The sequence below is a fragment of the Nelumbo lutea genome, chromosome 4 (assembly GCF_056320005.1).
Source record: "Nelumbo lutea isolate HS-2025 chromosome 4, American lotus-T2T, whole genome shotgun sequence".
In the NCBI taxonomy this organism is placed as follows: domain Eukaryota; kingdom Viridiplantae; phylum Streptophyta; class Magnoliopsida; order Proteales; family Nelumbonaceae; genus Nelumbo; species Nelumbo lutea.
The window spans coordinates 38,976,861-39,048,949 of record NC_142687.1 but is presented as its reverse complement, the minus strand read 5'-3'; the positions used below and the strand labels follow the sequence as shown (position 1 = coordinate 39,048,949).

Here is a 72,089-nt window from a genome sequence, read left to right as displayed (position 1 = left end):
TGCAGAGGCTGAGTTCTATTTCAGAACAAACCAAGGTGATCTCCGAGCTTCATTTCATCTCCAAGCACGATCCAGATAGCCTTTCCTTCACAGCAGAAGCTGGCGCCATCAATTGCAGAAGTTGACTGAAGGTTAGAGTGAAGAATGTTTTGCTAGATGTTTCCAAATAAAAGAAAAAACCATTCGGCAGGAAAACACGATGGCAACTCTAACCTTCATAATAAATTTTCGCAATTGCTTCAGTCAAATAAACGTTCTCCCTCACTTTTGATTGTTCTCCACTCTCTTTAGTTTCTTTATTTCAAAAACTGGTTAATGGTGTGTTGATGGATGTTGGGGGAAGACGAGGTGACGATGAAATTCATGGTTTGTCAATCCATTGAAATTATTAGTGTGATGTTAATCATGAATCCCGACAGTCATTTTCTCCACAACAACCAACACATTGAATTCATTTCCAACACACATTGGAGGTTTTGTTTCTTTTTTCTTTTAATTTATTTATTTGGGGTTTGATTTTCTTTGATTTGCAGCTTTCCCTTTTTTTCGTATAGAACAAGTCGTCGACGCCTTGTATGAGTGGAAACAAAGAATGTAGAGAACAAACCGTGGCCGTTCTATATGGAACGATTGTTCTATACGGAATGGCTTGTTCTGATCGGAACAGAGAACCGAACTCAGCCTATGCACCAGAGAAAATGGGAAGGGGAAGAAGAGAGATCGGGGGAGAGAAAGGGAGGACTTCGAAAGTTTGTCGTCACTGTTGCTCGTGTATTGTGAAGTCGGGGATGATGAACAGTATTTTTTTTCAAAGGATAGTATGGGGATTAAAAATATTGTAACAACAGATTTCCACGGAATGAAAGGGTCTTTTTCTCACGGTCATAGTACAAGGGAATCTTTGTCACAAAATAAAATACAGGGGGTCTTTGTCACAGACCCCATAGTACATGGGGTCTTTATAATTTACCCTAATTATTTTAAATGTTAACTAATGATGTGCCATGCCATTACCAAACCAATAAGGTTTAAAAAATAAAGGAGTTTCATTTGAAATAAACTAAAGATATTAAAATTTTGAGTATCGAGAGTATGATAAATTATTTTAAATGTTACCTAATGAGGTGCCATGCCATTACCAAGCCAATAAGGTTTAAAAAATAAAGGAGTTTCATTTGAAATAAACAAAAGGTGTTAAAATTTTGAGTATCGAGAGTATGATACTTTGTACCTTGTTCTCTATCACTTGGTCATTGAGAAATTCTTGGTCCGCATATTGATGGTGTGCAATCCGGCCGGTCTTAGCTGTCAATGATCTTGTCTCTGACTAAAGCAACGGGGAGCTTGAAATGGAGAAGATGAGGGAACTCTGGGGGGAACCCGATGAGATAACTCCGAAGCTCAAGTTAGTATTCTCTCAAAGGCAAGATAAAGACCAGATGGTGCAAAGTTCACATACCTAGTTGTTGGGGGTAGGGGGCCTTTTATAACCACTTCGTGCACTCACTCTGAGGTCTCTGTCAGGTCGGGTATGATTACTTCTGTGTTTCTGTCAGTTCGGGTGTCATCCTTTCTGCTGGGACAGAACCGCCACTGCTCCTTGTCGGAGCCGTCTCTGTAATTGGAGATGGCGGTGTCAGGTGGTGGTGGCAGGTGGCCGTTTGAAGTGCGGCCGTCAAGCGTCAGATCCCAAGTCAGTTAGGTGCGCCGCCCCTGGATACAAACTTCCTCAGTGTCAAGCATGGTATAGTTTGTTCAGTTTGGCGTCCTGGAGGCGAAGTGCTGGAGTGGTGAGCAATGTGAAGTCTTAAGTTCGGAGGTATGTCCTAAACTACCATAGGGCAGGCCAGTTCGTGAGGCGTGTCCCAAACTGCTATAAGGCAGGCCAGTTCGGTGAGGTGTGTCCCGAACTGCTATAAGACAGGCCAGTTCAGTGAGGTGTGTCTCGAACTGATATAAGGCAGGCCAGTTCAGTGAGGTGTGTCCCGAACTGCTATAAGGCAGGCCAGTTCGGAGGTGTGTTTCGAAATGCCATAGGGCAGGCCAGTTCGGGTTTGCCTCGGGGCCTAAGGGAGAGTTCGGGTTCCCAGTAGTGAGTTTCAGACTACTGGTAGGTAGTCCGGACCGCTGGTTCCTTCGTGCCATAGGTAAGCTATTGTGCCGAGCTGTTGCCTTTGCCACGTGTTGCGTAATTACGAGGTCGGGCCAAATCTTCCTTCATCAATTGCCCCCCACTCCTCGTGCTAAGGGTCTTGCCCTGGCGCGAGGAGTTCGCGAGGTGGCAGGTGGATTTGTTCCGTACTTCAAATTTTGATAGTGCGAGGTGTGTTGTCAGGGTCCTTCGTGTTTCTCAAGCACCAAAATGGTGGGAGACACGCCTACTTGCTTACAAATGTTGACAGACGTGGCGGTTTGCGCTTATTTCGAATTTCAAAAAAGCATGCCGTTGGGAGACGTGACAGCGGGTCTTTTCGATTTTGAAAATACGCGCTGCTGCCGTTTCAAAAGGAGGGGAGACGTGCGCTGGTCGTTCTATCAATTGTGTGCGGCGTTTTGTCAGTTTCAGAAAGACGTGCACCAATCACGTCTCGGTCTCAGGGGACGTGCGGTCAGCGCAAATGCGGGCCGTCGGATTGGCTCTAATCTGCACTGTTGGTTCTTGGTTACTGTGGGTATAAATAGTAGGGGACCCCATTCGCTTTGTCACTTCTGCGTTTTGCTTCTTGAGCTCGCATCCAAGTTTCAGCTTGCGCCCGGGTCTTTTAGCTCGCGTCCAGGCTTTTTAGCTCGCCTTCAAGATTTTTTGCTTGTTCCAGTTTCCGGAGTCTGCTCAAATCTTTTTTGGGTGAGTACTTTCTTGGAATCCACCTTTCCTTCTTGATGTCTTTCTTGGATAGCTCAGACGATTCTTCTAATGGGTATGATGTAGGTTCTACGAACCGAGTCGCATCCCCCGATGACCTTAGCGAACCTGAGTTAGAACTTGAGGACGAGTTCGAACCCGTAGGCCGAGCCGCTTCGGGTAGTTTGGCGTCTACCTCTCGTCGAGGTCGGATGCCAAACAAGTTTGGTCCTTCGACCATGACGCCCGAGGGGCTTCAATCCCTTGTTACCTCTTACAATTTGCCTGGGGAGTACGCCTATTTCATTCTTTCAGGTAGCTTTCCTTTGGAACACGGTCCTGATGAGATCGTGATATTTCGGGAGCAGCTCGCTGCGGGGCTGAGACTGCCTTTCCACCCCCTTCTTGTCGAGGTCATAAACCACTTCGGCGTTATTGTCACCCAGCTTCACCCGAACTTCATTTGTAACTTGGTGGGGACAATCTCCCTTTTTTTGCGAACAAGGCTTTCCTTTAGACTTGGAGATATTCTCCTCTATTTTAATGCTTAGGAAACAAGCGGGTCCTCTTCTTGGGAGTAGGCGGGCATATTACCTGTCTCCTTGTCTGGGTTTTAAGCTCTTGCACAAACTTCCCAACAAGGTCCCGACGTGGAAGCGGGACTACTTCGGGGTGCGAAGTGTACAAGGGTGACCTTTTCAGACCGAGTGGGGGACGACCGCCCTTGACTCCAGTGTCACACTTGATAAATAAATGGTGAAGGGCCTCCGGCAATGGGCACGGCTAGGGATAAAATGCTATCAGTACCTGACGGAGGCCAAGCTCATTGCGGCCGGCCTAAGTTCGGGTAGGTTCCTTGCTCAGAGGTTTTGTTTCGCTTTGTTCCTTCATTTTTTCTGATGCCAAACTCTTTTTTGCAGGTGTGATGGACTCTGAGAGGACTCGCGGTGGGCACCTGTTCCAAGGCATGAAGAGGAGGAAGCGGGTCATCAAGCGAACTCGTGCCGAGCTCCCAAGGATGCGGAGCCTCATGTGCCAAACTACATGCTAGATGATCCGCCCAGGGAGCCCAAGGTGGCTCCTTCAATGCAAGAAGCGGTAGGGGCCCCTTACGCCGAGACTACTCACACGAGGCTCCCGCCTACTCTAGTGCTCCCACATACTCTGGTTCCACTCATACGTGAGTTGGGCCCTCAGGTTCGGGAGTTCAAGGGGAATTCAGGAGCGTGCTGTCACTGAACTACGCTCTTCAAAAGAGTAGGGAGGTGACCTTCCTCGAGGAGATCACGGCCTGGACCGATCTTCCTTTGGACCAGATCGCCTGTCGTGCTGCTACTCATGCCAGGGTGGTGAGTCAGATTTGTTGTCGGGCTTTGTTTTTATCCCTCTTGTTGTCGTTCTCTTAATCACTTGGTTCTTTTTGGTAGGTGAACTCTTCTATTCATGCCTTGGCGGCCCAGGTGGAGAGGAGCTCGAGGCAGGCGCGAGCTGCCGAGGAGGCTTTCCGTGCCACAGAGGCGACTACCCGAGCTGCTGAGGCGGCTGCTCGTGCTGCTGAGGAGGTAGCTCACGTTGCTTTGGCTAGGAAGGCGAGGACTCAGAGGGATGCCGAGGCCATGGGGGTGGTTGTGAAGCATATGGCGGACCTGAGGCTGGATCTGCAACATCAGGTCGAATACCTTCAAGAGGACATAAGGGAGCGGACACAGATCTTTTCCCAAGGCATCAAAGATGCCAAGAAGAAGGACGTCGATGAGTACATCGCCTCGCCGCGCTTTGACGACCTGATGGTGGACTCGTACAGGAGGGGATTTAAACTGAGCCGGTGGATGATCCGGAACACGTACCCTGAGCTCGATATTAGTGCCATATCCACTTCGCGTATAACTCAGGAGATGACCAACGCTGCTGATGGCGAGCCGGATTCCGATGGCGAGGCAGGACCTTCGAGTGTCGTTGAAGTGCCTTCTGATGAGGAAGAAGTAGCTCCAGGCTTATGATTTTTTTTTTATTAAAATGTACTCTTCCTTATCTTGCAATGGAATGGACTTTTCTTTTGGTTAAGTGTTGGTTGTTCTTTCTCCCGAACTGGCATATTTGCCAAACTGATAGTATGCCCGATTTGTTTCTCTCCCGGGTTATTTCACTCGCGCGACCTGTTTCGATGTTAATACTTAGTCTCCGCTTTGCCTGAGTTTTTGGCTGACTTCGTTGCTTGCCTATGCCGAGGTTCCTCCATTAGCTCGGCATCCTGGCCCTTGGGCTCCTATAGCGATTTCGTCCACTTTGCTTGGCGGTCTATAGGTAGTATCGCCTTAAGTTCACGATGTTCCACGCTCGGGGTACTTGTTTTCCCTCTAAGGTTTCAAGCTCGTATGCCCCCTTGAGCGCTCTTTTTACTCTGTAGGGCCCTTCCCAATTTGGTCCAAGTTTGCCCACGCCAGGTTTGGGCACCATGATCTTATAGAGAACCAGGTCACCGACTCGGATGCTTCGCTTCTTTACTCTGGCGTTGTAGAACCGAGCTACTTGCTGCTGATAGGCCGCTGTCCAAATGTGCGCAGGGTCTCTTACCTCGTCCAGTAGGTCGAGGTTGGTACGTAACTCGTCTCCGTTTGTCTGATCGCCATATGCTTCTAGTCGTAGTGTAGGTATTTCGATTTCCGCTGGGATTACCGCTTCAGTGTCGTAGGTGAGGTTGAAGGGGGTCTCTCCCATGGTGGTTTTTTTTGTAGTCCGGTGAGTCCATAAAACACTTGGTAGCTCATCCGCCCACAATCCTTTAGCTCGATCTAGTCGTACTTTCAGTCCGCGCAGGATGGCTCTGTTCATTACTTCTGTCTGACCGTTTACCTGCGGGTGTGCGACCGATGTGAAGTTCTGACGAATTCCCATATTCTGACACCATTCTTGGAACTTGATATCCTCGAACTGTTTGCCGTTGTCGGAGATCAGTACCCGAGGTAGCCTAAAGCGACATACTATGCTCTTCCAGAAGTTCTATATGTTTCGGGCTGTAACTGTTGCCAGAGGTTCAACTTCTATCCATTTTGTGAAGTAATCTACTGCCACCACTAGGAACTTTCTCCCACTTGTTGCTAGCGGGAATGGCCCCAGGAGGTCGATGCCCCATTGCGCGAAGGGCCATGGGCTGGTGAGGTATTTGAGGTCAGAAGCAGGCTGATGGTGGATGTTGGCATGCTTCTAACACTTGTCACATTTTCTGACGAGCTCGACAGCTTCTGTCTTCATCGTTGGCCAGTAGTATCCTTATCGAAGTGCCTTTTGGGCGAGGGCTCTGCCCCCCAGGTGTCCGCCGCACAGACCTTCATGAGTGTCGCGGAGTACGAGCTCGGCTTCGGCAGGTTGCAGGCAATGCAAGTAGAGGAGCATGTAGGACCGTTGGTACAACCGTTCATCCATCATGACGTATTTGGCTGCTTGGCGCTGCACCCTCTTGGCTGCATTGCGGTCCACAGGGAGGGTTCCATTTAGCAAGAAGCTCACGAGTGGGTCGATCCAGCTTGGCTCTGCTTCAAGGATGGGAGCGACCTCCTCTGCCCCACCGAGAATGCTAGGCCGAGGTAAGTCCTCTATGTACACTATTCTCATGGTGTTCTGACTCGTGCTGGCTAACCGGGACAGGGCGTCGGCCTCAGTGTTCTCTGACCTTGGGATTTGCCTGATGAAGTGTGACTGAAAGTTGAGTAGAGCCTCTTTTACTTTCGCCAAGTATGCGATCATAGAGAGCTTGCGTGCTTCGTAATCAACCGTAACCTGGTTGACCACGAGCTGGGAATTACTGCAGATGACTATGTGCTTTGCTCTTACCTTTTGCGCTAGGTTCAGCCCGGCTATCAGTGCCTCGTACTCTGCCTCATTGTTGGATGCCGCGAACTCAAAGCGTAGTGCGTATTCCAATTTTCTGCCACCCGGGCCGCATAGGACTATTCCAGCCCTGCTGCCCTGCTGGTTCGAGGAGCCATCTACGTGAAGGATCCGAGGCTCCTCATCCCAATTCACGCTTGGCCTAACCAGGAGAGATGCCACACTGGCTGCTACTTCACGGGGTTCAGACAATATTGGCTTGGGAGCTCCGAGTTCATCCGAACTAGGGATCTCGGGCTCAATCGGCCCAGGGGCTTCGAGGCTGAATGTGCACTCGATGATAAAATCTGCTAAGGCTTGGGCCTTAATGGCAGTCTGTGGCTTGTACTGGAGGTCGTACTCGCTAAGCTCGATGGCCCACTTCGTCAGCCAACCTGAAACCTCGGGCTTGAGTAAGACTTGTCATAGAGGTTTGTCAGTCAAGACGACGACGGTGTGAGCCTGGAAATATGGGCGGAGTTTTCAAGCTGCAATTACTAGTGCGTACTCTAGCTTTTCTATCTGCGGGTATCTCGCCTTTGCTTCCTGCAGAATTTTACTAACATAATAGACGGGTCGCTGGACCCGATCTACTTCTTTTATTAGTACTGAACTGACCACCTCGTCGCTTGCCGAGAGGTGCAGTTCTAAGACCTCGCCCTCTTCGGGCCTGGCTAAGGTTGGCACAGTAGCGAGGTAGGTCTTTAGCTCGTCGAACGCGAGCTGACAATCTTGGGTCCATTTGAACCCTTTGCCTTTGATTGCCTTAAAGAAAGGCAGACAACGGTCTGTTGATTTGGACATGAAGCGGCTCAAAGCGGCTATGCGCCGTTTAGCCCTGAACCTCTTTTACTTTTCAGGGTGGTCTCATATCTAGGATGACCTTTATCTTATCTGGGTTGGCCTCAATACCGTGCCGGTTGACAATGTACCCTAGGAACTTACCCAAGGTGACACCGAAGACACACTTGTTTGGGTTCAGTCTCATGCTATATTGATGCAGAATTTGGAAGACAGAATTTAAGTCTTTTATTAATTCCGGTGAGAACTGCGTAGGCGTCCAAGAAGGGAAATTAAGGGCCAACTAAGGGCCGAAAAAGCTTATTTACAAGTCTTTGGAAGGTCACCCCAACATTCTTTAGTCCGAAGGGCATGACCTTGTAACAGTACAGGCCGAACTTGGTTATGAAGCTGTTTTTTTCCTCATCGGACTGGTCCATCTTGATTTGGTTGTAGCCTGAGTAGGCGTCCAAGAAGCTTAGCAGCTCATGTCCCGAGGTCGTGTCCACTAGGCGGTCAATTCGGGGCAGGGGGAAGCAGTCTTTTGGGCAAGCTCAGTTCAGGTCGATGTAGTCGACACACATGCGCCACTTGCCATTTGCTTTTTTCACCAGCACTGGGTTGGCTACCCAGTTCGAGTAATGAACTTCCCTTATGAAGTCCGCTGCGAGGAGCTTTTCGACCTCTTCGTCGGTCGCCCTCCAGCGCTCCGGGGCTAAGTTACGTTTCTTCTGTCTAATGGATCTGACTACAGGGTCAGTGTTAAGTTTGTGAGTTATAAGGCCAGGGTCAATACCGGGCATATCCGCCGCGGACCATGCAAAAATATCTAAATTTTGAAGTAAGAAACTCACCAGTTCAGTTTGTAGAGGCTCTTTGACGGAAGCACGGATCTGTAGTGTTCGAGCTGGATCTATAGTCGAGGTCGGGATCGCAACCGTTTCCTTTGTGGGCGAAGCTCGTTCCTCGCCCTACTCCGTAGGTCGCTCCAGTTCGAGGTCGTCGACTGCCTTGGTTTTTTCCTTCAGGGAGGCAACATAACACTTGCGGGACTCAAGCTGGTTGCCCCGCACTACCCCCACACCGAAGTCCGTGGGGAACTTCATTGCCAGATAGTAGGTGGAGACCACTACCCATAGAATATGCGTAATTGGCCGCGACCACTAGGAAATCATGATTGAGTCTGACCGCGCAAGGCCATGTGCCGACTTCCACAGGTACTGTTATTTTCCCGAGGGGCCTGACTTCCTCTCCGTTGAAGCCTACCAGAGGAGTATTTGCGGGCTTCAACTCGCTTCTCTGCAACTGTAGTTGGTCAAACACCGACTTGAAAAGGATGTCCACTGAACTACCTGAGTCCACAAGTACGCGCCAGACTTTGAAGTCGCTGATCCTTAGTTTTATGACGAGCACATCATCGTGGGTATAGTGGACACCTCAAGCATCGTCTTCCATGAAAAAGATCGGTTCTTCTGTCTTTGACCTCTTTGGAGGGTTCTGTTCTTCTCGGGCTGCCTCGCGAATTGACGTCCGCGCTGCTGCCGAAGTGCACCCTACTACCATCGAACCTCCCACTATCACATGGATGGTTCCCCGAACTGGCCTCTCTTCTGAAGGCGGTCACTGCAAGGCTTCGGCCGGTCTATTGCTGGATTCGGGGGCATCCTTTCCGTGCTCCCCTTGCCTAACTGCCTTATTATTATTATCATTTTGTACAAAATTTCTTAAGTATCCACGACGGATGAGTTCCTCTATCTCGTCCCAGAGATTATTACACTGTTCGGTACTGTGACCGTGATCTCTATGAAAACTACAATATAGATTTTTGTTTCTCTCGTTTGGATTACTCTTTAGGCGAGGTGGCCATTTTACGTATGAGGCGTCCTTGATCGTCATCAAGATCTCGGTCTGCCTTGTGTTTAACGGCGTGTAATCCATCCGAACTGCTAAGGGAGCTCAAGACGGTTGGCTTGGCTTTGCCTCCCGGGCCTGGTTTCTTCTGTCGCCTGGGTTGGAGGGCACACCTCTTTTTCTTTTCTCGACCCTGCCTTTGGTTCTTTGGTTGATTTCTTTCTCTGTTCTCATGAACTTGTCTGCGAGCTTAAGGAAATTTGCCACAATTGCGGGCTGGCTGGCCACCATGTGCCATTTGAACTCTTTGTGCGTTACCCCTCTCTTGGCCCCACGAGCTGTACCGCGGGGTTTAAACGCAGTATCTGCAAGCATGCTTCATTGAACCGCTTGATGTAGCCCCGGATGGATTCTCCTTCCCTTTGGACTACTCCAAAGATGCTTTCCTCGGTCATGGGGCACCACTTGCTGGTAACGAAGTGTGCGGTGAAGACCTGCACGAACTGGGTCCAGGTTCTTATTGACTTGGAGGCTAGTTTCCGGTACCAGGTGTGTGCCACCCCCCTGAAGGTGGTGGTGAAGGCCACGCACATGCATGACTCATTGGCCCTAGCGAGGTGCATTTGTGACTAGAAAGCGTCGACATGGTCGTTGGGGTCAAAGGACCCATCATACTTGTCCAAAGATGGAAGCTTGAAGTCTCTAGGCATGGGGACTGCCAGGAGTTCTGATGCGAGGGGGGAGGAACTAAGAGAATTGGGACAGTTTTTACCTCATCCGAGCTCGTCTCTTCCTTGCCTTTGAGCTCGGGTAGAACACGGGTAGCAGTTTGGCGACTTCGTCGGCGCCTTCGTTGAGTGAGCCTAGTGCTGGCGCTGCTGGCCTCCGTGTTGCCGAGTTCGATGGGCCCGGAATGTTGGTCTGCTGCTAGGGCGTTGAACCGGTTCTCCGTGAGTGGGAACTCAGGCTTGGAGCGCCGAGGTGATGACTTTGTGGGCGAGGTTCCCGACCCACCTACGAGCTGCGAGGCAAGGGTAATTTTTCTTTGCTTTCGGCCTAGGGATGAGGCCGGGCTATTAGGGGGTTCTGGAGTTGGGAAGCTTCTCCTCGGTGAGGGCGTCCACCTTGAGGGGAGGCCTTAACCGGCTTCAAAACAGGGTGCCGAGGTGGAAGCAGTGACTGGTTCAAGGGTAGCTAAGGGAACTGCTGCTGATAATGGTGTTGGGAGAGGTGGTGTAGTACCTGGTGCTGCTGGAGTTGATGCTGCTAAAATTGTTGCATTTGGGCTTGCATTGCCCGCATGCATTGCATTAGGTCGTCCAGTTGGCTCTAGCGGGTCGCCAGTGGGGCAACAGTTGGTTCAGTGAAGGTTGCTTCGATAGGGAGTGGAAGAGGGACGTTCAAGGCAGGAAGGTTCAGGGGCGCCACTGCTTGTGGCACATTCAGGCTGGGGATCCCATCCACTGAAAGAGGGATGGTGAACTGCCCGATGCGCACCACGGGAACTTGAAGTTGTTCTCCAGTGGAGTTCGTTTCTGTGCCACGTCCGACATTGTTGAAGGAAGCCATGGGTGTTGGGAGTTTTTTTGGAAGAAGAGGAGGTTATGAAAGTTTTAGAGGGAGGCTTTTAGAAGCGTTCCCATAGATGACGCCAATTGATGGTGCGCAATCCGGCCAATCCTATCTGTCAACGATCTTGTCTCTGACTGGAGCAACGGGGAGCCTGAAACGGAGAAGATCCCAAGTCAGATCCCAAGTCAGTCAGGTGCGCCGCCCCTGGATACGAACTTCCTTGATGTTAGGCATGGTACGGTTTGTTCAGTTTGGTGTCCTGGAGGCGAAGTGCTGGAGTGGTGAGCGAGGTGAAGTCTTGAGTTCGGAGGTATGTCCTGAACTGCCATAGGGTAGGCCAGTTCGGTGAGGCATGTCCCGAACTATTATAAGGCATGCCAATTCGGTGAGGTGTGTCCTGAACTGCTATAAGGCAAGCCAGTTCGGTGAGGTTTGTCCCGAACTACTATAAGGCAGGTCAGTTCGGAGGTGTGTTCCGAACTGCCATAGGGCAGGCCAATTCGGGTTTGGCTCGGGGCCTAAGGGAGAGTTCGGGTTCCCAATAGTGAATTTCGGACTGCTGGTAGGTAATTCAGACCACTGGTTCCTTCGCGCCTTAGGCACGCTATTGTGCCGAGCTGTTGCCTTTGCCACGTGTTGCGTAATTACGAGGTCAGGCCAAATCTTCCTTCATCACATACCAAATGAGTACATTAGAAAATGGAATTTTGAAATCATGGCGCGACTTTAAAATGTTGACCAATGAATTCAACTATTTACCATTCTTATAAATGAAATGGATCAAATTGACTCAAGGATGGATTGGCCAGCACTCTAGCCTCTTGGGCAACTCTTGCATCCATAATCAACGTCATTTGGCTCATTTCCCTAGGCTTGATTTGGAAGGATTACAAATACAAATATGTAGATTGCAAAACCTTGTATTCTATATTATTTTAGTATTTTGTATATACTTGTACTGTACATACTTACATTTTTACTCTTTCCAAACCAATCCCCAACCACAAATACTTGTAACTTTTGGACATACGACTACTCTACTTTTCATCCATCCATAATTAACTTGCCGTACCTTGGATGAATCCAACTTCTGATACATGAAAATTTTAATTTTAATTGCATTAGGAGAAGAATAGGTGATGGGCGAAATGCAAAATTTTGGTCTTATAACTAGGCGGATGGAAAATCACTGAATGAATACAGATAACAGGGCCCTTCATGCTTTAATAACCCTATTTATGTAGCTGATTGTATCCATCGGAATGCTGGGGATTTATCAGTTACTTGCTTCCTTCTCTTCTTCCCAATGATATTATAGAAAGAATACAGGCTATTCCCGTCCCACACCCCAAGAAATATTCAAATATTTACGTGAATGAGTATTGGTCCTGGCCCCTGGGGATGGACGGAAACCCGGCAGTTAAAAATGTTTTGAATACTTATTTGCTGAAAAATATACTCCCGTAGAGGTTTTTGCTTGCGTAGTTTGGAAACTTCTATGCCAGTATCGAGTTAAATTTTTTGTATGGATGCTTCTCTTAGGAAAACTTCCTACTTTATATCATCTGTACTGTAAACATTTTTATAGGAATCAGTGGATAGTCTCTTTTCTTTGAGAGAGAATCAATGGATATAATCTGATAGACACCCAAAACTGAAAAATCAGTGACGTTTAGAAGCTGGTTAGACAAAAACTACGCGTGCATCGATGCCGTTGCTCCAAAAATAGCAACACATCAGCTCCGTGTTAGAAAAAACGGTGGTTCAGGAAATGCCTATTTGTTTGAAACCATTTTTCCATAAAAAACGGTATTCCAAAGTCTAAGGTACACCTTAGAAATCGGGAAGGCATGGTTTGGAGTAATGCCAAATTTGGTGTTTTCTGAAGCTACAGCTCGTTGCTGCCAACAGAAACGTGAGGTGGCAGTGACGTGGCACTAGATAATGGGTACCAGTGCTGAAAACTTTTCCTGAATCATTGGTACCAAACGGAAAACGTTGTTGCTCCAGGAAACGTCCTACCTAGCAGCAACAATTCCAAACAAAAAAAGGCACCGTTTTGTGAAAAAATAGTGCTTCCAACCCATACATCAGTAGAAAAAACGGTGCTGTATCTACAGCATTGATGCCAAACATATACTAAAATATTCCATGCCTGAATAGGTTGGCTGTAAAACAGATGCTGACACAAAATTTGGTGGCTAGTAGATCTGTGATTGAGTTCATTTGCTTAAGGTGTAAATTCGCATAGCAAAAGAATAAATGAATCCAAGATCCCGTCTTTTGACTCCTTTCTGTTCTATATGTAATTTATGAATTCAATGACAATACAAATACTAAAACCAATCCAAATAGCTATTCACAGACTGGATTAAATAAAATAACTGGAAAATCCTTACCATCCATAGATGACTTCAGGAGACTTCTGCATAATTTGAAATCCATAGTCAACTTAACTCTACAGTCCAGCCCAGCTTATCCTCTGCAAGCCCCATCTGTAGACTTGTCAGTGAGGAATAGAGTTGCTGTGATACAGCACCAACTCCGGTCTTTCCATAGGATACCCTGACAAATACAGAAAACCATACAATGTCAGTCAATTGTCAATCCATAATTAAATCTGGTTTTGATAGAGGTCTGTTGGTCCTAATACAAATTTTAGAACTTATATCTTTAACTTCACATGGCATTGGAATTTATTTTCCCTTGCAGGTCATTTGATGCTCGTGATACTTGAAGGGGCTTGGGAAGAAAGGAACAATTCTCTGGTGGTGGTTTTTCTCTTGCAATATTTTGGCTTGTGTAGGAAAAGCTAATACCAGAATATTTAACTGCCACTTACCTCAGAAAGCAGTTTAAGTCCATTTGGCATGATTCATACATAGAAACGTGAAATTCAGGGAATTGTTCCCAGTTTTTGAGTCTCAAACAACCAATACGTAGCATAAGTAGCTAAAGTGTTTCCTTTTTAGCTCTGTTGAGTTCTATTGTATAGAAAGTAGTTATACATGAGTCATACTTTCACTTCATACTTATTTGGATTAATACAATATACTTCAAAACAAAAAAGTAAATCAACATTGCAAAAATTCCTTATTATCAAAAAAAAAAATTGCAAAAATTCCTCATTCAGTACTTTCAGGTTGTATTTGGATTGGGGAAGACTTGATAGTGTTGATACTGTGTCTCAGGATTACTCTGTTATGTGGGTCTATTATTGCAGACAAGTGGAATCTGGAAGAGCATGGTTTTTAGGCCTTCAGGTTCTTGATTTTGCAGAAGTAGATCATTAGGTGAGTAGTCATTTGATGCAGGAATCAAATTCAATTCCAAATCTTATAATCTAAACACAAAACTTGGAAGAATTTTCAAGTTTGACAGGAAGGTTTCATAATAAGCTGAAATCAAGACAATAAAATTCTTTACTCGGTGATAATATGAAGTTCTAATCTCTCACTTAACAATTCATGGTTCTCCAAAATATAAATGGTTCATTTATTATAAAAGTACTGCTGTAAAAAAAAAGGTTCCAATGAAATGAGTTACCATCAGCTCAAATAAGGCAAAAACAAAAAACAATATTTAAACCAACAGAGCCAGAAGAAGATTACCTTTCACCTAGGTAAGTTATACTTCCAACAGGTGACACAACCACTGCTGTTCCAGTACAGAAAACTTCATCAGCATCAAGCAACTCGTCCACTGATACAAGTCTCTCTTCAACCTGCATATTACTAAGTTTCAATAGAAAAGCAAGTGCCAAATCCTTTTTCTCTTCTATCCTTGAAACAACTACAAACCTGATAATACAATAGATGGCAAAAGTTTTGTTCAAAAATGAGAGAAAAAATGGAAGGAAAAAAGGAAGAGAAACTAAAATACATCCACCAGCAAGACAGAAACATATAAGAAATATGCAAGAAGATAGATAATTGCAGCTCTACATGCCAGGCATCAAGTTGTCCAACAACTTGATGGACTAGATACAGACCGAATCTTCAGCATATTTTGGCACACAGTGGCCGTTCTCAGACTCAAACCCATTTTCTCAAGCTTGCCAGCCTGAGATTTTACTATTGCACCAAGCAATGGCTCTTAGGTTCCAAAGAAGCCATATATCACACAAGCAAGAAACATATATTCAATGGTAGTTTTTCTTGCAAAGTTACAGAAATGATCCTTTCTTAGTTGAACTAAATAATGGCATGGTTGTGGAAACAAAAATAAAATAGCCACTTAATGGGGAAGGTAAGGTCAATTTGCTACATCAAAAGAACTTGGCCATCAACGAATGTAGTTACTTTTCTGTGCACATGGCACAAAGAGTAAGGCCAGGGAAAAAGTGTTTGTACTGCACCAAGGAAATCAAAGGCATAAAATGGACCAGATTGAAGGATCCAAAGCTCCAAACCATCTGTAGTGATATCTTTTTTATCAAAAAGAGAAACTTTTAATTAAGAATACTTCTCAGAAATATATAGTAAATTGCCTAGTACCCCAAGGTAGGTAGATAACCTCAGCTAGCCACCCATAATAGTCCTCTGTTTAGTGTTTACAAGTTCCTATTCTTAGGACCAGATTCCAATAAATTTGACTTCTGTTAATCCCTCATTTGTCAAGTTATCGGCTACACTGTTGGCTGATCTTTCAATCCACCTGAAGGTTATTATTCACTTCTTACTTCTGCGGTCAGCATTTTAATTTTCCTTGGGTTGTGTCTATGTCTATATTTCCACAAACCTGCACCGTTCCTTCTTATCCAACCCACTATTATTGAATCACAATACCCAGCTGACTCTAAATAGAGAGCTAGGCAATTTCCTTCCCAATTTCTCAAAACTCCTCCAACTCTAGAATGAACTAGATTTCCCAAATTACATCCACCAAAATTAATTTCTATCAGATCCAATGCTCAAGGGTACTCTCAGACCCTTGACATTCTGGCATGGCATTGGTGTGGTCAGACCACTGCAGGTGCATGACTAAAGGCCGAGGCATACACAAACATGGTCTAAACCCAACCTGAGGCTTAATTGTTTTCCACTCCAGGTGGTGGGCCAATGGTTTAGCCATCCAGGTTAATTGAGTCAGCCTGTGGTGCCATAGATAAAATAATAAATTATAATAAAATACAAATAATAGTTATATATGCAGAAAATTTGTAAAAGATGGAAAAACCCCAATTCTCACATCAATTACCCCTGTTCTGATAACTGATTAAGGGGGTATTCTTTCCGTGGTTGTGTTTGTGTTTCATTTGATTCACAAACAGAACCAGCTTTCCAGAAGGTATTTTCATTTTGTTGCTGATTCTAAAACCAGTAAACCATGGTTCTAAAACCAGAAAAATCCCTATTTACTGAACACTATGAAAGAAAATTTTGAACACAACCACATGGTTCAAAAAGAAGGCTGATGTGGCCAAGTGATTCTGTGTATCTCAGGCCATATTCCTATATTGTATAAAATGCAATATATATTTTATACACATGAAAAAATATATAATTGTTAACATATTATATGTATTTTCACATATTATATTACATTTTTAACATACTATATCTTGTTGTTCACATATGATAAACAAATTGCCATACAATGAAAGTTAAATGGCAGTAGATGCTATCAATGTGTTGACTCCAAAAAATGAACCACAAACAGAACAACGGTTGTGGTTCTGTAATTCAAAACACAACCACAACCATACATAGCAAAACACCTATGATGTTTCAAAACCAATATTTTCATTTTCAAAAAGAGGTGGCATGGCTTTGAAACACAACCACACCCTTTTTTGAACCACAAAAATAATAGCCCCCTAAATGTGCTTGAAGCCCTACAATGCAGACTCAGTACACGTCTTCCATAGCCTAGAAATAGCAGCAGTTACACAGTTCAGGTCATCAAGCTTCTCAGAAAGAGAGATCTCAAGAAGGTAAAAATTATGGAAGGACACCAGCTTTATAATCCCCTCAGACTTCAAGGTCTCATTTTTTGAGCTTGGAATCTCGGAGTCGGTTATGGATTGTGGAGGTGAACAGTTTTAGACAGGACATTTGTAGCTACAAAGCAAAGAATGCCAACAGCCCCTTTTGGTTCTGATTTTTTTTTTTTGTGCCCTTTTTCTTGGAACATAAAGCAAAAGAGTATGCTTGAGACAGTAACTTTCATGATTCCCCATCTTTAAACCCAAGGTTCTGTACCTATTCCTGCTTCTTTATCTTAAACTCCCAAATTTTCACTGACATAGAATTGCGTGTATCCAACAAAACCTGGCGCTAATAGTACTGGCAGATCTAGGTTCTACTCACCAACATCTTTACCAACTCAAAAATGAAAAAAAAATGGTCACTTTACCAGTAGATTTTGTTGACTCATTGGCATTAAAAACAGAGGCTTAAGTTTTGATGATAATGAAGGTTAGTGATGGAAAAAAAAGAACAATTTTTTTTATTGATAATTGAAAGAATTTTATTAATCACAAGGATAAGAAAGTACCAGCTCCCCAAGGAGAGGCACAAGATGCGACCTCTCCATACTAGTAAAGAACAGCTTTCCAAATCACTAAAACAAGTTACAAGGTAGCACAAAAAAGATCTTCCCTGGAAACCCCAAGTTTTGCCAAAGAATCAGCCATAGTATTTGCCGACCTGCTCACCTAATTTAACATCCACTCTCATATTACTAGTTAGCCACTTCACTTTTTCGATGAGGTCTCTGTATCCCCAAATGACAGCATCCGGGTTTGAGAGCCAGCCTATTACCACCTGAGAATCCCCTTCAATTTTTTTTTTTAAAAGAACAGTTTCAATAATGAAGTTGAGCCTATTTGAAACCCTAAGGCACAAATGAAAGAGGAAGGTTGAAAATGGGTAATAAATATGGGATGCGGACACCAGTAATTTTTTTGGTCAAAGTGTCAATAAAAAATTATAAACCTAAATATGAGATCAAGTTGCTTGATTTACTTGAAAATGATCAACACTGTTCCATTGTCCTAGTCAACTGAGTCAATGGTTCACCGACCCACCCCACCAGGTCCTTGACCAAGCCAATAGTTATTTTGTTTTAGTGGGTCAGGGGTTAACCCAAACCAGTATTATGACTGGACGACAAGTTGAACAGTCCAACAGACAGATCAACAATAGGTTGATAACATTGGTGCAGGCTACAGGCCTAAACTGGAAAGTAGCATGCTGGCATGGACAAGGAAGAGCACAGGGTGCTCAATTCTAGCACATGGTGCATGGACTGTTGTGCAGATGAAATGCACTTGATCCAAGCAAAGACGAGGCAATGTCAGACTTGATGGCTGGGCAAGAAGCACCTTAGCAATGGCACAAGGTGTATGCACATGCTGGCATGTGAACATGCCACATGACAGGCGTTTTGCACATCCAAAAGACTTAGGTGAGTGTTGTGCAGGGATAGGGATTTGATTTTTAGGGTGTAGTGTCAGGTTAGGGTTTTGATTTTTCAACCCGAGTCGGGTTTGGGTTTGGCTGACCGCCCTGCTGAGTCATGATACCCTAGACATATAAAAAGTATTATTGTAATTTGGTCAACTTCTAACCTCTAGCCTTAAGTTTAAGACTGTTTTTCATGTTTGTTTTGGTTTTTCTTCTTTCACTATGGAGAAAGTGAAACCTTGCAACGCATAAAAAAAAATTCCAACTTAAATGACTCTTGTGTTTTCAAAATGTGTCATAAAAAATACAATTCAAACATAGCGGAGTAGGATAGGTTGATCCCTATAGGGTCAGGTCAGGTTTGGGTGGAAGCATGGGGGGGTTGGGTTGGGGTTGAGGCAAACCCATTTCTAGAGGTGTAAAGTGGGTAATGTTGTGCCAGCACGGCACAATTTTGTGGGCTGCCTGTGCCGTGCTAGCAAAAGGCTTGGGTGGGATATACCTGCACAGCCCACGGACGAGTCCAAGCAGGCCTGGGCTGGGCCACGAGCCAGGCCATGAGAGGCATGATTTAAAAAAAAAAAATGAAAAAATAATGAAAATGATAAAAAACTTAAAATAAATTAACAAAATGAACAAGGAATTGAAAAAAAAATCTTAAAATTGTATTCTATATGAATTTTGATGTATATAATTGTTTATATATGAAATAATAAAATGAAATTAAAAAATTACAATACAATTAGAATAAAATAGTATAATAAAATTGAAAATATATATATGTATATATATTAAATATATTATTATATATGGGTTGTGTCGTTTTGGTCCATAGGCCTCAAAACCCAAGCCCGGAACAGCCCTAGGGTATGGGCCAGGCCGGCCAGCCCACTTACAGCTCTACCCATGCCAAACCCGACCTGTTGACATCCCTATGCAAGGGTACACAATGATCTGGGTGGTTTGGATGACAAAATCATAAATAACTCAAATATGATCATTTGGATATACTAATATTATCTTTTGGAAAATTTTCAAACTCTTTGAGGAGGTGGTGATTGGTGACTCTCTAGGATAGTAGCATCAAGCAGGTTGGGTGCCCAAGCGTTGGGTTGGGCAAGGCAAGGTACAAGTGCTGAGGGTAGATAGCAACACCACACAGAAGCAGTTGTGGCAGTTAAGCTCGACACTCTATGGGAGCTTGGATAGATTTGATTGCATATATGGCAAACACATATAGTTAGCAACAAATCATACATGCATGCAGCTTAACATCAACAGGCATGCATGTGGCACACAACAAATGCTCAGCAGGTCAAGCTAGAAGCATGGTTGGGTGCTTGGGTTGGACACCAGTACTGCACAATTGTGCCCATGGACAAAGGTCAAAGCCACATGACACCTGTATTGCACTTGTATCATGATGTAAGCTGATGCAAACATTGTTTTAAAAGGCTTAAGCCTTGATGCGTGAGGCATACGCCTCGAGGCAAGGCACACAAGTTTTGCCTCACGACTTTGATGTGAGGCTTAAGCCTTTGTCAAAATGAGGCGTAAGCCTTAAGCCTCAGGGTGTGAGGCGTAAAAAGGTGTAAGCCTCAAATATCAATGATTAATTAGTGATTTAATGAAAAATATGTATTTTTATAATTTAAAACATATAGAAAAAACACTTCAATAATTATGGACCAAATAAAAAAAAGTAAAAATGAAAAACTAATAAAAAAATTCAAATTCTATTAGTTTTTCTTAGTGTCTTAAGAAAGTTGAATAAAGGACTAATCAAGTTCTTAGTTTCTTTTGAATAAATCAATTCTTTGTTATTTTTCTCATTTCTTCTCCTAATTGATTTTCTTCTTAATAACAACAACAACAACAACAACAATAGTAATAATATTATTATTATTATCATTATTATTATTTACATAGATCAAATCAACTAAGTTGTTTCCTTTCTTCTAAATTATTTTTTACATGAAATATAAAATGTTTATAATTGTTAGTTGATTAGTTATTATTTTATTTAATGCTTAAATGCCAAAACTTATTGCTTATAAGCTTCTTTTATGTTATTTTAATTTAGTATATTATATGTTATTTTCATCAATTTACAAACTTTAATTAATTTTTTTCCTTAAACTTTGAGGCATACGCCTCAACTACACCTTTAGCCTTTTAAAACCTTGGATGCAAGGGCATTAGACAAGTCTGTCTATAAGCCACCTCAGCTTATGTACAGCAGCCAAGCCAAGTAATAAGGTCAGGCCAATGGACCATGGGAAGGTCTGTCAGTTTAGAGTTATTCCCAAATACCATTGTGCTTAATTGTGTACCATACATAAAATAGATTTTTTTTAAATTTATGACTTTTTTTTATCGATAACAATAAGCTTTATTAATGAATAATATTTGTGAAGCTTTAATTACAGAAAGAGGGAGGTAAACTATCTTAACTCCTCAACAACAAAAGGACAAAGAAAGAAGCTAAAAATTAGCCCAAAACAGGGATTCCTTAACCACCCCTTGTTTAGCTAACTCATCAGCCATTGAGTTAGCACTTCTCTTCACCCAGTTGTACTTCACCTCAATATCCTTACTCAACCATTTAAATTTTTTCTTTTCATTGTTGTAGCTCCACAAACTACTGTTGTCTCCTTTCAGCCACCTAATCACCACCTCTGAGTCCCCTCCAATAACTAAGCATCTGATATTTAATTCTCTTGCTCTTTGGATTCTTTCAAGAATTGCTAGAATCTCATCCCTACGAGAGTCACCCTCTCCAATTGAGCCTGAGAACATGGCAGTAATAATCCCATCCTCATTCCTGAACACACCCCCAAACCTAGAAGGCCCTGGATTCCTTAAGCTACTTCCATCAAAATTCAGTTTTATGAATCCAGATGGGGGAGGGGACCAAGAGGGCCTAGAGGTCCTCCTACGATGTGCAGAGGTAGCTACCTCTTTCCACTTTCTCAACAAGTCAACCAATGGAATAATCTGAGAATAGCTCCATAGATTTCAGCCAGTAAGCTACCCTTAAGTGTATCAGTTCTAGTAAGTTTTCCATGGTTCTTTCCTTGTCTGAAAATATTTGTGGGTTTCTCTCTTCCCATATGGACCAGCACACTACCGCCCCAATGCTTCTCCACATAACCTTCCATCTTTTCTTAGGCCATCTAAAGAACGAAGGAGAGAACAAGCTTTGCACACACGGGGGGATTCCAAATACATCCAAAAAGGGAGACCCACTCCCAAATAGTTTTAGTAATCGGACAAGAAACCATAATGTGGTAACCCGTTTCCCCATCAACTTTGCCAAGATTACACCTATTGGGAAGTAAGCAATAATTGAGCATCTTTCTTTGAAGCAAGTCATTTGTGTTAATTCTTTCTAGGAAAGTTTCCCAACAAAAACTACCAACCCGAGGAGGAATTGGTTTACTCCAAATCTCTTTAACAGGGAGGGACAACTCAAGAGGAATAGTAGGCTGAACTAAAGTTCCAAAAAATGAAGCACAAGAAAAGGAGCCAAAGGAGGAAGGGGTCTAGACTCTGGTGTTTCCCTTACTAGGGTCCAAGAAAACATTTTCAAGAAGGGCTAGCAGAGATGAAATACAGCCCAAGTTTGTATCCCTAATTGCCCTTCTCAGGCCCAAGTTCCACCCAAAACCAGAAGTAGAATCAGAAGGAACTAAGAAAAAGATTGGTTCATTTTTCAAATCTAACAAAGCATACAAAGAGGGAAATTGGTCCCTCAGGAGAGTCCCCAACCCAAGGTTGTTCCCAAAATTTTATTCGATTACCAGATTTCAAATCATACCTGATCCAAGGGGAGAAAACTGGAAGCAGATCATGAATGGCTTTCCAAGGGGAAGCAGTTGTAGCCCTTGCCATAATTCCTAGATCCCAGTCATTCTCATCCAACCCATGTATGCTAGCCACTATCTTCGTCCACAATTTGTCCCTTTCTAGTGGAAACCTCCACAACCATTTCCCCAGCAACGCCATGTTTCTTTTCCTAATATTCCCAATCCCAAGCCCCCCTAGCTTCTTGCTTCTAGCTACGACCTCCCAACTCACCCTATGGTCTTTCTTCTCCACTCCTAGTTCCCACAAAAAATCCTTCATTAATTATTCCACCCTATTAGAGACCTTTGTGGGAATCTTAAACACTGACAGGAAGTAAACAAGAAGGTTAGCTAGGGTAGACCTAATCAGAGTGATTCCCCCCTCTGAAGAGAAAAAATTTAGACCATTTCTCAATTTGAGTGTGTCATCCTTACGCAGGGGCCATGCTAATCTTCTTTGTATCGTTCCAATTTTACCGGATGTCTCCAAAGAGACTTTTTAAATTTATAACTTAAATGTTAGTGGTGGCTAGATGGTTAAGGCATTGTTTGTTAGCATAAATGACTAGGGTTCACATCTCGTTACTTGTGGTTTGATGTTTTGGTGCTAACACATAAAATTATGAGATCTTAGGTTCAAGTCTTTTTTTTTTTTGATCAATAACACTTTCATTAATTCATCAATAGAAAATTTACAAGTGGAAGACAAACACACTTATCTTCCAAGAGTCACAAAGAGCTTCAAGAAAGGAAAAAAGAAATACAAAGACACTAATGTTGGCTTAGCCCAAAACAATGAATCCCTTTCTGCCCCCTGTTTAGCTAAATCGTCAGCTAGGGAATTAACTGCCCCTTGTTTAGCTAAACACACCACTGAGGTGACAAGCAAGTATTGGGTCTCTTCTTTTGGAGTAGATCACCAGTGTTGATGACTTACATTTTAAAATATATGTGCATTTAGTGAAGTAGGCTGGTCATTAAAACCAGTTGGACCATTGAAACCCTGTTGGTTTTTAACAGTTCCACCGGGTTTTGACTGGTTCTTCTGGTTTTTCAGAAAAATGAAAACCAAGGGTTTAGAAAACTGGATTCCCTTCCAGTTTTAAAACATTTTAAATGCTTTTAAGGAAGTTAAAATCTGAAAAAGCAGTTTTTTCTCCTGGTGGAATCTTTCCACTTTACTGGGAAACTTGAACAAAATCAAACTTTACTGGGAAACTTGGAACTACCAAACATCAATCCAGTTTTTTCACAGAACCAGTAATTGTACTCAAAAAAATCCAAGAGACAATAGAATATCTGAGATTATAGTTTCTGATTGATAACATATCCAATTTTATTAGCTTTGAATTAAAGAATGAACTACAAGTAAATATGTGTCTAAAACCCCATTGTTTGGGAACGTGTCAGAAAATATTTGAATTATAGAACAGTGATTTTAGAGTTGAAAGATAAATACCTGGAACCCTAGGTTACAAGCAACATCAATTATACTTTTTCGCGTAATGCCAGGAAGAATGGTCCCCTTTATTTCTGGAGTAGAGATTGTTGTACCCTAGGACAACACAGACCATGAAAATATCTTAGTAATAGTAGGCAGCAACAATGCTGATAATGCACATTCCATCATGACACCATGACAGATTTAAGAACCAGATAAGTTCACAATGCTTAGAGAACAGCTTACTATAAGCTTAAGCATCTACACGGCAACATAAAGAAAGTTCTCACATATCTTTGCACATCATGACCTTTTGCTGTAATTTGCTCTTTGGTTGTCTAAAGCCTTATATACTGTCAATTAGGAAATCCCTCCCCACTCGGCTCTATTTTATATTAATGAAAATTTTACCATCTTTCAATAAAAATAATCACACTAAACAAATAATAAATTGGTCATCTGGTTTCTACAGCAGCAATAATATCAGTCATTTCATTTAACATACTTCTGATAACTAAAACAGGATCTAAATAAAACCATAGTGGAAATTGTGTCCTGCTTTATACATTGAGAAATGATAAGAACATGAAAGGAATAAATAACCTGTCTAACAACCATCTCGGTTCAAACTTCCAAACTTCCAATGATCAAAGCCTAATGTACAGAAGGAAAAAGTATAGAGTACACCCTTGTTATAAGTTGCCTCAAGATCATGAGTGATAAGCTGAGGGGGACCGAAGATAAGGTTGTGGATGGGTTTTGATAAACTTGATGAGGATGACCACTTTGATTAAACCACTTGAAGCAATAAGGAAAATCTGTTTCAAAAGAGCAGTTGGATTCTTTTTTTTTTTTTTTTTTTGGGGGGGGGGGGGGGGGGGGGGGGGGGGAGGGGGGTGGATTGTGATATGCCTCTTTTTTTGTTGTTTGGTATGCCTCCAATTATTACAAAGAAGGTAAAGAAAAGAGGCAGGGTAAGATTATCTGCTAAAGTAGAATGTTAACTGGAAAACAAATTGACAAGTAATCTTCTAGGGAGATTCAGAATCTTGTCAAGTGGAATGTGCAGGGAGGTATCAGAAAGATTGAGAGGGGTTCTTTAAAGCGCACCATAGGGGGAAAACAGGGTAGATGCTAAAAGGAGGAGGGTCCTGTTGATCAGCAGTCATTTTGGCCTCTCTAGTTGATGAAAACAAATGAAGAGCAACTGGATATAAACAGATTGTTGGCTATTTGTTGAGCATCCCCTCTGTCAATAATACGGATATAAACAGCTTCCTTGCTGCATGTAACTTGCCTGAAGTTTTCCTTTTTGTTGTGTGTCCCTGCATGTCCTATCTGAGGTGAATGAACTAAATGAACTCTTCTACATTTTTGAGTCATCACAATGGAGGTATGTGGGATAATTCAATCCCTTCCAGAATTGAAGATTTTACATGGCAATGAACAGCATACTTACCTAAAATCATTTGAAGAAAAGAGGTTTTTTTTTGGCTAATAGGTGCATCATCTGTGAAATGGATTCAGAAGATGTGACGCATTTGATGGTCAACTGTCTTTATGTGAGCTGTTCATGGTTATTCTATTTTTGCCTCTTCAACATGGACGGGTGGGATCCCAAGTCACCTAAGGAGATCTTTGAAAAGTGGCCAAGAATCAATGGGGGGAAGAAAGCTAAAATTATGTGGAGTTGTGTTCCTTTTGCAGAATACTATGAGGTGTGGAAAGAAAGAAATTGAAGAATCTTTAACAACAAAGCAAGAAACAAGGATTGACCACATGCCATAATTGGTTCAAGACTAGTGGAATGGTGTTGATTCTTCCAGAATTCAGGGACTCTAAGAGAGAAGATTTTGGTTCTGATTTCAGGACTTCTTTCAATCTTTGTTAATTGAGGCAAGCAAAAGTATTTGCATCTATCTGTTCATTTGTTCTTCTTTATGTTTTATGCCCTGTTAGCTGATTTAGTGGGTGATGCCTTGTCGCCTGCTGCATTGTACCTTCTTTTCATTTAATGAATTTTGTTTTTTATTTATCGTCAAAAAAATTAAGGAATATGATTCACTACATTTTTCTAGCTAACTACGTTCACTTGATCACATGCTTTGCTTTTATTGGTAATCATTTTTTTGTTCAGCTAGTAACATTCCCTCTTGAGAGGCATAAGGCCTGCATGACTGCATCCTTAAGTTTCCAGCTTAAAGGGAATTGCACATTATTAAAAAAGTTCTTCTTTCATGCTCCTTCCACATTCCCCATGACACAGCTAAAGGAAAGTCGTCTAAAATATGCCTCCACTAGGATGCTCGAGGATCTACTTCTTTCTCTACCCTCTAGGCTTAGCTTATTGCTTACATTGGAATCTCTTCTTTGCAGAACCCAGAATGCTCTTTTTTTTTTTTTGATAAATGAGAGTAGTTTTATTAAATCAAATAACAAAAATACAATCATCCTAGGAGGAGGCACGAGATGTTACCCCCCCTAGGACTGAACGATATACATCAAAACTGCCCAAGCCTGAGACACAATTACAAAGTAGCCCAAAATAGATCTCCCCTTGACACCCCTTGCTTGGCCAGAGAATCAACCATTGCATTTGCTGATCTTCTGGCCCACTGAAACCTGACAGTCATATTCCTTGTCATACATTTAACTTTCTTTAACAGATCCCTGTAGCCCCAACAAGCTGTTTCTGGGCTAATTAGCCAGCCTACTACTACCTTGGAATCCCCTTCCACTAGCAAATTGGTCACTCCAATTTGACTAGCCATCTGTATACCTTGTACCGCTGCTAGTATCTCTGTCCTTACTGAATCACCTTCACCCACTGGTCCTGAAAATAGAGAGAACATATTTCTGTCTTTGTCTCTCAGAATCCCACCAATTCCCGATGGTCCTGGGTTACCTTGGCAGCTCCATCAAAATTCAATTTTACCACACCATCCGGTGGGAAAATCCATTCAGCTTGTGATTTGATATTGATGGAGACTGTAGCAGCCACTGCAGACCAATTTCTCCTTAAGTCATCAAAGGAGTAATCTGCCAACAAGTGTGAAGATTTTAACCATGAGATAGTCCTTGTCAATATGCATTCCTTGATTTCAGCAAGACTTCTTTCCTGTTCTTGAAATATTCTAGCATTTCTCTCCTCCCATACAGTCCACAACGTAGCAGCACTGATACATTTCCACATTAGCTTCCCTTTTTTTGTCGATCTCCCAAAAGCAGTCGGAGTGAACAGCAGCTTTACTTGAGGGCAAATTCCACCTGCACCCAAATAATGAAACAACCCAGTTCCAAATATTGGTAGCAAAGGAGTATGATATCAGCAAATGGTTACAGACCTCACCCTTCACTTTACACAAAGAGCACCAATTAGGGGACAAACACAAAAAAGGTTTCTTCTTTTGCAAGTTTTCCGCAGTATTGATCTTACCATAATAGGCTTCCCAACAGAACACAGCTATTTTGGAGGGAATTGGTCTTGACCATAACCTCTTTAACTAGGAAGACCTGAGGGGGGTTGGAGCAAAGGGCTTTAAAGAAAGAAGCACAAGTGAATGAGCCAACCGGAGTTAGGGACCAGACTCTTTTATACGGGTTAGGGGGGTCCAAACACACCGAATCTAGAAGCAACAACAGCTCTGAAACGCAATGAAATTCTTCATCCCTTAACCCTCTTTGAAACCCAAAATCCCTATTTAACGCCAAAGGGCAAACCGGGGGGGAAAGGAGCCAAGAGGTGGGTTTCTTTTTAAAGAATGAAATGGAATAGAGAGAAGGGAAACGGTCTTTTGGGGGTTGAGAGCTCAAACAAGTATCTTCCCAAAAAGGAATGGGGTTTCTAGAGCAAGCATCGTACCTTACAAAACTGAGGAACTTAGGGAGAATGCTAGAGATAGCCTTCCAAGGTGTTGTTAGCAAAGCCCTTTGGGATACTCCCGCATCCCAACCTGATTCGGAACAGCCATGGATACTTTTCACTACTTCATGCCACAACCTCTCCCTCTCTAGGGGCCATCTCCAAAGCCACTTACCTAAAAGAGCCTCATTCTTGCTCACCAAGTTCCCTAATCCTACAGATCCTTCTTCCTTACTCCGACACACCACCTCCCACCTAATCAAGTGATCTTTTCTCTCTTTACCAGGTTCCCATAAGAAATTCCTCATTAATTTTTCCAACCTCTTTGGCTTCCTTTTAGGAATTCTAAAGACTGATAGGAAGTATAAAGGCAAGCTGGCTAAAGTTGCCAATCTTTTTTAGGAATTTCAAGCTACCAATCTTTTTTCGAATTTTCCACCACCGGGTTCCGGAACCTACTTTCCTTTGGATTTGCACCTAATGGAAGTCCTAGGTAGGATAGAAGCCACTGAGAGTAGGTTCATTCTAGCAAGTCTACTATAGACTCCAACTCCTCTCTGTTCAAGTGAACTACACAACTCTTTTCAAAATTTACCTTTAAATGAGGCCCTCTCAAAGTGAATTATTAAATCCTTCAGATTCCTTACCCCCATCAAATCACAACCTTCACAAAAGATTATTATGTCATCTGCAAATTGGTCCTTTTTAGGAATTCCAAGCTACCAATCTTTTTTCGAATTTTTCCACCACTGGGTTCCGGAACCTACATTCCTTTGGATTTGCACCTAATGGAAGTCCTAGGTAGGATAGAGGCCATTGAGAGCAGGTTCATTCTAGCAAGTCTGCTATAGATTCCAACTCCTCTCTGTTCAAGTGAACTACACAACTCTTCTCAAAATTTACCTTTAAATGAGGCCCTCTCAAAGTGAATTATTAAATCCTTCAGATTCCTTACCTCCATCAAATCACAACCTTCACAAAAGATTATTATGTCATCTGCAAATTGGAGATAGGTTACTGAAACTCTGCCTCTACCTATTCTCCACCCTCTTAGAGATCCAACTTTATCTGCTTCTAAGAGGAGTCTACTAAAAGCATCGGCGACTAAAGTGAAAAGGAATGATGACATGGGATCACCTTGTTTCAAACCCCTACTAGCTGGGAAAAAATCATTAACTACCCCGTTGACTAGGATGGAATAATGGCATTTGGACAGGCAACCATTTACCTATTTGCACCATTTATCCCCAAACCCACGCTTCCTTAGCACAAGTAGTAAGAATCCCCAATCCACCAAGTCATAGGCCTTTTCAAGATCAAGTTTGCAAACAAAACCTTGACGCCCCGATCTCCTCATCTCCTCCACACATTCATTGGCTATTAGAATCTGATCTACAATTTGCCTCCCTTGAAAAAAAGCTCCTTGTGCTTGCTTGATAAGACAAGGAAGCACCCTTTTTATGCTCTTATGTTAATGGTTTTCTAAGATCAAGATGGGATGATCATCAGATCATCATTGCATTTTTTTTTGAGAAGTATTAATTCATTCCAAAGAGAAAAAAGTACAACCAAAGGCTGTACAAAAGAGTTACAAGGATAGACTCAAACCACAAACCCATTGAGAAAAGACATTGGGACCCTGAATGCTCTTATGCACCCATTCCATCCCAAATAAGAGTAAGAAATACATCACCAACAAAATTGAAATAGGAAAGAAAAGAATAATGACTCTTTCCAAGTTAACATTTACATATGAAATACCAATTTGCGTACAAGCTTAATGTAGACAAGGAAATAGGGAAGGAATCCATGGGAAAAGAAGGTGGATTTTTTTTTTTTTGAAGTGGTTTTCTCCCAATCATTATCTAGTAGATATTTTGTAATTTTATGGTGATCTGAATTTTGATTATTAAGAGTTTTTTTAACAAATCTATTTTCTAGTATATTAGTGTCTTGAGAATTTGGTTTGGTCAAAGTAGTTTAATGAGTCATATTAGAGAGGTTTTATAATTTAAAAAACTTGAAGATGCAATCACATTTTTCTTTTGGCCTAATTTCCAAGGGTCAAAAATTTCTCACTTTTGTTTGATTTTGATGCCATTAGATGGGTATATCTATCCAAAAACACTAAGATCTTGTAAACCCAATGAGTTACAAGAGAGTTTTTGCCATTTTAGTGATAGAGTGTCAGTCTATTACAGGATTTGTGTATTTCCAAATTTTTGGGTCTATCTTAGAGTTGTTGATTATTTGATTAGTTGTAGTAGGATTCGCAAAGTGTTATGACAGTTATTTAAGGAGTCTAATAGTCACGAGTGTTATTACCTGCTTTAAGGGGTGTTTGATAACAGCTGAAGTAGATGAACTGAATGACTTATTGTTTTGTCTTTAGTGGATAAAATATTTGAAGGTATAGTAAGCATCTCAACATCAGTTTCAACCATTAAGGCGCCAACAACCTCCTTAATAACTTATTCACTAAGAGACAAAGCAATAATCCATTCAGTTCAGCTACTTCAGCTGTTATCAAACGGCCCCTTAGTCCTAAAGCAAACATGACAAAACTAGTCAGTTTTTGGGGTCTAAATTGTCATAAAGAGAAATCTGAATCCTTATTTTAAATCTATATATAATCATTACAATTGAATTTTTGGGTGAGAATTAATGGAACAAAAATTTTTTAAAGTTACTTGCGAGCAAGTGTTCTCTTTCCAAATCCGAAACCCTCCTCAAATAGCAATGTACAAACACCCAGAGATGCCCAAGATGAAGAGCAGGATGAAGTCCTCTATTCCAAAGCCTGCAATAGGCACCTAAGGTGCAATTTTTCTTTTCTTCCATTTAGATGTGAGATCTCTTCTTTCATTATTCAGATCCTTAGCTCCCTTCCTCCCTTTCATCCTACATCACAATTCCGTATCTTGAGATGGACCACTACCAACATGCCTCAAGAAATACTAAATCGAACAAAAGACTCCACTGTTGAGAGAATCAGATTTCCCCAAACCTTCCCAACTTGTGAGATTGGCAATTCAATACCAAAGAATCATAAAGGGACCTAACAGACAAGGCCTATACTGTTCTTTTTCCAAATGCAAGAATCGTCCTCAAATGACAATGTGCAAACACCCAAAGATTCCCACGATGAAGAGCAGGATGCACTCTATTCCAAATCCTACAATGAACACCTAAAAATCAAACATCAAATAACCAATAGTCAATGATGTTAGAGCTAATGACCATAAAGATTTGGGGTAATGCACCAATGGAAAATTCAAAAGCTCTCCTACCTATGTCTCCTACCAAACCCTCCAACAAAATGTAAATGCCCTGATGCTCCATAAAAATCTACCTTTCCATATCAAAAGCAATTGCTGGCCCCCTGTGTTAAAAAAGATATGCCAGGAGTCTCAGTCTCCAATTCACCAGTTAAGCACTTCTTTTCTGCAAATACACAAAGCTATTTCTTCTCTCTGAAATAAGGTCAAAACAAATGGTACACAGTGAATAGATAAAGGTAGACTTGTTAGTGGCGAGTGCAACTTAGTGAGACTTACAGCTCTATTCTATCTACAATGCCTCTACCAATGCTTTGCTAAGATGTCACCCTTCAAAAAGGTTTATTTGAAAAAATAATGGCAACCAACAGTTCACTCACTACTAACAGGCCTTGGAGTATCTTCCAAATCACTACTAACAGGCTTTAAGACTTTAAGGGAACATACAAGGCCTTAGAACAGGATTCTCAATGTAGAAAAGTTGATTGCACATGGTTCCAGAAGATCATCAACATCACAGATTTGTTAACATCTAAACAATAAGAAAAGAAATTAATAGTTTGCCCATAATCTAGATACCTTCACAACAAAGACATTACAAGAGGAAACCTCCTCCAGATACTTCTTGTGCACAGAATCAAGATATAGAACATCAGAATATCCTTTAGCTTTAGCTGCACTCTGTGCTTTCAAAACCTGCATACAACCAGGAAAAAAAGAATTAGAAACAGTATTCATTATTGAATCAAGAGATACATACATGGCTTTCTTTTTTTTTTTTCTTTCTTTATTTATTTATCGAATGGTAACTGTAGAGTACATTCATTATAAAATGGAAAATATGTACAATTATAATTGCATAAGTTAGACTAGCCTCAGCTACCTAACCCTTGTGCAATTCTAAATACATCATGTTTCCCAAAAATAAATCATCCCTGTTGACTCCTTGCATTGCAATTGCAAGTGAATCAGAAACATTGTTTGCAAATATCTAAGTCCAACTTGATGTCACATCTAATTCTTTAGCCAGCTGTTTTGTATGCCTTAATGTCTCTGCCAAGTGCCTTGAGCATCCTTGAGCCATTCAGTTACAGTCCGAGAATCCCCCTCAACCAATACTGCACAAATTGAGACTCTTGCATAAAAGTAGGCCTTGAAGTTATGCTTTCAATTCTGCTGTTGTTGAATCGCCAATTCCTATCCCAAGAAGATAGCAATGAAGTCTTACCCCCCCAATCCAACTTCAATTCCTAGAAGGTCCAGGATTTCCTGATGATACAAAAATCAAAGTTTATTGTTTATGAATAATGAGTGGTTTTATTAAAAATTAGAATTATAAGAGAAAACACAGAGAAGGTTCCCAAAAAGAGGTGCGAGATGTAGCCTCAGATCGAAACAAAGAAATACAGCTTAGCCCAAAACATCTGATTCCTATGCACCCCTTGTTTAGCTAGTGAGTCTGCTAACCAATTTGCAGATCTTCTTTCCCATTGGAAATGGACTGACATGGTTGTAGCTAGCCATCTGAATCTTTGTAGAACCCTTTTATAGGACCAGACAGATGTTTCTGGCTCTTTTAACCACTGGATCACCAGCTTGGAATCACCTTCAATTAGGAGCTGTTCACAATTCAGTTCATTGGCAAATTCAGCTCCTTGTAACACTGCCTGAATTTCTGCATTAACTGAATCCCCTACTCCTATAGGACAAGAAAATAAAGCGATAATTAACCATCAAAGTTTAATTTCTATAGATGAGCTGTTGGAGGAGCCCAATCTTTTAACATGATTGATCTAGTTACAGAAGTTCCTGCCACAATCTAATACCAATCACTCCAGATTTGTCACCTTCCACACTATAGTTTCAAAGATTTCCTTTGTCTTCTACTACCATTAAATATTCTACTATCTCTCTCTTCCCAAATGGTCCAAAGTGTAGTTGCCCTTGCACTTCTCTACATAATCTTGCCCCTTGTAGTCGTAGGATTGAAGAAATCCCTCTTGAATAAAATCTCTATATATATATTTTTTTTTATCAATAGCACAATTCATTAAGTCATTGATTATCACAATAATTACAGAGAGGAAGACAAATTTCTCATCTACCAGCTACATCAAGAGCCCCAAAAGAGGAAACAAGAGAGAAAGAGAGAACAGAAAAAGAAGAAAAGTAAATCACATCTTTGCCCAGAACATGACATCCCTGTCCATCCCTTGTTTAGCTAGCCCATCAACAAAAGAATTAGCTGACCTATTTACCCAAGTGATTTTTACTTCCATTTCTCGAACCAGCCATCTGAATTTTCTCTTCAAATTACTATAACTCCATAAGTTGTTGTCTTCTTTGTTCAACCACCCAACTACCACCTCCAATTCCCCTTCAATTATAAGTTTTCTAATTTTCATCTCCCTAGCTTTCTAGACACCTTCCAAAACTGGGTGGATCTCAGCTCTGAGAGAGTCACCCACACCAACTGGGCCTGAAAACATGGCAAAAACAACCCCATTCTCATCCCTAAAGACACCCCCAATCCCTGATTGTCTGGGGTTCCCTTTGCTACTTCCATCAAAGTTTAGTTTCATGAAACCCACAGGTGGGGGAGTCCAAGACACTAGGGACTTCATCCACCCCACTTTAATCTGGGTATAGCTAGAAATCTCGCCCCACTTCCTTAGCAAGTCATCTACTGAATATTCTGTGAACAGCTCTAGGGACTTCATCCACTGAATAACCCTTATGTGGATCAGGGCCCTCAATTCTTCAGCCCCTCTCTTTACATCAGAGAAGATTCTGGAATTTCTTTCTTCCCACAAAGACCAACATACTGCTGTCCTCAGTCCTCTCTCCACATAGCCCTTCCCCTTTTTGTATGCCACCTGAAAAAAGGAGCAAAAAGGCCTTGCAAATTTGATGGTGGGATCCAAGTACACCAAAAAAGAGATAAAGCCCACTCCCAAATAGACTTTGCAAATTGGCAAGACACCAGAAGATGAAAACCGGTCTCCCCATCAGAATTACAAAGAGCACACCAATGAGGGGACAAACAAGCTTCGGGTCTCTTCTTTTGGACCAAATCACCAGTGTTGAATCTTTCCAAAAAGGATTCCCAACAAAAACTACCAACCTTAGGAGGAATTGGTCTACACCAAACCTCATTAACAGGGAAGGGGGGGTTTACAGGATTTGAGGGCTGACAAAGCAATTTAAAGAAAGAGGCACAGGAGAAAAAGCTAGTAGGGGTGGGGGTCCAGATTCTAGAGTCATCCTTAGAAGGGTCCAAAAGATACTATCTAGGTCCAGGAGGGAAAAGCAACAAACATAAGGTGAGAGTAAAAAAGCAGCATAGAATTAAAATTGTATAAAAAAGAGAAAACAAAAGAGTTTGTGGGAGAAGAAGAAGAAGAGAAAGATGAGAGAAAGAGAATAAAAGCCAAAAGATAATGCTGGCTACCCTCTCCCATTAGATTTTATACTCAAGAAAAATAAAATGTAGATGTTGTCAACAACCTTAAAAAATAACCAACTACAACTCAAAACACTTATAAAACGAAGGGGTTGTGGTCCCAACCAAGCTAACTAATAAAATAAACAAATAAAAGACAGTAAATCCTCAACAATCCCCCTCATATTGGGAGTAAATGTCACACATTCCCAATTTGCGTACATCATGTTCAAGCGCTCTTTGTAACTCCCTTGGTGAAGACAATAGCTAGTTGTGAATCAGAAGAAACATATGGTAGGCAAACTTCTCTTATTGTTACCCTCTCTCTTATGAAGTGTCTATCAACCTTGATATGCTTTGTCCTATCATGCTGAACTGGATTATGGGCAATGTTGATTGCAGCTTGATTATCACAATACAACATCATAGGCTCCTCAACAACAATCCCAAGCTCACTCAATAAGGATTTGATCCAAAGGCCCTTAGTCTATTTAGGTTTACCCCTAGGTGGAAACCCAAAATCTGAATTTTTTTGGAAACCAATTTTGGAGAAATTTGCAAAGAAGCTTGCAATTTGGAAGATAAAATATATTTCATTAAGGGGAAGGGTTACTTTGATTAAATTGACTCTAGCAAATCTTCCACCCTATTTTCTCTCCACTTGTCATATTCCAATCAAAGTAGCAAGAAAGGTAGAGAAAATCATGAGAGATTTCGTTTGGGAACCAGGGGAGGAAAGGAAAGATCATTTGGTGAAGTGGGAGATAGTGTGTAGACCAAAGAGACAAGGGGGATTAGGTTTAGGAAACTTGATACATAGGAAACATTGCTTTACTTGGGAAATGGTTGTGGCACTTGCCTCAAGAGAAGGAGAGTTTATGGCACAAAGTCCTAGTAAGCATTCATGGTGCTTCAGAAAATGGATGGGACGTAAAGGTCTCACCTCTTGCTTCAGCGCCTTCTCCTTGGAAAGCCATTCATGAGGTACCTCCTACTCTCTTAAATTTCACAAAATTTGAAGGGAAATGGTAATAAAGTCCTTTTTTAGGAAGACGTTTGAATCGGTGATACCCCCTTAAAATCTAAATTCTCTTTGCCCTATTTACTTTCTAGTCTTCAAAAGAAGCCCATTGCTTGTTTCTAGAGCCTTTCCTCTTTAGGTTTAAACTAGGATTTTGGTTTTAGAAGGGGATTAAGGGATAACAAATGTGAGCTTGTGATAGATTTGCTAAATAAGCTAGGGTCAGTTTTCCTCGATTCAAGGGTGGATAACAATAAAATCTGGAAAGCTACTCCAATCAGTTTGTTCTCTTGTGCTTCTTTCTTTATTCCCTAGTTTTCTTAAGTCAAGGAGAATAATTTTCCTAGTGAAAGAGATATGGCGCAAGTCTATTACTCCAAAAGTTCAAGCCTTATGTTGGGAAGTTCTCCTTAGAAAGATAACTACATGTGATGTGCTTCAAAGAAGGCCAAACAAATGTTTGTCCCCTCATATGTGTGTCTTATGCAAGGCAAATGGTGAAACAAAATCACCCCTAGTTTGCTAATTTCTTGCCCCTTTGCATATTGTGTTTGGACTTGTGTCTCTTCTCTCTTTGGTTGCAAGTGGGACCCCCACAAGACTTCACTATGTTATTCAGCCCAAATTTCTTTAGTCAAGTGAAAAAGAGAGGAAGATTACTTTGGAAGACAACCAGGGCAGAAATATTTGGACAATCTGGGAAGAAAGAAATTAAAGACAACTCAAAATAAAAGTCTAGAGGACTGGAGGACATTGTTGTAGGAACAAGACCAAAAACAGCAAACTAGGTAAAAACTATGGAAACTTTCCAATTGGTGGAAGTGAGGGATATTGTAAGAACTTGGTAAGAAGTAGCAAATTCAGCTACTATGAAAGACATAGTGTTGGATAGAAGCCTCTTCAGCCTAACAGAATAAAATTTAACTTTGATGGAAGCTCTCAAGGAAATCCAGGGCTGTCAGGAATTGGAGGTATGTTCAGGGATGGTATAGGGAAAGTGGTAACTCTATTCTCAGGGCCGATTGGAGTAGGGGACTCTGCAAGAGCAGAAATAACAGCTTTACTTCAAGGTCTGAAACTAGGAAAGCAGCGGGGGTTTAAGAATTTGGAGAAAGAAGGTGATTCAAAATTAGTAATTTCTTGGATGGCTGACAGCAGTCCAAGTGTGTGGAAGTTCAGACATCTAATCAGAGAAATCAAGAGCTTAGTAAAGGATCTTGAGGCAAGTTTCAAGTGGGTTAAGAAACAGCAAATGGGATGGATGATACTTTGGCAAAACAAAGGGTGCATAGGGATCAACTTTTTTGGGCAGATTTGGGTTAAAAATGTAACTTTTGATAAGCTGTGTTTTTCATGTGATTTAAAGCTGTACATAAATCTGTACTGTAATTTCTCCTTCATTTCTAATGAAGTACCTTTTTGATTACTGATCAAAGCAAAAGAAAAAAAAAAAAAGGAGAAAGTATACAAGAAGTACATAAGCTTTGCATCCCAAGTACCTCAAAGCAAAATTCTCCTCACCTCACCAAAGAGCATATTCTCACAATTGTTATTACAAACCAAAAACACCATACTCATCTAAACACCCTTCCATCTGACCCTATTATGAATCACACCCTCCCTTAAATTTCTCACTTAACAAAGCATCCCTCATCTCACCACCCCCTTCTAATCTCAATAACCCAAGAAACAGGAAGTGGTTTTCTGTCCTATTGAATAAGGACAAGGAATCACTGCAACAAAAAAAAATGAACAATAAGAACATTACTAAGTTGTTCTGATGAGCAAGTCACACCAATACCTTTTATATTAATGAAAATATATTATATGACTAAGAAAAGAATATCAAATTAATAATCAATGTTTTAAAACACGGAGGCGTGACGCGAGGTGTTTCACTACTTAGAGGTGTGAGGCGTTGTTCAGAACGCAAGAGGCGTAAGCCTCCCAAACACAAGGAGGCATAAGCCTACTTAAGAGGGAGGGGGGGTTAGGAGGAGGATGAAGAGGAAGGGGGGATCTCATTTTTTCTTTATTTTTAATAAAAAACTTTTATATTAAGAAGAATAAAATCTTTCCCCTTATCCTTTCTTCCCTTCCCTTCCCTTTCCTTTTCTTTCCTTTTCTCTTTTTCTCTTCTCTTTCTTTTTCTTTCCCTTCCCTTTCTTTTCTTTTCCTTTCCTTTCCTTTTTTTTCTTTTTTCTTTTTTTTTCTGTCTTTTTATATATGATGTGCATGAGGCGCATGAGGCGTACGCCTCTAGCACGCCTCATGAAAAAAGTGCAAGAGGCGTACGCTTCTTACACCTGAGGCATACACCTCAGAGGTGTCAGTGCCTCTGGCATACACCTCAGGGCATTTTGGGAGCGCCTCGCCTAGAGGCACGCCTCTAGGCATACGCCTCCCACGCCTTTTAAAACACTGTTATTAATATATATTATGGCCAAGTTATAAGAATATATCCATAGAAAGGTTACATTGCATGCCCAGCTTACCGAAGCATAATTTCCTATAGTCTTTACGCCTCCAGTTCCACCAGGAGTTGCACGGTGAAATTCATTCTCAACAACCAAATTTATCGGTGCCAAACCTTCCTGTCAGCAATTAAATAGACGTATAATTCTTAATGACTAGGTGATGGGAACAATAGAAAGCATATATATAATGAAAATGAAAATAAAACAAAGAAAACAGCTTCTGAGTACAGCAATATTAACAAAATGCAAAAAGAATGTAGTACACAAATAACAAAGCATTCTTAACATGAGACCTTATCATCATAGTATAAAAACAACAGAATATCTCACTATCACATCAAAAACATATATTTTAAATGGCTGGCAGTATTAGCAAAAGAAGAAGATGATGATGGAACTTTGAGCCAGTGGCAATAACGAAAGGTGATCTAAATGGCTGGCGGCAATAGGGACTTTTTCAAATCTAATCGTCATCGACAGCCTTCAAATTTCCTTAAGAAACCTCCGGTGGTTTTTTATTGGAAATGGTAACTTCATTAAACAGATTTTAAAATACAACTGCCACCCCTAGTGGGTTTGAAATACAATAACCGAGTTACAACAATGGCCAGGACACATTCCCCCTAACAACCCCCTGTTTTGCTAAGGCATCTGCTAATCCATTAGCTGATCTTCTTGTCCACTTGAATCAAGCACCAACCTCCCTTGTGAGGCTGATAATTTCCCTTATCAATTGTCTATGTATCCATGCATCCAAACTACCTGACTGCAGCCATCCCATTACCAGCTTTGAATTCCTTTCTATTTCTATTTGTTGTAGTCCCAACTGCTTTGCTACACCTTGTAGTAATGCCATGATTTCCGCTCTCAAGGAGTCACCCACTCCTATTGGGCCCAAGAATAATGTTACAATTCTGCCTTCTCCATCTCTGATAACACCCCCTTTACCTGAGGGTCCTGGGTTGCCTATAGAACTGCCATCGAAGTTCAGATTTACCCTGCTTTGTATTGGTGGGGACCAAAGTTCCTATATCACAGGTTTAGGAGAGCTTGTGCTTGCCACAATACCCCAATTTCTATAAATATCTTCAGTTGAGAAGCCTTTAAATTCATCAATTGTTTTCAGCCAGCGGATAGTTTTTATAGTCACTCCAACAATTTCCTCCTTGGTTCTAGCCATGCTTTTAAAATTTCCTTTATTTCTTTCTTCCCAAATTGACCACAGCACTGCTGCTCTTGTATCTCTCCACATAATTCTTCCTCGCTTCTTCGGTTGCCAGCTCCCAAGCAGAGGAAGGAAAGGCTGAGAGATAGGGGAGGAAGCTTTGGGCTGATTACTTAGTTGGAAAAAAGGAAGATGGCATGGCGGCAGACCTGGAAACACCTGTGATGGTAAACAAGGAAGAGAGGAATTTATCTTATGCAAAGAAGGCCCAACTGTTGTCTTGAACGAAGGAGGGGAGGGTAAGTCTAAAAGTTGGCTTGAGTGTTTCTACCTAGATCCAAATGGAGAAGGGGAATCGAAAAGGTTGAAGTTCCTGGAGGCCTGCTTTGTTGGGCTAGTGGAGTTGAATTTCTCAATGGAAGATTTGCAACGCTGGGTTGTAAGATGTTGGGGTGTCACGCTATGGGTTAGGGTTAGGAGAATGGCTAAAAACAAGTTCCTTTTCATTCTGCTGTCATCGTAGGAAGCAAGAAGAATTCTTAGGTCGGGTGCTAGAAATGTTGGGGGAGCTTTATTACACTTGTACCCTTGGGAGAAATCAGAAGGTTGCTGGCAGAGGGAAAATGGTTTTCCCAACCCATACTGGTTCAGAGTTTTCAGCCTTCCACTTCACTTGTCGAGTGAAGAGATGGTGAGGAAGATGAGGAACTCATGAGGAGGTTATTTGGAATTGGGCAATACAGAAGAGGCTAGAGAAACAGTGGAGTGGATTAGGGTGAAATCACACTGGAGAGGTTTCCCACCAATAGCAGTAAATGTTGTTGATGGGGAAAAGGTATTTGTGATTACCATTTGGCCTGAAATCCCACCTGAAGTAGTGGCCCTGGCTTCAATTATGGGGAAGTGATAGAGGCAGAAGAACATTGGATCCACAAATCTCTAGCAACGGAAAGCATTTTGGCTGAGGTAAAGAGATGAATCAAAGGAAAAGAAATAATGACGGAAAACTCTTCTTTGGACGAGGAAGGTGCAATTCCAGCACTGGAGTTAGTCATTAGTGTGGGAGAAGACGAAAGGGGGGAAGGGTGCTGTTATGGGCCCGGGCGTAGGATCTCGTCACGGGTCGATCCACGGGGAGAACCTCGAGTTTCCCCTTGCCCCTCCCTTTTCGTGCAAACCCTATCGTGGCGACCTAAGGAGTGATTTGTCCAAGAGATCACCCTAACTCTCCTTTACTCTTCTCTTTGACTGAAATTTTGGATGCCTTTATTCAATAATACTGGCTCCTTAAAGAGGAAATTACAAGAGTCCTGCTCTTAGGGAGACTCCTTGCTGAATAGGGAGACCTCCAACTCTATCTTGATAAGATAAGACTGATAAGATAAGATAAGTCTCTCTTAATCCTAATCTAATAAGATAAGATAATCTAATCTACTAACTTAATAAGATAAGATAACAAGATAGTCTAATCTAATCTGCTGAATGGATAAGACTGTTGCTGCTGAATTGGATAGGATGAGAACACCGGACCATTGCTGCTGCTGCTCCCAATACGCGTCCACATCAGGTGCAACTGAGGCTAGGTTGCCACATGGTAACTAGGGAAGAGGTTGTGGCAGAAGTCGTAGAGTGGAGCAGAAAAGAATTCGAATCCAATTGCTGATTGTTTAAGGAGCGCCTGACTAGTTCTGATGATTGTTGGCGGAAAAGTAGTCCCGTTCAAATATTGAACTTGGAACAAGAAAAAATGATTGACAGTGTGAATGAATGGTGGTTGGACAGGTTAGAAGCTATGGGGAGTCTGACGAGGAGAGAAGGCAGAAGTAGGACAAGGAAAATTTGATGCCACATATCAAGCAGCTCTATCAGTTGGGCACGTAGGAGTGAGACGTGGTTGAGAGATAGTTCTAGGTAATTTGTGGGCCTGTGGCAATAGAAGGACACAGATGAACTCTTGCAGTTGGTTTGCTCAAAGGGAAGCAATTCCGGATTTGGGCAGTCCAACTGAGCCACCTCTTTCTCAACTGGCTTGAACAGGCCAATAGTGTTTGTCTCAAGCCTTGGTTTTGGCCTGTGAGACTAACACGTCGACACAACAGTCAAGAACCCACCTAACAAAGACCAAGGAAACCCAAAGCCCTTGCTTTTGAACAAGTCCACCTCACCAGGCGTCACTTGGACAAAATGATTTGAGAGATGGCCTCTCTGTGCAAGAGGAGATGACAGGAGGGAGATGGAGCCCTTGCGCATTGGGTCAAGAGGTTGCAGCAAACGACAACGTTCTAGATGTAAGTCCAACTGCACTGCTTTTTGTTGGATAGATGGAGAAAAGGCAAGCCACTTGCTCTAACAACAGAGATTTGGTGGAGGTTCATCAAGACAAAAATGAAGAATTCTCTCCCTAGGTCTTGTCGAAGCTCTTGGCTTTTAGGGAGTTTCTCAGTGTCTCTTACAAGGGTTTGGAATCAAAAACGAATCTACTATTATCTACAATTGAAAGAAGAGTGTTAGAAGAAAAAGGCAGAAGAGGTAGGAAAACAGGCAGAAAGCTTTATAGGCTCTCTTGGGACTTGAACAACAAAGTGGGGAGCTTGATACCCTCAAGAGAGGGAGGAAGAAAAGGCAATTGAACAAAGCTCAAGGAATAGAAAAGAAAAGAGAAATATGTTGTTTTTCTTTCTTTATTACAAAAAGAGAAAAGAAAAAGAGGAAGAGAAAAAGGAAAGATAGAAAGCAAAGACAGAGAGAGAGAAGAAGAAGAAAAAAAGGAAAGGAAAGTAAAAAGAAAAAAAAAATAAAAAGAAAGGAGTCTCCTTGTTTTAGAAAAATGGATCAGCTGAAACTCATATCCTGGAACATTAGAGGTCTCAATTCAGGTCAGAGAAGAGCGGTAGCTGGGTTTTTTTTTCGAAAAAGTGGAATCCTACAATATTATGTATTCAAGAGACAAAGATGAAAGAAATGAACCCTGGGGTGTATAGAAGTCTGTGGAAAGAGAGGGGATTGTGTTTGGTAGGGGCACTCATAAAAAACCGAAAAATGCGGTTAACCGAACCAATTAGTTCGGTTTCGATTCAGTATTTCTGAAAACCGAACCGACCGGTATATATATTTATATGTATATTATATATTCTTAATATATGTCACATATTATCAAATACTATATATATAGATATACATATTATATTTATAAATATAATATATAATAATCTATATAATATATAAATATATATATACAAATATATTATATATATCATATATATTTATAGTATTTATAATGTAATGAACATATTTGTAATATATTATAAATCATTTATTATATATCAGATAACGTAATATTTCCCTTTCAAGACAGTCTGGTGCACACACATTCCCTCCAGAGTTTGCTTTTTTGAGTGGGAAGCTAGTCTGAAGAAGATCAACACTTTGGATCTTCTCCAGAAAAAGAACCAAGGAAGGTCCTATATATCCCCACATGTATGCTGTTTGTGCTTAAAATCCGGGCAATCAGCCAAATCAAATTCTGATCCACTGTGAGGAAACTAGAAAATTCTGGATTTTCTTTCTCAATCTTTTCAATTTTAGTTGGACATTCTCTGAACATGTGATAGACTGTCTCAGACAATGGACAGCAAGAAGGTTAAGCAAAAGAGGAAGGACTTTGGATTTCTGTAGCACATGCCATCCTTTGGAGCATCTGGGAAGAGAGAAATAACCGAATTTTCAACAAAAGAAAAGGAAACTTTGAGGAGCTTTTGTCTATTATTTCTTATAGAATTTTCCTCTGGACTTCCAACTCAAGAGTTTTTTAAAGGAGTATCCTTTTCTGATCTCCAAAGAAATGCTGCAGATTTTCTGTTTTCTAAACACCAATCCTTAATCACCCCTCTCCCCCACTCTTCTGTGGTGGAAGGGGAGATAACCTTGTACTTTGATGGAAGTGTGTTTGGAAACCCAGGTGCAGCAGGAATTGGTGGAATTTTTAGAAGAAGAGATGGCACAGTTATTTAGGCTTCCAGTGGTCCATTAGGTATAGCCTCTTCAACAAAGGCTGAAATTATGGCAGCACTAACTGGAATCAGGATTGCAAGAGATCTGGGCTATCAGAACATTACCATAAAAGGAGATTCAGCAAATACCATCAAGTGGCTAGCTGACTATGGCAGTGGTCCATGGGCTTTAGCTCATCTCTTGGCTGAAGCTAGAGATATACTTTTTAACCTAAATGCACAGCTGGGTTGGATCCCTAGGGAGCTAAACACTGATACGGATGGTCTAGCAAAAGCTGGTGCTTACATGGATGTCTTGTTTAGTGATAGTTTTCTTCCTACTTGACACTTGAGTTGTAATTTCTGTGTACATCTTCTTATGTACCCTCTATTTTACTAATAAAGTTACCATCTTTTTCAAAAAAAAAAATTATAATATATATTACAAATATAGAAAACCGAAGGACCGAACTGGTCAAAAACTGAAACCGATCGACCGGTTATCCGGTGGTACCAATTTGGTTTCAGTTCGGAGAAATGTAAAAACCGGTAGGATTGATTCGTTTTTAGAAAAGTGTCCATGGTTCGGTTAACCAAACTGTGAGCACCCCTAGTGTTTGGGAGGCTATTGAAGCTAAGGGGACAGCGAAAGGTTTGTTGATCATCTGGGGTCCAAATTATGTAACTGCTGGAGAGATAGTCTCCATTTCAATTCATTTCTAGTTGGTGGAGGGGAGGTTTAATTGGGTTTTCATGGGTCGGGGCTGTATGGTCACAATGAAGATAGCAGAAGGCTTGCCCATGAAAAGAAGGGAGGGAGGTAATAAAGGATGTAGAGGATGAGAGGTTTTTCTCATTTTATAAGATGGGAAATGATAGACTTACCTCAACAGTACCCGATTCACCTGGACAAACAATCAAGAGGACCCTATTTTGGAGAAATTGGACAGATTCATAGTTTCAGCAAATTGGAAGGTGAGCTTTCCAAACTTATCACATGAAGAACTCCCCAGACTTCTATCAGATATTCAGATCACTCTCTGATTCTGTTGGACTGCAAAGAGACCGTTGTGGTGAAAAACCCACCCTTTAGATTTGAACACGTGTGATTTGAATAGGTAGGTTTGTTAGATCTTTAAAAGGGTTGGTGGGAAGATTTTAATTAAGGGATTGCCAGTCATTTCTTCAGCCAAAATTTTTTTCATTTGAAAGTAAAACTAAAGAATGGAGTAAACAACTTTTGGAGGAAGGGGAGCAAAGAAAAACGAATGGCTGTTGTTGATAGACAGGGTGGATAGAGCGGAAGAGATAAGAGAATTAACTAAGGAGGAAAATTTGGAAAAAATTAAGGCAAAATTGGAATTTGACAAGTTATGTTTTCAGGAAGAAGTAAAATGGAGGCAGAGGTCAAGGTGTTTTGTGGCTGAAACAAGGGGACAAAAACACTTCCTTTTTTCACAGAATGGCAAATGGAGGAGACAAATTTTATCAAAAGATTGGAAGAGGGGAATTGATTGAGGGAGACAGAAGGGTTCAAGATGCAGTAGTTAACTCTATGAAAATTTATACGAGGAGAGATGGGTTCAGAGATCAAGACTGGATGGTTATAAGTTTAAGAGATTGTCAAATGAGGAAGCAACTAGTTTGAAGTAGCCTTCTTAGAAGAAGTAGTTCTTGAAGCAATTAGTGAGATGGAAGGAGATAAGGCACCAGGCCCGGATGGCTTCACTTTGGAGTTCTACAAAAGGTTTTCGAATTTTATCAAGACTGATTTAATGAAGGTCTTTGAGGGGTTTCATGAAAGGGGGGGCCTCAAAACAAAGTTTAAAGGGGTAGCAGGTGTGAAGGACTTTAAACCATAGTTGTCAAGGCGACGCCTAGGCGACAAGGCACCCTTGGAGGCTCGCCTTGCCCAGTCGCCAAGCAGTTTTGTGCACTGGGTTATAAAATATTTTTATATTTTTTATTTTTTGACATTATAATTATAAAATAGACATTATTAAACTATAATATTCATTTTATGTGTTTATATACTAATTTCCTTTTATTATTTTCTTATTTTGTTAGGGTTTAATCAACGCAAACATTGCTAACTGCTGTATTAAGCCCATGGTTCCAAGTATCAATACACCTCTATGTATTGGCAGAGGTGTATCGGTACTTGTAACGATACTCCCCGTATTTTTTTTTCTTTGGTTTTCAATTTCATTTTTAAATACATATATATATATATATATATATATATATATATATATATATATATATATATATATACTATTTAAAAAAGAGTCCCCGAAAACACCTGTAAACAGGTATTGGGACCCCAAAGATACAATATGATGCACCCGATACCATAGTTTTCAAGGCGCCAAGGCGAGGCTAGGCGACTGGGGGGTGCCATGTCGCTTAGTCACCTAGGCAATGGATTTTTTATGTTAAAAACATAGACCCTAGGGTAGTTCCCTAGGTACCATAACCATATTTCTTTAATATTATTCATGATTTTCATAAGAAAAGTATAAATTTCATATTAAAGTATAGAAAATCAACATATTCATGAGAACAAAAGGAAGAAGAAAAATAAAACTCAAAAAATATAGGGGCTGAACCCTTATTTTTGTTATAGGAAAAGAAAAAAATAAAAAGTATTGGTAGTAGTAGTAGTAGTAAAAGAAGAAGAAATAGAAAAAGAATATATGGAAGAGGAAAATGTGCTGATTAGATAAAATTTTAAGTTTTTCCTTACTTATTGGTTCAGGTTTTTAAGTCTTTGAGGGTTGAATACAGCATTTATCAATTTTTGTGTTGATTAAACCGTAATAAATAAGAAAATAATAAAAAGAAATTAGTAAATAAGCACACAAAATGATTATTTTAGTTTAATAATGTCTTTTTTATAATTATAATCTCAAAAAAGAATGGATAAAAAAGTATTTTATAGTAGGAAGTAGAAAACTTCTTGGCGATTAGGCGAGGCAAGGCTCAAAGGATGCCTTATCGCCTAGGCGATGCCTTGCCAACTATTCTCGATACGAGGCGTATCATATCGAAATTTTGATCCTTGATTGAACCCTCAAAAATTTCAAAACCTGAACCAATAAGCAAGGGAAGAACTTAAAATTTTGTCTAATCAACATATTTTTTTCTTCCACATCTTCTTCTTCTTCCACCTTTTCTTTTCTTCTTTCCTATAACAAAAGTAGGGGTTCAGCCCCTATATTTTTTTTAATTTTCTTGCCTTTGTTCTTTTTCTTCTCATAAAATGTTGATTTTCTAGACCAAAACATGAAATTTATACTTCTCTTATGAAAATTATGAATAATTATTAAGGAAAGATGGTTATGGAACCTAGGGAACTACCCTAGGATATATGGTTTTACTTAAAAAAATCCATCGCCTAGGTGTTGCCTAGGCAACTAGGCGGCAAGGCGCCCCCTGTCACCTAGCCTCGCCTTGGCGCCTTGAAAGCTATGCTTTAAACCCATTAGTTTGATTAGTAATGTGTACAAGGTGATTATAAAAGTGCAAATGAGTTAATAGATTCAAGGAGTGGGGAAGGAGTGCTCTTAAAAGTTGATTTGGGGAAAGCCTATGATCATGTTAATTGGGGCTTTTTGGATTACATGCTCAAGAGGCTCAATTTTGGTAGGAAGTGGAGAAACTGGATAAAGGTGTGTGTCACAATAACAAGCGCCTTAGTTTTATTAAATGGTAGCCCAACGGGTAGATTCTTCAGTTTTAGGGGAATCAGACAAGGAGACCCTTTGTTTCCCTTACTCTTCACCTGCATTACCAAAACCTTGAGTTCTATGGTGAATTGAACAGTGGAGGGATGTCTCTTGGAGGATTTTAAGGTGGGGGAGGAAGTAGAGGTGCCTTTACTCCTTCACTTCAGTATGTAGATGATATGCTTTTCTTTGCTAATATTCACAAAAATGATCTGATTGCGGTGGGAATGAAGCGATCTACAACTTCTAGCAGGCTATGTTGGGTGTTGTTAGTAAACCCTAGCAGATTCTAGGTTGAAGTAGAGAAGAAGAAAGAAAAGAGAAAGAAGAAGAAGAAGAAGAAGAAAGAAAGGTTCGGCCAGACTAGAAGAGAGTCCAAAAATCACTCTTCCCTAGCTAACCCACTTGTATTTATTCAAAAACATAGTTACAAGAAAGACCATTTTGTCCCTTATAGAAGATGGGACACATAACTTAAACTCAGATGCAATAGACCTTTCACTCTCAAGAAGATAATCCAAAATGACCAAAATACCCCTGACTCGAGCATTCTAACACTCCCCCTCAAGCTGGAGAGTATATATCATATAGTCCCAGCTTGTTACAAATGTAATCTATTCTTCCCCGAGACAATCCCTTTGTGAGAAGATCTACCCACTGATTTCCTGAGCTCACATGAGATGTGGTTATCACCCCACTTATCACTTTATCTCTTACAAAGTGACAATCAACCTCAATAAGCTTAGTTCTCTCATGAAAGATGGGATTGGAAGAGATGTGAACAGCAGTTTGGTTATCACAGTATAGTTTCATGGGTTTGTCAATTGAGAATCCCATCTCTTGAAGCAAGTTCTTCAGCCATACTAGCTCACATGTGGTATGGGCCATAGCCCTGTACTCTACTTCTACACTACATCTTGCCACCACTGTTTGTTTCTTGCTCTTCCAAGTTACAAGATTGCCACCGAGGAAGGTACAATACCCTGTAGTTGATCTCCTATCTGATATAGAACTAGCCCAGTCAGCATCTGTATACCCTACTATCTCAAGAGTTCCTCCACTTTGGTATAACAAACCACGACCTGGAGCACCTTTTAGGTACCTAACAATTCTCAGAACAGCTTCCCAGTGAGGAACCCGAGGATGTTGCATAAACTGGCTCACCACACTCACAGCAAATGATATATCTGGTCGGGTAATGGTCAGGTAGTTCAATTTGCCCTCCAACCTTCTGTATCTTCCAGGATCATCAAACTCTTCACCCGCATCAACACTCAGCTTGGCATTGAGTTCCATAGGAGTCTCTGCTGGTTTAGCACCTAACAACCTTGTTTCTTCAAGTAGATCAAGAACATATTTTCTCTGACATAGGTTGATCCCATGTTTTGACCTCGCAACCTCTATTCCCAGGAAATATTTCAGCTTCCCCAGATCTTTCGTATTGAAGTGATCCTGTAAGAATTTCTTCAACCTGTTGATTCCATTGCTATCACTCCCAGTTATGACAATATCATCCACGTACACGACTACCAAGATTTTCCCATCCTTTGAGTTATAGTTGAACACAGAATGATCAACCTGACATTGTTTCATCCCAAAGGTTTTCATCACTTCACTGAACCTGCCAAACCAAGCACGTGGAGATTGTTTCAGTCCATAAATTGCCTTTTTGAGCCTACACACTTTGTCAGACTCCCCCTGAGCAACAAACCCTGGTGGTTGCTCCATATACACCTCCTCAACTAGATCACCATGCAGGAAGGCATTTTTGATGTCAAGTTGTACAAGAGGTCAATCATTCATAGCAACTAATGAAATCAGCACCTGAACTAAACCAATCTTAGCCACAGGAGAAAATGTCTCCATATAGTCCACACCATACACTGAGAATAACCCTTGGCCACCAACCTCACTTTCAATCGCTCCACACTGCCATCAGGAAGAAACTTCACTGTGTAGACCCATTTACACCCAAATGTGTGCTTACCGGAAGGAAGAGTGGTGAGTTCCCATGTGTGATTATGTTGTAGAGCAGAGAGTTCTTCCATGGCTTGCCACCACCCTGGGGAGGCAAGAGCTTCCTGGACAGTCTTGGGAATGGGAACAGATAAGAGTAATGATATAAATTTGCAATGAGAAGCAGAAAGGTGAGCAGTAGAAACATAGTGTGAAATGGGGTGAGAAGTACAAGTACGTTTACCTTTTTGTAGAGCAATAGGAAGATCAGGATCTGAAGGAGAAGGAGCAGTAGCAGGATTTGTCAACAGGGGCTGAAGTGGAGGAGGGCCCGATGCACTTCTGCGGGTATACACTTGAGTGATTGGCGGCTTCTCAGTAGTAACAGGCATAGGATGTGCATCTACAGTAGAAACAGGAGCTACTGGAAGGATGTCCACAACAGGTACAAGAAGGGGAACCACAGAGGGAGAGGAAGAGACCCCAACATCTGAGAAGAACGGAACAGACTCAAAAAAGGTGACATCAGAGCACACAGACGATTTATAGGATTTTGGGTTATAACACTTATACCCTTTCTGAGTCCTTGAGTAGCCAAGAAAGATACACTTAGTAGCTCGAGCATCTAGCTTGTCTAACCCAGGCCCCAAGTGTTGAACAAAACAAACACAACCAAAGATTCTTGGGGTAAGAGGAAATGGAGATAAAGTGGGAAACAACACGGAGAAAGGGGATTGACTTCCAAGGATTGACATGGGCATCCGATTGATCAGAAAACAGGATGTGAGAACAGCATCACTCCAAAAATGTTTTGGGACATTCATATTATACATCAAGGATCGAGTAGTTTCAAGAAGATGTCGATTTTTTCGTTCAGCTACACCGTTCTGTTGTGGGGTGTAGGCACAAGAAGTTTGATGAATGATCCCATGATGTTCTAGGTATTGCTGAAATGGTGAGGAGTTGTATTCTTTGGCATTATCGGAGCGAAGAATTTTAATATGAACACCAAATTGAGTGTGTATTTCAGCATAAAATTTTTGAAAAATAGGGAACAACTCACTACGATCTTTCATAAGATAAATCCATATCATCCTTGAAAAGTCATCAACAAAGATTACAAAATACTTATACCCATTGTATGACACCACTTTAATTGGACCCCATACATCGGAATGAACTAAAGAGAAAGGACTTGAGACACGACTATCAACTCTTGGACTAAATGAGACTCTATGATGTTTACCCAATTGACATGACTCACAATCTAATGATGAAAGATGACTCAAGGAAGGAACCAGTAACTTCAAGGCCTTGAGAGAAGGATGACCAAGTCTGCAATGCCATTGAAGAGGAGTAAGAGATGACTGAAAAGCTACTGGAGGACCACCACCATCAAGGTAATATAACCACCTGCTTCATGCCCTCCACCAATCTTTCTCCCCGTCTTGAGATCCTGAAACACACAAGAATAAGGGTAGAAGGTTAAAGAACAATTAAGAGACTTGGTTAATCTACTGACTGACATAAGGTTAAAAGGAAACTTAGGAACATATAAAACAGATGATAAAGGCAAGGAGGAGAGATTAACATCACCAACACCACAGATAGGAGATGTAGAACCATTAGCAAGTGTAACTGTTTGAGGTGTGGAGGAGCGGGAAAGGGAAGAAAATACATCATGAGTCCCAGACATATGGTCTGAGGCCCCGGAGTCAATGATCCAGTGTGAGTCTTTGGAAGCTAAGCAAGCCATACCTGAATGGGCAAGTGTAGCGGTGTTCTGCTGAGATGTTTGAATGAACTGCTCATATACTTCACGTGGTACACTCACCATTTCCTTCTCAGAAGCACAAGTAGATGTGGAGAGGATTGGGTCAGTTTGCTGACTTTCAGTAGTTGTGTCACTACCCTTAGTCCTAGCATGGTTCCCAAGTGTTGGGTGCACCACGCAAATCATAGCAGAAATTAACTGTGTGCCCCTCTAAACCACAATGTGTACACTTTCTCTGAGTATTACTCCTTCCTCTTCCCGGACCTCCCCCTGAGTCTCGGCCTCAAGTCCAGCCACTAGCCCTGCTAAACATGTGACCACCACGGTTGCTTGGGAGTCCACTCCTGACACCACCACTTCTATTTCCACGACCACCCCCTTTAGTCACTACCAAACCAGATCTATCAGAGAGAGAAGAATGTTCTCCCGATTCAATAGATGTCCTCTTAAGACGAGCAAAGACTTCTTCAAGTGAGGGAAGAGCAGATCCTCCCAATATTTGTGCTCTAACAGGCTCATGCTCAGCCTTCAACCCCACCAGAAACCTTGTCACATCAAGCTACTCACATTGCTGTTGTTGGATCTGAACATCTGATGTTAGAGGATGATACACATTAAGTTCATTACGTATATTCCTCAAACTTGCATAGTACTCTTCTAAGCTTTGACTCCCTTGCTTCAAATTGAAATACTCTTGGTACAACTGATACACCCTAGTTGTATTGTCTTGTCCAGAGTATAACTTCTTAGCATGATCCCAGATTTCCTTAGTTGTATCTAGGAACATGAAGTTCACACTAATCTTTGGTTCCATGCTGTTCTAGAGCCATGTCATTATTTGTGCATCTACTTGTTCCCAGTCACTGAACCCAGGGGAATCAGAGGGAGGTTTCTCCTCTCTTACATGTTTTACCTTCCTCTTGGCCTTCAAGAACACCTCCATAGATTTTGCCCATGGTACATAATTTTCACCATTCAACTTGATGGATGTCATTTGAACACTTAAATAGTCTAGAGAAAGCATGACACCTGTTTTGTTATCATCCCCATTTTCAAATGAAGCCATCTTAATTATTTCACTTTCAAATATACAACACAACCTCACACTCTTTCACAAGACTTATCTCACTTATAACACCACCAATTCCAGCTTCTTTAAATACACATTACACATTACACACTAAGGCTGAAATCACTCAGTCTTCACATCAAACACCTGGGCTGCACACTGCAGAACCATTCACCATCAACACACTAAGACTGAAATCACTCAGTCCTCACATCAAACACTTGGGCTGCACACTGCAGAACTGATTACACACAAGGTATAGGAGATCACTTTTAAATATTTTGAAACATAGATACACCAATCACCACGACACAACCACCACCAATCTACTGCTGTTGTGAACTTCAGCAGTCGACAACTCTTCTTTCAACATACATACGAAGAGAAATGCAAATGAACACAACTGAGATGCATATCAGTCACACTGAGCACCACCACAACCAACTTTTGAAACAAAAGGAAACATTCGCAGTTCCTTACTTGGACAAACAACAGTAGTGTTCATACCTGTCCACATTCAGCCCTCTCGATACTGAATAGAGGGTTTAGTATACCACTCCAACGACCACCACAGCAACAACCGGAGGCATCCTCACCTCCAGGCCCACAAAACGATAGCTCCTTTTCAGCCCCTTATCAAACCTCCACTCAGGTCAGTCGAAAAGGAAGAAGATGACTGTGAAAGTTGGCGGCGAACCCAGAAAGAGAACAGCAGCAAGAAAGAAATGAGTATACAACCTTACAGCTTTGATACCATGTTAGTAAACCCTAGCAGATTCTAGGTTGAAGTAGAGAAGAAGAAAGAAAAAAGAAAGAAGAAGAAGAAGAAGAAGAAAGAAAGGTTCGGCCAGACTAGAAGAGAGTCCAAAAATCACTCTTCCCTAGCTGACCCACTTGTATTTATTCAAAAACATAGAGTTACAAGAAAGACCATTTTTTCCCTCATAGAAGATGGAACACATAACTTAAACTCAGATACAATAGACCTTTCACTCTCAAGAAGATAATCCAGAATGACCAAAATACCCCTAACTCGAGCATTCTAACAGGTGCAAAATCAGCACGTTGCCCTCAAAGTACTTGGGAATGCCATTAGGAGAAAGATGTACTTCAAAGAAAATCTGGGAGCCAATGGTGGAGAGGCCAGAGGGTACAGAGGAAATTGGCTTTGTTGAAAACAAGACACAATACTTTTCAAAAGGAGGGAAGTTGACTCTAATTAAAAGTGAGCTATCTTCGCCACCAAAATACTTGCTTTCGTTCCAGATGAAGCAGCGAGAACAATTGAGAAGATGATGAGAGATTTCTTGTGGAAGGGGTGGAAGGATGAGTCTAAAGGTCCCTTAGTCAATTGGAATAAGGTGTGCAAACCAAGGAAAGCTGGATGACCAGGAATGAGGAAGTTAAGAAAGTTCAATATGGCTTGCTTGGGCAAGTGGTTCTGGAGGTGGAATGAGCAAACTAACAACTTGTGGAGAAGAGTTATTTGGCTAAGTACTTTCTACCAACTTTAACTGGGATCCAGGTGAATCCAATATCTCCTATGGGTGCTCAGTGTGGAAAGGCACTTAGAAATCAGTTCCAGATTTTAAAATGGGAATCAAATTTGAAATTGGTGACGACTCAAAGGTGAATTTCTGGAGGGGTTGGTGGTGTGGTGAGTGTCCTTTGAAGGAGAGATTTCCTGCTCTGTTTGAGTTAGTTCAAAATAAAGACTGCTTGGTGGCAGAGGTTTACTCTCATGATAGGTCCACAGGCAACTGGTGTCCCACTTTCAGAAGAAACTTGAATGATTGGGACATAGCTCAATGGATGGAGCTGATGCAAGCTCTTAGTCCCATCAGACCAGACTTCTCTCTAGGCCAGAGAGAAGATTTTGGTAGGAGAACACTCGGGGGTTTTCTCTGCTGACTCCAATAAAATCCTAAGCAGTGAGGGTGAAGAGAATTTCCCAGAGCAGATAGTTTGGAAATCAGTTGTGCCTCTTAATGTAGCCTTCCTGTTATGGACAGCCACTCTTGGAAAATGCCTGACAGCAAATTTTCTTGCAAAAAGGGGAATGGTGGTGGAGCCAAGCAAATGTAGCTTGTGTGGGAAAGCTTCAGAAGATACAAAGCATTTATTCATCCACTAAAAGCTTGCAAGAATGGTCTGGCGGAAAGCTTTGGGGCTGTTTGATGTTAGCCTCTGTTTCCCAAAAGACCTGAAATCTCTTTTGTGGTGCTGGCAGCTAAAGGGTCTGTCCAAGAGAGGGTAAGTCTTATGGGAAGTAATTCCAGCAGCAGTGATTTGGTCTATATGGGCAGGGAGGAATAGGAGAATTTTTGAAAATAAACACAATACAGTAGATACAATATTAAAAGGCTTATAGGGCAGAATCTTCTCATGGGCTGCAGATCACAGACAGCTAAAAGGATATATTTTCAACTCTTTTTTTTTATTCTAGGAATCTTTTTTGTATCTAGATATGCAGTGTAATCAGCTTCTCAGTTTTTTCCCCTGTTTCAAACTCTTTTTGAGCAGGGCATTGTGTATTTTGTTTTTTCTTTTTTAATACATTACCTTTCTCTCAAAAAAAAATATCAAGAATATTTGACTCCTCCACTAGGTCACTAAAGGAATGAATATGGATCCTTAGAAACAGCCAGTGAAGGAGAATTTATGTTTCATAAATCACATGATTTAAACAATGATAACTCGTGAGCAGTTCACCACAACTGTAGCCATATGTACCAAAAATGGCACAATGACACAGGTCTAAAATGTCACATGCTTAAGTGAAATTCAAAGACTGGTTCAAATGAACTTCTACAAACTGCAAAGGGATGCTAAAAGTGTTGGTAAAATGGGTCATGTAGCCTTTCAAGAAAGGATTGTTGAAGATCTAAAGGACTATTGAGTGTAGCATATTCTTGCTGACAGAAAAAAAAAAATGGGGAATTTGCATAAAGTTGTAAGAACATTCTTGGATATAAACAAATTGCAGCAACATGGACAAAAGCAGAAAAATCCAGTGCAGAACATGTGGTGAAATTGGCAGAATTTTCCTTGCCAAACAAGAAAATTGCAGTAAAAGTTTGAATATCTCCCGTTAAAAGAAATGAGGTGCATGATCACGAATTTACATCATCAACATCTAAGCCTTGTGCCAACCATATAGAGTTGGCTACGTGCTTGTGTTTTAATCAACAGCAATATTGTTTTATTATCACTCATGAATGTTTGCCTCATATCAAAGGCAAAGATAAATACATGCTATAATAGGAAGAAACAACTCAACCCCCTCCACAAAACTTCAAAAAGAAAGAAATTAAAAGCTTAAAAGAAACCATAATTTAATGAAAATCAAATCATTTAACATTGAGAATATAGTATTATAGTGCCTCCAGATCCTTGAAATGGAAATGCAGACATATATTAAGTTATTAAAAGATTAGTGTATATCATCCATTTAAGTAAACTGGACCAATATAAGGAAAGGAAACCCCTACTTTGAGAACATGCATTTAAATTGAAGCAAGTTAATCAGCAAACCTTGAAATAGTTCCCAACAGGAGAAACGTAAATTAGAAAGGTATATTCAGGAGCTGGTGCCAGACCAAGAACAGCCCCACTTCCCATAAGCAATGGTCGGATGTATAAAGAGCCTTTACCTGGAGGAGGAACCTGCAGTGAGGTATTTGGGGCTTGTCAAAGACCAGTTTAATACATATAGAAATAAATATCTTCAACTATTGAAACAAAATAGCACATTACCCAACGTTTGTTTGCCAACACAGTCATCTTTACAGCTTCCACAAACTGTTCAACTGTTGGGGCAGGCATGCACATACGCTCTGCACCTGTTCTCATTCGCAATGCATTTTCTTCTGGGCGAAATAGTAAAATAGAACCATCTTGTTTCCTGTATGCCTTCAAACCTTCAAATAATCCCTAAAGACAAACCAAAAATTAAGATTGTCAGAGAGTTCATTGAAACAACACTTCTATATAAGGATGATGCTAATGTAGAAATCACTTTTTTTGGTAGTAAATAAAAAAGAAAATTTATTAAGGAAAAAAGTACAACAAGAAATAGATGAAGGTGATGAGAGAGATATCACCAATAACAGGGCGGGGGAGAGACTCTCCAACTATTTAAACAAAGCAAACATGCTAACTAGAGCTCCCACTCCACTCAATTGTTTCCCAAAACTTTGCTTCAAAAGAGTCTCTTGATACATCTCTGAATTCAGATAGTATTAAAACCCAATCCATAAGCTTTGAGCCAATCCTTAAACATATCTTCAACCTATTCCAAGCTTCTTCTTCGAAGATCCTTCTATTCCTTTCTTTCCATAGCTCCCAACACACAGCAGCTCCAGAAGATTTTAGCTCAATGCAAAGTAGGCCAGCACATGATGATTTCTCTAGGTGATCTTAGAAACTAGATGGCCTTATCAAAGAGATGGAAGAAGAAGCCCCAAACAAAATATGAGAATTTACATCCATAACAAAGGTGAAGAACATCCTATTCCTTGGACTCACAGAGATCACATCTGTTGGCTAGTTGGGGGCCTTTTCTCTTGATATGATTTTGTGTTAGGATTCTTTCTAGAGAAACCACTGAAGTCGGACCAATTTCCAATTATGCCCTAGACTTTGGAGGTAGATGGCCAAAACTAGAAAGTTGCATTTAACCCCAGACTTGATTATGATACTTCACTAGGTTTTGAGTTGTCTTTGATATGCCAACCAATGAGATACATCAAGGGTCAAATACTTGGGCATGTTGGGGCAGTTTGGGGAATCACCTGAGTGGGTGATTATGGTGATAGCATCAGCCCTTTTATCAGACAAAGTGAATATCAGGGTTTACACTCTCTCTGATGAAAACCTAAATTGTCGGTAGTGGATTTCAACTGTAATTAAAATCTGATTTGCAAAGTATATTTATATATTATATTACTATTTTATGAAAAAGGTTTGGAAAAGGTTTTAATCCCGGGACCCATCCGAGTAGAGAGTGTGACACTACATTTTCCAATCAGGGAAGAGGTCCTTCCCTATGGCCAGTGTTTTGATGATTATGGGCTAAGAGGTTAGGTGCAAGAGACCTTTTTTTTTTATCAATAACACTTTCATTAATTCATCAGTAGAAAATTTACAAATGAAAGACAAACACACTTATCTTCCAAGAGTCACAAAGAGCTTCAAGAAAGGAAAAAAGAAAATACAAAGACACTAACATTACAGCTTAGCCCAAAACAATGGATCCCTTTCTGCCCCTTGTTTAGCTAAACCGTCAGCTAGGGAATTAGCAGATCTTTTAATCCAAAATGTCTTAACTTCCATCCACCAGCCACTTGAATTTCCTCTTCTCGTTATTATACTTCCATAAATCATTTTTATCTTTAGTCAGCCACCCTATCACCACCGCTGAATCCCTTTCAATTATAAGTTTCTTGATGTTCAAATCCTTAGCTTTCCAGACTCCTTCCATAACTGCACAGATCTCAGCTCTAAGGGAGTCACCCACTCCAATTGGGCCTGAAAACATAGCAGAGATGACCCCATTTTCATCCCTAAAAACACCCCCAATCCCCGATTGTCCCGAGCTTCCCCCACTACATCCATCAAAGTTTAATTTCAAGAATCCACTAGGTGGGGGGGTCCAAGCCACACTCATTACTGACTTGGTCTAGATGCAATTTGCAATTTCACCCCACTTCCTCAACATGTCACCCACAGTGTAATCTGTGAATATTTCCAAAGATTTCAGCCACTATACCGCCTTGAAATGTATGATAGCCCTCAGATCTGTTGTTCCTCTCTGAGTTTCTGAGAATATCTTAGAGTTTCTTTCTTCCCACAGTGTCCAACATACTGTAGCCCTTAGTCCTCTCCACATTGTCCTTCCCCTTTTTAACTGCCACCTGAAAAAGGAAGGGGAGAAAAGGCCCTGCATGTCTGAAGGGGGATTCCAGCTGCATCCAAATAAGGAGAAAGCCCAATCCCACAATGACCTCGAGAAGTGGCAAGACACCATTAGGTGAAAACCAGTCTCCCCATCTGCTTTACACAGAACACACCACTGAGATGACAAGAAAGTATTGGGTCTCTTCTTTTGGAGTAGATCACCAGTGTTGATTCTTTCCAGATAGGCTTCCCAACAAAAACTACCAACCCTAGGAGGTATAGCTCTGCACCAAACCTCACCAACAGGGAAAGGGGGCAAGGTAGGACTGGTGGACTGACTTAAGACTTTGAAGAACGAAGCACAAGAGAAAATGCCATTGGGGGTAGGTGTCCAAATTCTAGAATTCGCCTTAGCGGGGTCTAAGACAACGTTATCAAGAAGTGCAAGAAGGCTCGAAATACAGTCGAAGTCTGAGTCCCTCAAATCCCTTCTTAGACCCAAGTTCCACCCAATCCCAAAAGTGGAAGATGTCGGGGTGGTGAAAGACGATATCGGCTCATTTTTCAAATCAGAAAGAGCATACAAAGACGGAAACTGATCCTTTAGAGGGGCGCTCCCCACCCAGGTTTGTTCCCAAAATTTTATGGAGTTACCGGAATTCAAGTCATACTTGATATTAGGGAAGAAAACTGGTAGTAGGTCATGAATGGCTTTCCAAGGAGAATTGCTTGTGATCCTAGCCCTGATTCCAGCGTCCCATCCATTGTGCTCCAGCCCATGTATACTTGCCACTATTCTAGCCCATAGCTTCTCCCTCTCCATAGGAAACCTCCACAACCACTTCCCCAACAGAGTCATATTCCTTCTCCTAATACTCCCAAGCCCCAAACCACCACACGACTTACTTCTACACACTATTTCCCAGCTAACTCTATGATCCCTCTTCTCCTCTCCCGGCTCCCACAGGAAATTTCTCATTATCTTCTCTAATCTGTTAGCAATCTTCACTGGGATTTTAAACACCGACATGAAAAAGATGGGTAAGTTAGCAAGTGTGGCCTTAATTAGTGTAATTCTCCCACCAAGAGAGGTAGTTCTTTTTCTAGGATACCAATCTTTTTTCAAACCTTTCCATCACCGGGTTCCAAAAACTCTCTTGGGATTATCACCTAATGGTAATCCTAAGTAGTTTAAAGGCCACCCCGAAACTTCACACCCCAGCACTTCAGCACTCTCCTTGATCTCTCCCTCCTCCAAATTCACCCCCACTACACAGTTTTTCCCAAGGTTAACCTTCAAATTGGACATTTGCTCAAACAGTTGTATCGCCGACTTTAAGTTCCTGATAAACCTCACATCACCACCTTCACAAGACAGAATCGTGTCATCAGCAAATTGTAAGTGAGTGAGGGGGGTTTCCACCCTCCCAACCCTCCAGCCTCTAATGAGCCCCCTAGAATCTGCTCTGTGAATCAATTTCCCCAAAACCTCCGCAATTAAAATGAACAAGAAAGGAGAAAGGGGTCTCCTTGTCTTATACCCCCACTGGCTGGAAAGAAATCTACCACTGTCCCATTCACTAGCACTGAATAATGACAATTCCAGACACAGCCCATGATCCACTTACACCATCTAGCCCCAATCCCGAATTTAGTTAAGACTTTCCTCAAGAACTCCCAGTCCACCAAGTCATAAACCTTTTCCAAGTCCAGCTTACAGACCACTCCCTTCTTCTTATCCCTCTTAAAGTTCTCCACACTCTCATTAGCAATTAAAATCTTATCTGTAACTTGTCTTCCACTCACAAAAGCTCCTTGATAGTGTGCAATGATATCTGGCAGTACCTTCTTTAGCCTCAAAGACAACACTTTTGCAATGATCTTATACAAGCTATTAACCAAGCTTATTGGCCTAAAATCCTTCGGGTGGGGTGCATCTTTCTTTTTTGGAATTAAGGCTATAAATGTAGAGTTCACACCCGGATTGACAATTCCTCTCCTGAAAAACTCCTCAAACACCCGCAAGAGATCATCTTTCAAGATATCCCAACAATCCTGATAAAAAGCCATTGTAAACCCATCCGGCCCTGGAGCTTTTGTTCTATCCATAGAAAACACAACCTCCTTGATCTCTTCTAGATTAAAGTTTCTTTCCATCCTTCTCCTGTTCTCCACCCCTACATCTAGCCAATCCAAACCTTCTACCCACACCCTTCTACTCACAGGCCTTCTTAGAATAGATTTGAAGTGCTCCACACAGGCCCTGACAATCTCCTGTTGCTGTACTAACTCAACTCCATCCACTTCCAATTTGGAGATGAAGTTCTTCCTTCTCCTGCCATCTGCTAGAGAGTGGAAATACCTAGTGTTTCTATCTCCCTCTTGCAACCATTTACACCGAGATTTTTGCCTCCAGCTAATTTCCTCCTTGTGCAAGTAGTCCTCTAACTGTCTTCTCAATTCTCTCCTGAAGTCATTGTCTTCCTCTCCAAATTCTCCCCTTTCCTCTTTAAAGTCAAGGCTTTCAATCTTCTTCATCAAGTCTCCCTTTCTTTCTTCTATCCTCCCGAACTTCATCAAATTCCACTCCTTGATTCTTGCTTTCAAGAATTGTAGTTTCTTATGGAATCTCATCCCCTCCCACTCCACCAACGGGTTACACTCATGCCACCACTCCCTCACTTTATTAGGAAACCCTGGATGAAGTAACCACATATTTTCAAATCTAAAGGGGGTAGGACCTCCACACCTTCTTTCCTCCTTACCTAACACAATGGGCTAGTGATCCGATGTCACCCTTGGGAGAGCTCTAGAAGCCAAGGTTCCCCAATGTTCTTCCCAATCCAAAGAGAACAGGAATCTATCCAACTTAGAGCAAATGGGTCTAGATTGAAGATTTGACCATGTAAATGCCTTATGTGCTAGGGGAATCTCTTTAAGCTCAAAGGCATCCACAAAACTGTTGAACTTCCTCATGCTTTTTGTCACCCTCTGGTTAACCTTATTGGATTCCTCCGAGAATCTAATCACATTGAAATCCCCACCCATGCACCAAGGCCCATCCCACAACCCTCTAACATCAGCTAGTTCCTCCCACAGCTCCTTTCTCTCTCTGTAGTCATTCGGTCCGTAAACATTTGTGAGCACCCACATATAATCATCCTCTTGTTGCTTAAACTTCATGGAAACCGAGTACTTTCCGATCAACTCCTCCAGACCTTCAACCACATCCCTCTTCCACATTGTTACAATCCCCCCGGAAGCACCCCACGATGGAGCTGCTACCTAGCTAATCCCCTTGGCTTTCCATATACTCCTTGCCCACTTGTCATTAAACTCCATTCTCTTAGACTCTTGCAACAGCACAATGTCTGGGTCATACCGTCTTATTACCTCTTTTATTGTTGCTCTCTTCTTCAACTAAGAATCTTCATTCCGCTTCTTTTTAAAAACCCCTTGCCACCTACCCACTACTTTCCCTCTTTCCTTCTATCTCCTTTTACCTCGAGCTTCTTGTCTCCTACATCTCTCTTTAGTCTCTCTACTTCACTCAACCTCCTCTTCTTTGTTATGATCTGCATCTTCCTCTTCTGTAAACTTTCTTTCAACTCGTTCGAATCTGCTAGCCTACAGCCCAACTTCCCTATAAATTCTGCTATCGTGTCTTCTCTCACCGATTCCACCACCCCTACCCTTCATACAGAATCCCCTTCATCTCTGTCCACCTGCCTTTCCTTTCTCTCCTCTAGTCCCACCTCAGTTCTTTCCTCTCCAACCTTCCTCCCTTTAATGTTACCTCCCTCCTTCACTGCTTTCGCCCCGTAATCCTCTCCATCTCTACCCTCATTCTTTCCTTCCTCTCCACTAACCCCTCCTCTCTTCCTTCCTCCCCTTCCCTCCTCCAGATCAGCTTCCCTTCCACTTCCTTAAACACTCTTTCAATGATTTCCCACACTTTTCCACTCCTATACCTTTCTTCACGCACCTTCCCACATTCCTTCCTTCCCCTCTCCCCCTCCTTAGAGAGCCCGCCTATTAGCTCGACTGCATATTCATGGGCTACAGGACATGGTACAGGAACGGAATCTGGAACCAAAGACAAAGGAGACACATTAGTAGCACAAACTGAAATCACAAGGTTACCTGGGACTGATGGACAAGCTAGAAAAGGACTGCTCCCAGCCTCCTTCTCTTGTTCCGGAGGTTGGTAAACATTTATCTTCCTGAGTTGGTTGGGAAGTACTTCTGTCCTTTGGTCAACCTGGTGATCTTTCCACTCTACCCCTGGGTCAACCCTAGATGGTGTATTCCTACTCTGCTTCCGGTTCTCCCGATTTTCCCCTTCTGATAAACCTTGCACACTCTGTGGTCTTGGGAATGAGATAAGCCGATTGCAGTCTTCACCCTGAAATAATCTTACAACATTCCACCCTTCCATGTCACCTCCAGCACAGCTGCCTTCATCGTTTACACTGCCCACGCTAGAGCCATCAACAGAAAGGTCCTCTGATTCATCATCGCCTTCACTGCACTGCACCCATCCTTCAATCTTCTCTTTCTTCTCTTCAGTTTTTCCCCTAGTGAAACTTGGCTTTGGCCTCTCTGAGAAGCCTCGCAAGGGGCTAAGCTCCTTCAGACTTCATCAGGAGACCCACTATAAAGCCCGCTTCTTTTCTGGTTTCCAACGCTGCGCGCATTCCCCCTTTTGCCTCGCAACTGGGGACAATGATAGACCGTAACCGTTGTCTATCTTAGTCGAAACCCCAGTCACGTGTTTCATTAAAGGCTCATGCGCCTTTTTAACAAGCTGGGTCGGGCCCGCTGACCTATTTGGGTTTTTAAAAATACCACTAGCAGTCCACATGGGCTTTTGCTTTGGCCCATTCTTAAACACCCACGAACTCACGTGACTTTTAAGAAGGTCACGCACGTCCAACCCCGGGCTCAGTTTGGTTTTAACAGGTCTCGGTTCGGTTCTTCCTTGAACCAACCCCTTTTCCTTGTTCAAACAAGTCAGATTGGCACTGGTTACAGCTTGTGCAAAGGACCTGCCACCCTCCAGACTGTTCACTGCTTCCACACGCAAAAATCCTGCCCCCTAAATGCTACCCTTTTGTTTCTCCAGCATTTGTTTTTCCATTTTAGTGAAAGTGCTTTTCTTGTTTGAATCCTCCAACCCTTTCTTGCCACGAAGCTCTTCTTCTTCAACCTTCTCATCTCCCTCCCTACGAGCCTCTTTCCAGAGCACCGATTCAGTGGATGAAGCCAGCCACACTGAGTAGCAATGCCCTTCAACTAGCACCTCTATCTTCCGAGGAATCTCCTCAGGTTTTACTCCATTCAATAAAATGGAAGCTGAACACAAGTCTCCCCAAAAGGCACCTCCTAGTGATCCTCCACACATCAAAGCAATGGCTTCAGCAGTTTCTTGCTTCCACAAGTGAAAGGGAAGACCTAAGAGACGCACCATCACTCCATCTTCAATAAAGAAATCTTTGGAGTTTGATCCCGGACACCATCTTGATACTGTGAAGTTTCCAAGTTTAGCTTGGATATTTAAAGCCTCAACTTCTACTCTGTTCTCAAGCAGATCCAGCAAAGCCTTGTCCTTCTCAAAAGGTGTTAAAATAAATGTGCTCTTCAACTTTAATCTTGCCGTTAACAGATCTACAACTTTCCTCCAGTCAAGAATGGGAGCTGAAGCTTTAACTATCAGTTTACTTTCCTGCCTCAGCTATCACTAAAAGAGTCTCTTGCTTAATATTGTTCACCATACTATTAGAACTACTTATCTTCCTTTTTGCTATTGCCTCTCTTTTAGCACTCAAGCGTTGCAATAATTCACATAAGACGCCATGAACTGCCTTCCAGCCCTGACTCCTTCCTTCTGGGAAGCAGATCATCTGCTCTCTACCCTTGCCAAAAAATTCCATCAAGGAAATAAAGTAACCTTTAAGGTTTCTCTTACATTCTACAACAAACCTTCTTCCAATTTCTGAGAGAAGCTCTTTCCAACTATTTTGCTTGCCTTTGTTACTTGCACCTTCCACAAACTCCTTGAGCCCTTCAATTACCCCCAAACCTTCTAACAGCACCATCCCTCTCTTTGCTTCCCTGATTTTCAAGCTCAGCTGACCATTTAATCTCAGTTCCTCAAATAGGAGCTCCTTAGATTCAACCTTCAAAGCTTTTTTCCAACGGCCTACCTCCACAAATTCTCCCATCTCAGTTCCTCTCCCTCTCACCATCCCTCTCTTTGCTTCACCCTCTCACCCTCTCGCCCTCTCACCGTCTCAGACAATGGCAACAGATGAAAATGAAACTCAGTTCCTCACCCTCTCTCTTTGCTTCACCCTCTCACCATCTCAGACAATGACAACAGATGAAAATGAAACTCAGTTCCTCACCCTCTCCAGGTGCAAGAGACCATTATAGGACTGATTACCTAATGAGCTTTATCTTACATAAGTCCATTATCCTTGAGTCTTCATGGGGTGACTAAATCGAAGGATCATTTATGTGTAAATGTTGGGCCCAAACTGAGCCCAAGCTGATAAGGCTAAGGGTTCACTACTCCTTAGCAATGAATTCGGCCTAACCTCTACCAAAGGTGGGGTTGAACCCTTATGGACTTGTATGAGACCTTTATGGGTCCCATGCCATACAATATTCTGGCCCAAAGTGGCCATGCAACACCTTGGGACATGAACCATTAGAGAAAGCGGGCCTAAGGCCCACTACTAATATGATTAGTTAAGTGATCACATGATAACTTCATGTGATTTGGGTTGAAAATAGGCATGGATCTGGGTACGGAGCACCCATTCTCTTAAGAAGAGAGTTCTTATCAATTATAGATAAAACCCTAATCAAAATTTGATGTGGATCAGCTCCTAAATCCTAATTAGGTCAAGAGAGTGCTCTATAAAAGGGACTAAGAGGGGAGGGGTGAATTCACCAATTCTCTCCACCCTCTTGCTCTCTTCTCATCTCCCTTTGCCTCCTAGAAACCCTAATTTAACCCAGCTGTGATAGGGGCTGATTTCCATAAATCCTCTACTGTGTTTTTGCAAGAAAAACATCAGAGCATATCAGATTCACATGCCCACTTCAATCTAAGCAAGTTCGAGACCGGTTTTTGCTATAACGGTGTTGTTGAATCGATTTCGCGTACACACTATGCCATTTTCAGTTGGAGGCCGATTTTGGGACTGATATTGAGCACGAACTATCACTCTGGGAGCTGCATATTGTGGACTTCGTATCAGGTATAATCAATTTTAATTTAGTTCCAAATCTGTTCAGGTTCAATGCAAGATCGATCCCGAAATTTCAGATTTCAAAATTAACAGGAAATCGGTTCCCGAGTGGGGTTAGAAAAATTTTTTAAAATTCGACCAGCCACTAAACTTGGTTCAGCCATGTTTAATCTGATTTCTGATCCTTCAAACATGGACTAGCAATTTCTGAAAGTTTTTGAGAGACTCATCATAAAGGAAGACCCTGATATTGTGATAAATTGGCCAAGAGACAGATATAGTTGTTTCCCTTTTTATGAGGTCTTATCTATAACTGCTTTTTAGTTTTGAGTTCTGTTTTGCCTTCCTGTTTCCTTATTTTAGGCTTGTGTTCTTGACATCATTCGGTGCTTGTAATCTCCTCCTTTAATCCTTCCATTTCAAAAAGGTTTGAAACAAGGAGATTTGTTTTCTCACCATATGATTAATAAAAGTTTGCATTCTGCTACTGATCAAAAAAATATCAACAAATAGCTGATAAAAAATATTAAAAAATAAAAGGAAAAATAGAAGAATCATGTATACAAGTAGGTATGAACCAAAGGCTAATTTCCTTAAGTTGGGCATTTTCCATGTTAGGAGATTTTGGAAATAAAATCTGGCACCTACCAAAATTTCATAAAAGTGTAAAAATTCTAAAGATATGTATTATAGAACCTTGTGGCATTTTAGATCAAACCAAGATCCTTAATTTCAAGATTCATAAGTTTGATCATAGAGCAAAACTATAATCAAGGACCCTGTAACAGCAAGAGGGCCTATAAAGATATGTACTATAGTTAAGCAAAGCTACTATAGTCAAGGACCCTGTAACTAGCCAATCGTAGTCTTTTATTTCTCTAAATTATCCTTATTACTTTTTTATAGACTTATTATCCCTTATTTATTATTTTTCTGTTATTGGAGAGGACACTTTTGTCACTGTAATTTTATGACTTAACAGGGGTATTTCTGTAATAGCTCATCCTTAGCGGAAGGGAGAAAAAACTTCTCCTTTCTCTACTTCAGCTGATGTTTTTTTCTCTTTAACAGATCTGATTTCTTCTATCTCTTCTCCTTCTTTATATGATTCAAACAGAAATTTTTTCTTGTTATTGTAGAAAATTTCTTAATCAATCAAATCCAAACATCCTTCTTTTTCCTTTCAGTTCTTGAGAAATTTTGGGGGAGATTCAGTATCTGCCATGCTGACCATGTTTTAATTCTTTTTGCTTTTTCTTTTACTTTTTCGAGAAAAAGTAGCAGAGTTTCATTAATAAAGAAAACAGAGATACATGAGATGATGTACAAACAAAAACCTAGAGGGAGCCCCATAGGAGCTACACAGGAAGAGAATCAAGAGACCTATCACTATATAAATCATCCAAATGAACACCAAATTTTTCTAGGCCATCTGCTATTGAGATATTTAAATTCTTTTTTTGGAAGTGATGGTGCATTGCAGATATTCTCTACTTTCAAATTTTCAAATACAAAGAAAGTAAGAACAAGTGGCATATGCATTTCAAGAGAAGCGGTGGGGCTGGCTGATTGGCTCAAGAGGTGTCCTTAAGACCTATGACCAAGGTTAAAAATTTCGCAATGTATCGGACCGTATCGGCCAATACATATCGTTCTGGTACAAGTCCGATACACGGAACTTATAGAAATTATCTATAGCGTTCATTTTCGTATGTATCGGTCTGTATCAGACTGTTTCAGGTCCGTATTGGCCAATATGTTCCAAAACAGTCTGAGACAGCCTGATACAAGTGCCCTTCTCTCTCACTAATTTCATTAAATTACATTTAGGGCCGAATTACCTCTCATTAATTTTATATTTACTCCTATATTTAAGTGCAATTTCTCTCTCATTAATTAGTTAATTACTCCTGTAATTAATGCATAATTTTAAATTTCAATTTCAATTTTAGCGCCTAATTGGAATTCTCTTCTCATTAATTCCATTAATTAATAACCCTCTTTCTCATTAAATTCGTTTTGTTAGTATCAAACTACAAACTTAGCAATAGCAAGATTCGAACCTTAGCCATTAGGCTTTAACAACTAGAGGTTCACCACTAAGCCACGCCCATTTGCTTGCTATAAGTTTATGCATTTTTATTTTTAAGTAAATTCTCTTTTTCTTAGTGTATGCTTATCAATAAATGTTAGAATTAATTATTAAAATTTATGTATTAAAAAATATTAAGATAAATTATATTGATTATTTTAAAACTAATGTATATCAATATACATTTTAGTTTTTTTTTCACATTTTAGTTAATCCATCATTTGTCCATAGTTACTAAGTGTGACCCAATATCTCGAAATTTTATATAGACCATTAAATTACAGTTTTTTTACTTTTACATAACTTATTTATAATCATATAAAACTTGTAACTGTTATTATTAATATATTTTTTAGGATTTACTTGAGTTTTTTAGCATATTTATGTGTATCTTGATTTTTCTTCCGTATCCATACATATCCAAAGCATATCCCAATGTCTCTTAAAATTATCTTTTCGGTACTTTAAACCTTGCCTATGGCAGGCGAGAATACCTTATTAAAATGGTATTGTTGAGCATAAAAATTGACATCTTCTATAGGTCACCAAGGCTCTTCTCTTTCAAATAGAAGTTCTTAAATCTTATTAGAGTGATATTGTCCTCACTACTGTTATCTTTTAAATCATATGACTCCAATACTAGGTGACAAAACTCCTCAATCCCTTTTTTTATGAGTAAAACCCCTCACTCCTTTATGTTCCCTTATGGTCCATCATTTTCTCTTCAGCCACACATCATAAAAACCAATAAGGCCTATAAGTGTTATAGTCCTATTTCAAATAAATGATAATGTCACCTTTTCTGAGTGTATTCCCTACTTTTCCAGTTCCAATTCCAATCGTTCTCTTGACACACATCTTCTTCTTTTTCCCATTATTGATGCATTTCCTTTATTTATTGTGCTCCTAAGCCACCTATGAAGGTTTACTCTTGATGATGCTCTAACCAGACAACCATTGCTGTATTACATCAGAATGGTACCTGGGAATTGATTCCTCTTCCTCCTGGAAAGAAAGTGGTTAGGTGTCAATTAGTTTACACAGTAGAATTTCTTCACAACCAATCTACTGAACATCTTAAAACTAGATTGGTAGCCGAGGCATTTACACAAGCTTATGGTGCCGATTATGCTGAAACCTTCATACCTATGACTAAACTTTCATCTAGTTGTGTTGATTGGATGTATAAAACAAATGTATATTCGGATGACCATTTACATGAAGTTTACACTGAGAAACCACCTAGATTTGTTGTTTGAGGGGACTGTATAAGGATCACCTATAAACTAAGAAAGGTTATATATCAACCTAAGCAATCAACACATTCCTAGTTTGGCAAGTTGAATATGGTTGTTCTTATTTTGGCATGTAAAGGTGTCAATTTGATTATTCAAATTTTTGTCAGAATTCAGCAACTCGTCAGGTCATTCTAGCAGTCTATGTGGATGATATTGTGATTAGAGGAAGTGACTTAAATTGTTTCTAAAGCAGTGTTTTCATATTATAGACTTATAGGAACTAGATAAGTTATGATTCGTCCTAGCTATCAGAGTTACTCAGTCCAGAAGAGGTTGGCCTCTCACAATGAAAAATATGTACTTTACATGCTTGAAGAGGTAGGTATATTAGGCTCTAAACCTATCACTACTCCCATGGGTTTGAATACTAAATTTGCATCATATATGGAAAGGTGAGTTGATAATCCAGGTCAGTATCAAAGGTTGGTAGGAAAATTGAATTTTCTAACTATAACTCAACCATACATCTAATTTATTGTTAGTGTCTTCAATTAGTTTATGGATTCTTCAAGAGTTCCTCACCTTCATGCAGTTTTCCAAATATTATAGTATCTGAAGGGATCCCAGCCCCCATATTCATGTAAATATATCTGACTTTACTGATGCAGACTAGGCTGGTTCACCATTTGATCACAGGTCCAATATTGGTTATTGTACATTTCTTAGAGGAAATAGAAAAGTAAGAAGCAAAAGTGTTGTTGTTAAATCAAGTGCCCAGGAAAATATCTAGCTATGAATCAAATTACATGTGAGCTGATGTGGCTGAAGAATCTTCTTCAATAAACGGGTTATGTTGTATCACTTTCCACACATCTTCATTGTGATAATCAAGCTTCCATACACATGTTTCATGAGAGAATAGAATACATTGAGGTTGACTGTCATTTTGTTAATGAGAAAGTCCACAGCAACGATACCGTTTCCAATTAAAAAAATAAAAGTCCACAGCAATGATGTTGCCACTCCTTGCATTGAGTCAAGAATCAACTTACAGATCTCTTTCTTAAAGTGTTGATTGTTGAGGTGTCCTAGAGTAGACTCCATTGTGTCTGAGCTAGGGTTAGATGATATATACTCACCAGCTTGAGGGGGAGAGTAAGAAGTATAGACCAGTCGACTGCATCCTTTTATTTCTTTTATTATTACACTTTGTTTATTTTTCTGCTCCTTGAGCTGAGACACTCTTGTTGTTGTAGTTTTATTACTATTCAACTGCATTTTTGTAATAGCCCATTCTTACTTCTTAATGGAAATGGAGAGAACTTTTCTCTATTTCCTCTCTTTTTATATGGTTAAAAGTTAAAAACAGAAATCTGTTCACCACCAATTTAAATATGTTTTTTAGTTTTGGATGCTGCAACAAAAATGCATTAATGCATGATACAAATTGATCAAAAAAAGACTGTGATATACAAGATCTAAGGTCTATACATTGAAAATAAAGAAATGAAATGCCTACCAGTGCAATGGTTCAGATAACTAACCTGCCCATAGTTTAAGACACCAGATGATGGGCTCAACTCAATGTTCCCAAAACGCTGCAAATCACCTTTTGAAAATTTCCCATTCTTGGAGCATTTGGTGACATACATATAATCAGTTGGCACAAGACCAAATCCAAGATCATCCCAATTTATATCAGCCAATTCATATGTTTCAGTGCTGTTGTTAACCAATAAATGTCAATATTTGCTACAGGTCAACACAAGCATAAAAATTCAATATTTAGAAACTAATAAATGCTTCCATGCTTGAACTCATATAACTGCTCAAATGCTTTTGACTAAATAGTCAATTTGATCTATATTCCCAATGTCTTTGCATTCCAAGTATTGAAGACACCCAGCACTGGAAGGGTGTTTCATGAATGAGATCATTCATTCCACCCACAAAGAAGTTGGATACTGGTCAAGATTCACATGGAAATGAGATTTTTTTTTGATAAATATGGAAATGAGATGATTAATAAAAACATTTTTGGATACCATATTAATAAGTGGATAAAACGATTAATCTTGCCAATCCAAAAGATGTCTCTCCCACTTTGAACTTCACCTAATGAATTTAGTGGTTGTTTCCAGTATTAACTTTGAATTACAACCACTGGGGACCAATAGGCATTTTTAAAACTCATGTGCATTTGAGCTAAAAACAAGTTCCACTGGTTTAGCATAGCTGTCCGGCCCTAATACAAAGCCTGAAGCCCGGTGTACGTTACACAATTTCTTAATTCTATCTTCTAATTCCATATTTTTTTTTACTTATTCCTATCCAATCACACATTTGGCACCTCAAAAATATGGAACTAAAAGAGCAAGTAACCTTCAATATATATATATATATAGAGAGAGAGAGAGAGAGAGAGAGAGATTTGCAACATTGCAAGAATCTGAGTTCGTGAATGCACATAATATTTGCAGAATAGAGGAAATCAAAATAGACGTTAATCTCTAATACGCAATTGTAAAATCATGTTTTCATGATTTTGGCGTGCCTATTCTTGTTTGAATGAGAAGATCAACCACCCAACCAACCTTCCACCCAAATTTTCCTACCGCCTAAAACTCTGCCAAGAAAGCGCTAATTTACGTTTGATCCTATGTGCCCAGAGAATGCTATGCGTTCTCCACTTTCGGACCTCGCAAAGAGAGAACGTGTTTTTTCCTTTTAGTTTCTCTCTCATTCGCGGAGCGAAGAAAGCGGGCTTTGCCCCTGCTACCGCTATCCTTGGGAAACCAAAAGAGCTACCGAAGGAAAGGGATGCAGTCTCAGAGAAAAAAAGGACGCAGGTTTCATGAAAAATCTCTACCATGAAATGTTTTCTCGGAGCTAGCTAAACATGGTATTATTGTGAGAGCTAAACAATGAAATCCACTTCATCCGTTCATCGGAATGCTCGCAACATTTATGCACATGGAATATTTTCTTGAAGCCAACCAGGAAAATCCATTCCACCATAATGTTTTCTTGAAACAAGTACATACAAAAACACCCACATAAAGAATTTATTTGATCTTTGAATAATAGCGAGAAAGAATGACTTCTAAATTGTGTACGATTACATACCTACAAATATCAGATAATGCTGTTCCTTGAGATACGGTGGAATTCACTTGAACACAAGAAGAAATGAGAGACGGTTGATTCTGTAGCTGCAAAAATATACAAATCAATAAGCCAATGTTACAGAGAGAGAAAAGCAAGACCAAATCAAGACTCCCCTCCACGAACACGGTCTTTTATCAACGAGCAACGTCATTAATCGCGATAAATTATCAGAAAAGTGAGAAACAGATTGAACAAAAAAGAGAAACCTTGAGAGATGATAGCGGCAGGTGTCGGCTGTTTGTGAAGGGAGCAGGGAGGAGAGTGGTGAAGTTGCGCGACGAGAAGAGAAGATGGTTCGGTTGAAGCTGAAGTCCTGAAAGGGCGAAGCCGCTCCCCATTGGAGATTGATTGTCTCTGAGCTTCCGTGAGAGCGCGAATCGAGCAAGCGAGAGCGAAACACAGAGAGGGTGGGGGAGATGGACCGCTGGACAGGACTACCGTGTTTTGTTGGTGAGAGAGAGAACTTAAACTGACGGGGGGATCTACAGTCAAACAACTGCGGAATATACGAGAGAAAATTTTGCCTACAACACAATGATGCAAACAATCTACTTAGGATTGTAGTTCGATAATAACGGTTGGATTGGAATAATTGCCGTACTCTATATTGTCGAGTCTCGAGTCGGGTATCATACCCTCCGGCAGCGTAGATAGAAATTTCCTTCATGTGCATGGATGATGGCAAAATGACGTGGCATATCACGAGTGAAAAATGGTATTTCAGTTTTAGGCATAGAGTCCAATCAACCCTAAATGTTATTGAATCGTACGGCTCAGAAAAGTCCGAGGACAGCTGGACAGATGATAAGGACATCAGACGTAACACGTGCAACATACGTGTCTTAATTTTTAATTGATAAGAAGGACTTCAGATCTGCTACGAACAAAACGCGCCAAACGTTTCCCAAGCGACCACACTGAAGCCGCAAATTAAAAACACTCTGTATATGCTACTCAACTATTCCGATTTCCGAGTTCACATCTCGCGATGATGACATTATACGGAAAAATTGGTTAACGAATCGGTCGGTATATATATATACATATATATATATATATATAT

The 72,089-nt window shown here is 40.8% G+C and overlaps 1 protein-coding gene, 1 non-coding gene and 1 pseudogene across 2 annotated transcripts; 1 reads left to right on the top strand and 2 right to left on the bottom strand.

Annotated features, from left to right (window-relative positions):
• Positions 1-343: 343 nt before the first annotated feature.
• LOC148855317 (small nucleolar RNA snoR14) lies at positions 344-423 on the top strand (annotated as a pseudogene).
• Positions 424-13,105: 12,682 nt separating this feature from the next.
• On the bottom strand, positions 13,106-71,602 carry LOC148855315 (branched-chain amino acid aminotransferase 2, chloroplastic-like). The gene is made up of 10 exons (XM_088983433.1): positions 71,233-71,602; positions 70,985-71,070; positions 69,403-69,580; positions 55,128-55,304; positions 54,906-55,037; positions 37,709-37,807; positions 31,330-31,446; positions 23,629-23,724; positions 14,524-14,636; positions 13,106-13,477 (listed from the first exon to the last, which is right to left on the bottom strand). The coding sequence occupies exons 1-10, from the start codon at positions 71,362-71,364 to the stop codon at positions 13,360-13,362; spliced, it is 1,248 nt and encodes a 415-aa protein (XP_088839559.1). The 5' UTR covers positions 71,365-71,602; the 3' UTR covers positions 13,106-13,359.
• LOC148855316 (U6 spliceosomal RNA) lies at positions 22,563-22,665 on the bottom strand. Its single transcript, XR_016096443.1, has one exon. It is a non-coding gene; the product is annotated as a U6 spliceosomal RNA (small nuclear RNA).
• Positions 71,603-72,089: the final 487 nt, after the last annotated feature.

What these genes read in the sequence shown, in the direction of transcription:
- LOC148855315 (XM_088983433.1), bottom strand. Translation starts at nt 71,364, where the DNA reads ATGGGGAGCGGCTTCGCCCTTTCAGGACTTCAGCTTCAACCGAACCAT. An exon ending in TGCCGCTATCATCTCTCAAG is followed by an intron (nt 71,071 to 71,232) that starts GTTTCTCTTTTT and finishes ATATTTTTGCAG; the next exon opens with CTACAGAATCAACCGTCTCT. An exon ending in CTTGTAACCTAGGGTTCCAG is followed by an intron (nt 14,637 to 23,628) that starts GTATTTATCTTT and finishes AGTAATATGCAG; the next exon opens with GTTGAAGAGAGACTTGTATC.